Below are 72,089 nucleotides of genomic sequence, written 5' to 3' on the forward strand. Positions count from 1 at the left end.
CTTCCAGCCTCTATGTAAAGTTAGTTGCAAAAGGGGTCTATTGGGTAGGCTGACGGTGTTGGCTGTGAACTAACAGTCCACACCGCAGGCCTAGCAGATAGTCAGCACTTAACAAATGTTGTTGAATAAATATCATTCTGCTACTCAAACATTCATGTGTAAATATAAACATAGATTTTGTTACTGATAGTTTTTAAAAACTAGTTCAGAAAAGAAAGAGCATTCTGCAGCCGTCAGCCCTAAAGAGAGCCAAAAATCATAAGCTCTGCTTGCCTTGAACATCAGAAAAGAGGAGTGCAATTACATGACATATCAGAGTTAATCCGGCCACACCTATACACTCAGAAAGGCATACCATCAGCAGAATCATTTGCCATTATGAAAAGCGCAGTAATACAGAGCACTTTCATTTCCGTAAAGGAAATTCCATGACACCCTGTCTGCATGGCCTTCCTTCCTCTGTTGTCTCTGTTTTCTTATAAAATGACTTCGTGCCTTCCAGCACTAACATTCTGAGGGTGGCACGCTTCTTTTCATTTCCACTGACAAAACAAATAAGGTAGGTCAATACATGAGCAAGGCGGAGTAAAGATTTTCACACATGCAAAACCAAAATTGAAAGCTGCCAATGATTGATGATTATAACCTAGTGCACCCTTTGGCAGAAAACCTAATAAGTTTTGTTCAAAGTAATAGCAAAAAAGTTGTTACACATAATACAAGTAAAATGTAAAGTAATTACAAAAACACAAAAGTGTGGAACGTTTTGGAAAATTGAAACGTTATTTATTATCATTCATCTATGCCCTTGAAAGGAAATGTGCTAAATAACCCAGTCTTCTAAAGGTGTCAATGGCCTTCTACTGGCCTCAGATCTTAGGTGTCTTTCTTTCTAAGAGCTAAGGCAAAAGTTCTTTAATTTTTCTGTGCCATACACCTCTCTGGCAGTCTGGTGAAGCCTATGGAGGCCTCAGAATAATATTTAGAAATGCATAAAATAAAACAGGTTTATAAAAGCAACAGAATAATTAATTTAAATTGCAATTGAAAAGCAATTTAAATACAGCTATCAGAGTCTTAAAAGAAAGTTTTGTTACATAATAATATGCAAATTCTTTGTTAACATATTAAATAACAAGATTGGGAGTGGAACTAATAACTACTACAATTTCAGTATGGTAATTAGCATGAACAGTATTTCAAGACAACTATAACATGTGAGGAAATTTGAAAAATCTGTAGATACTTCTACTGTGACAGAGTTGCAGGTATATACTAATACAAAGTAGTACTCCATGGCTCTGTGGTTTAAAGCCTACATTTATAGTTGGAAGAAATTCTCACTTTCAGTTTGAGCTTAATAAATATTCCCCTGCCCCCACATCTGAATACACAGACTCCAGATTAGGAACTCTTGGTTGTACCTTTTATAAAAACTACAACTATAATTACTGTTCACCAACTGCAATTATTGACTAAATGGACACAAGATTTCACTTTCTAGAACTGTTAAGACCAACATTCAGAGAGTGCAGAAATAGAACTGTGGCTACAGCAGATAAGGGGAAGCCTAAAGTCCATGAATGTAGAGAATCTCTGATACACTCTGAGAAGTAACATCCAATAAATTTATCTGACCACAAAACTGGCTCCCAGAAGAGTCTTGAGGAAGAATGGGTGTCGGGAGTTCCTTCAGCTCTCCCAGCACAACATGGTTTTCTCTCTATGTCCTGAAAATCCATAATGTACAAATGGCAGTCTTAGGTCTCTAAGATCATGTTGCTAAGCATGTTTTCTCTCTGTACTATTTTCATTAAAAATTCTCTAGAAGTCTCAGATTCTACAAAAAAAAAAAAAAAAAAAGAAAGAAAGATTTTAGTTTTACCAACATCCTAGGTTGGCATTGTTTATTAAAATATTATTAAATATATGATAACAAGGAATTTTACAATAAGAGTATATATAAAGCACACGTGGAGTACTTAAAAAGCAAAACCACCGAAGTACAGATTACTCTTTATAGTTAGTTGGTACTGAGTTGTTTGTACTATAAAGGGTGGGAGAAATAACCCTTAACACAGCCGAAGTATACATTTGATGATATATGACAGAAAATAACCATAAAGGATGCAATGGTCAGTAACAAGAGAGCATCTTCATGGCATTACTCAAGCCAGAACTTGTTATTTTCTCACCTATAACCAAGTACATTCACTTCCTAAAGCTATTGTAACAAATTACCACAAAATTGGTAGCTTAAAACAACAAAAATTTATTCTCCTACAGTTTTAGAGGCCAGAAGTCCAAAATCAAGTTGCCTACAGGGTTAGATGCCTCTGGAGGCTTGGAAGGGCAATCTCTCCCATCCCTGACTCCTACCTTCCAGTGTCTGCCAGTAACACTTGACATTCTTTGCCTTGAGGCTACAAAAGTCTAACCTCTGATTCTGTGTTCACATGGTCTTTTGTCTATGTCTCTGTATCTCAAATTTCCCTTTCCTTTCTCTTATAAGGACACCAGTCACTGGATTTAGGGCCACTTTAAATACAGAATTATCTCATCTCAAGATCCCCAACTAGTAACATATGCAAAGGCCCTACTTCCAAATCAGGTCACAGTCACAGGAACCAAGGGTTAGTCCTTAGACATTTCTTTTTGAGGGACACAATTTAACCTACTATACCAAAGATTCCTAAAATCCCACACATTCTAGCTCTAGAAACTTTACTAAAAGATGATCCAACAAAAAGCACAAAGCACTTACTTTTCTTACAGCCAGTGTAAAGGGAAAATAAATCTTAGCACCCCAAACTCATTAACCCAAAGGGAAAAGTCAAGCTTGGAACTGAGTCACACAAACCCGCCTTGTCTTTCTGGTTCTCAAATAAGATGGCTACAAGATGAAAAACTGCACACCTACTTCATATTCTGCCCACAAGGAAATTCCTAATGAGCTCCAAGATATTTACCCTAAAGCATTTCTGTTAAAATTCACCAAGGCAATGTAAATTGATAGCTTAACTTTACAGGTGCAGTCACACCCCTCCCCACCTGACAAAAATACATATCTGATTGTTCCCCTGCCCAATTTTGTCTATGTTATCTTACGTAAAAATACAGATTTCCTGCATTTTTCCTCTGCCCCATTTGTCTATGTCATCGTACGCAAAAAATGCAGATTCACTGAGCCAGAAAAAATCATGAAAAACTATTTTCCCCCTACCCTTCTCCTACATAAAATATGTATACTTCTTGGTCAGGTACTGTGGCTTATACCTGTAATCCAGCACTTTAGGAGACCAAAGTGGGCAGATCAGATGAGGCCAGGAGTTCAAGACAAGCCTGGCCAACATGGTAAAACCCTGTCTTTACTAAAAACACAAAAATTAGGCCAGGTGCGATGGCTCATGCCTGTAATTCTAGCACTTCGGAAGGTCGAGGCCAGTGGATTGCCTGAGTTCAGGAGTTCAAGACCAGCCTGGGCAACACGGTGAAAACCCATATCTACTAAAACACAGAAAAAAATAGCCGGGCATGGTGGTGTGCACCTGCAGTCCCAGCTACTTTGGAGGCTGAGGCAGGAGAAGTGCTTGAACCCAGTAGGCAGAGGTTGCAGTGAGCCAAGATCACACCACTGCACTCCAGCCCAGCGACAGAGTGAGACTCCATCTATATGGCACTTTATATATCTATATATACATATATATGTACATATATATACACACATATATATAAAATATATATTTATATATATATACGCATATATATATATGTGTGTGTGTGTGTGTATATATATACACACACAAAAAAATTAGCCAGGCATGGTGGTGCATATCTGTCATCCCAGCTACTTAGCAGGCTGAGGCATGAGAATTGCTTGGACTCTGGAGGTGGAAGTTTCAGGGAGCTGACATCGCACCACTGCACTCTAGGCTGGGCGACAGAGAAAGACAGAGTAAGATTCTGTCTCAAAGAAAAGAAAAATGAAAATTGTGTGCTTCTGAATATCCCTCCCTTACCCTTTAAAGTTGGAGCCTCCAAAATCATCTTCGGAGAAAGGCATAAACCTGTCTCCCGGACATGTCCTTAACTTTGGCTAATAAATCTCCTAAAATGATTGAGGCTTGTCTCGTTATTTTTCTCAATTGACAACACTTTAAAAAAGTAGATAATACTTTTTTAAAAACTGCACATAATTACTGACATTTGCAAAGCTATACAAAAATCATAGGGTATATATGTAGCTACAGAATAAAAATGGAGTTGGTATTGTCTGTAGCTGAGACAGAAAGTTAAAGCATTTTAGGGGTTTAACTTTGAGAAATTATAGCCACAAATAAGGAATTTCCAGCAATGATTACCTCTGAAATGAGAGGTGTCTAGACCAGCACCAAAGGGTGTGGCTCACTATAGGGTATAAAAACAAGATAAATACAGACGTCTCCTTAGTCACCACTGCCTAAGGGTGTTCCCAGTTCTCTACTGAAATAAGCTAAGTATCACCCAACCCACATTGAAGATATGACTGAAGGGTTTAAAATATGCTGTCTATATTTATGCTTAAATTAACTCTGTTTTTAATAATTTATAGTTCATCTACTGGCACGTAGATGATTCTTCCAAATAAATGTTTTTATGTTTGCAATTAACCTAAGATAATTGGAAAAAAGATTTCATGTAACACAAAGGAAAAAATGGTATCTGAACTAGGAATAGCCACTAATACTTGCAGTCACATTCTTCAGAAAGGGAAGACCACATGATGCCCAAATATGGATATTCAATTTTGATCCAACACTACTCATTTATCTTAAGATTTTTAGAGCTAGGGACCAATGTGTGATGATGTGGCCTCTATCCACATATCCAACTTCATACATATTTCCATGTCTTCAAAATAAAAAGCATATTGTTATCTAAAAATCAGAAGTATGTGTGCAAGGGTGTAAATATTTTATCAATCTATCTGTTCATTGTATTTAGTGATATTATGCAGTTCTTTATACACGTATAGTCCTTCTTAGACTTACTATCATAAATAGAAGAATCCTATGTCTTTCTAGGAAGGACCCTGTTTTATTCTTCTTAGGTAGCTCCCACAATGCCTAGCACAGTTCTTGGTAAATTCACAATCAATGGTAGCGACCAGATTTCCTAATACTTCCTATAAATAGTTGTTTCTTCTTGTGGAAAGTACCACTTATGCATGTGAGGCTTCTGAAGGAATTCATGTACAATAAACATGACTCAATATTTTTTGCAGTGAAGCAACTATGAAACCTCAGTGTAGGGAGCACCTGATTGTACTAGCACATTCTGTGCCTCAGTTTCCTCATGTTTAAAATAGAATTTATAATCAGACCTGCTTCAAGGGTTGTTGCTTAAATTAGTTAATATTTATAAAGTGTTTGGAAAAGTGTCCAGCATATAGGAAGTTCTATATAAGCACTTTTATTAATAGTAGTGTTGGTATTACAATTATTCACTACCTTTATAGAAATAGGTTTGTCTGAAGGAGTAAATACAATAATACATATTTTATTCAGCATTGTTGGGAAAAAAAATCTTCCAAATTATTTTATTTTATTGCTTTTATTTTATTAAAACAGTCTCACTCTGTCACCCAGGGATAAATGCAGTGGCATGATCTCAGCTCACTGCAACCTCTCCATCTTGGGTTCAAGTAATTCTCCTGCCTCAGCCTCCCTAGCAGCTAGGACTACAGGTGCATACCACCATGCCTGGCTAATTTTTTTATTTTTAGTAGAGAGGGGGTTTCAACCTGTTGGCCAGGCTGGTCTTTAACTCCTGACCTCAAATGATCCGCCCACCTCTGCCTCCCAAAGTGCTGGGATTACAGGCATGAGCCACCCTGCTCAGCCTAAACTTTCCAGATTATTGACATTACTACCTTTAAATAGTCAATCTATCAGTCTATTAGTCAGTATTTACTAAATATCTTTTATTGTATGCCAGGCATATTCTATAATAATAAAGAAGAGACAGTCCCTGCTGTCAAGAGGCTTATACTCCAGTGCACAATGAAATAAAACAAAACATGAACTCATCAATGAAAAATAAGATACTTTCATAATATGAAAAAAAAAATTGTGTAATGTGACATATAGGGCCTGCTTGAAAAGTGGTAGATGAAAGTTAATTTGAACTAAGAAGACAAGTAAAGGGACTAGTAGGGAAGTTAAGTTGAGACCAGAATAATGAGGTAGTCACTAGTAGATCTGAGCAAAGAGCTTTTCAAGCAGAAGCAATAGCAACTGCAACAGGCAAAGACCCTGAGATAGAATGTTCAAGGTTGGTACATTAAGTCACAGTAGCATGCTTGTGGATATGGCCCAGTGGAAAGGAATGAAATGATAACTGAAAAAGCAGGGGAAATTGAAGGAATTAATTTTTGTTGTTGTTGTTGTTGTTTTGTTTTGTTTAGACAGAGTCTCCCTCTGTCACCCAGGCTGGAGCTCAGTGGCACTATCTCCACTTACTTCAGCCTCTGTCTCCCAGGTTCAAGTAATTCTACTGCCTCAGCCTCCCAAGTAGCTGGGATCACAAGCATGTGTCACCATGGCCGGCCAATTTTTGTATTTTTAGTAGAGATGGGGTTTCACCACGTTGGCCAGGCTAGTCTCGAACTCTTAACCTCAAGTGATCCACCTACTTTGGCCTCCCAAAGTGGCTAGGATCACAGGCATGAGCCACCACATCCGGCCTGGAGGAGAGAATTCTTTATGATGGTATGGGGTGGGAATCCAAAGCACATCAGAAAGGAATAGCCTCAGAGCAAGGAGATTTAGAAGAATATGTGGGAATGACTATAGTGAGCTAGTAGAACTAGAGGTGGGAAAATGAGATTATTGTGGGATTGTAACCTGTGAGTGAGCGAGAAAAGGAACTAGAAGAGGTTTAAGAAATCATCCTACAGAGTTAGAAATGGAATATTCTCCACAGATATGGAAGGATGCCACTAAGTGTAATATGCCCTGATATTTGTGGTCATGGTTTTGAAATATCTAAAAGTAGCAACAATTATTTTATTTTCTTGAGTAAAATGTAGCTGCTTGGGTGAAGGTGCAAAGTAGGCAGTCACTTGAATATAACTAGTGTTGAAATTTTGCCAGGCAAGGAAGTGGCAAAGAGATGGCCAAGGGAATCAAGAAACATTTGTAAGAAAATGGTCATAACAGCATATGAAATCACAGCTGGTAAGAAGGAAGTGAAAGATGGAGAATGTGATGAATATGAAAAATAAATTACAAAGGCAGGGGATTAGAAGACTTTATGAGGTTGGTAACTTGCAAGAGTGGGATAAGCAGGGTAAGTGAGCTGGATGGGTAAGAGAGAATGATCAGAAAATTAGAAGTTTGAAATGAAAGTGGGGCAGTTGTTAGTATGGAAAAGTGGATGCTGTGACCATATAAGTAAGTAGCATCTAAGTGAGAAGGAAGGTGGATAAAAAAGATCGATATCAAAAACTGACTTTAGATTTTTTTTGACAATCATTTGAGATGAAAATGCTATTAATATGATTTTTATACCATTTCTTATATTATTAATGTAGACTAAACAATTCCGTATTTTTCTGGTCATAAAGGGTGATCAATATAAAAATTAATTCCAGTATGACATATATGCTAATTTCCTCAGGACTTCCTGATTGTTTTGCTCATACAGTAAGTTATCCCAGACAATTGTATTTAGAGTCTTTGAGTCTGCTTTTTAGAGTTTCCTGTCTTTTTCCTTTGTTCCCTTCAGGCACAGGAGGCTGAAAACTGGACTTCTTAGAATTAACTAAAGCATTTCTTAGTGAGAATCTTGAGGACACACCTAGATTGAAGTCCATGAACTTTACTGAATCTGCTTGGATTTCCCATGTCCTTTCCTTGGCTTCCTTCCCTCTAGACAAGTGAAGCTTTACTCGCAGAAGAGGAAAAGGGGGCACCAGGGCTGACAGAAGTCAACCCCACTGACAATAAGAATCCTTTATTTCTAGCCAATGGATTTTGACAAGATTTGACAAACTTCTGTATTTGAATTTCTAGTGTTCAATTAAGATACTTCTCTTGCTTATGAATAATCTTTTTGTGGAATAGTCATAAAGTTATGAATGGCCTAGGATTTAAGTTCAATGTTAAAATAGTTCTGATTTGGGGTTTTAATTAATTCACATTTGAATAACATAAAAATGTATAACCTACCTCCTCCTGCTTCTAAAGATTCATTCCTGGGTGGCCTTTCTCATTTATAAAACCTATAATCAATCACTGCTATACAGAATGCATGAAAACACAAATTAAGACTATTCTCAAATAGTCAACAGCCCAACCAAAGCAGATACCTAAAGAGGACTGGTAGAGTAAGCATTTATTTTGTTTTTCTCCGCTTCCTTTTTTTACTGTTAAAATTTTGTTTTTGACCTACACCAATTGATAATACATGTCCACATCCTCTTTTCTGTAGTCATTACGCACACAAAATGAGATGACAGCTCTGAGGCATCAAAACTCTTTCAGCGGCTGCTGTACAGTTCTGTAACGTGAAGAAGGAAGTCTCTGCTTCCTTCTATATAATGAATACTGCACACTCTTCCACAGACTGTTTATAACAGCTGACTCCTGGGACTTAGTAAGCAATAGCTCACTATGAGAGACACTTTCCCAAAAAAGAAAAGGGCTTAGGAACTCTATTATATTTTCACAGAATGCTATTACAGACATAGGAGATATGGAGTTGGGAAAGAAGTAATTAAATGAAAATGTTATCGATTAAAAAGGAGTCTGAAAAAAAAAAAAAAAAGAAAAGTCTGAAAAAAAAGAACCCTGAAAATAGCAAGAGATAAAGTAGCTGGAGTTATTTGGCCTTTTCTGAACAAATTTAAGCACAAAACTGGGAATCAGTAGAAGCAGTTACTGAAGCATTCTGCTTTAGCTAGGGAAGCACTGATTTAACCTCACCAATACATTTTTTGACATGAATGGTTTCAAAGATCTTATATTTCTGCATGCTTCTTGTATAGGTTTCTATTAGTCCATCATTTTCCCTTCAAACCATTCATTCACTCATTTAACATATTTGTTGAGACCCTACTGTGTGCCAGTCAACATTGTAAGTGGTACATATACAGTAGGATGAAAATTACCCCAAAATATCTTTGTCCATATGGCTCTTGAGTTCCAGAGGAAAGAAAAACACTAAATGTAATAAATAAATAAAGGACAGTATGTTGGAAAGCAATGAGTGTCGTGGAAATAACGAGAGCAGAGTAAAGGGGAGCAAATGAAGGAGGTGGGTATGGGTATGTGCAGTTTGATATAGTGCTGCCTTGACTGCTCTATTGTGAATGATCTCCCAGTTACAGTGTTAAGTGAAGAGAAGGAAGATGTAGAAGAATGTGACTAGTAGACTGCCACTTCTAATATTTTTGTTGTTTTTGAGACAGGGTCGTACTCTGTCACCCAGGCTTGAGGTGGCATGAGTATGGCTCACTGCAGCCTATCCTCCCAGACTCAAGCGATCCTCCCTCCTCATCCTCCTGAGTAGCTGGGACTACAGGCATGTGCCATCACACCTGGCTAATTTTTGTGTTATTTGTAGAGACAGGGTCTCACCATGTTGCCCAGGCTGGTCTTGGAGTCCTGGGCAAAAGTGATCTGCTCACCTTGGCTTCCGAGGGTGCTCAGATTACAGGCATGAGCCACCATGCCTGGCCACCACTTGTAATTTTTAAGAACAAATATATATGTTTTTATATGCATAGTTTGTCATGAAAGGAGCCCAATAAATCATCAACATGGTTGCCTTCAGACAAAGAAGCTAAATGTCTACAGAAAATAGCTTTTCAACATACCCCTTTTATATTTTGAATTTTGCATTAATTCTTTAAATATTATAGTTAATTATTTAAACTAAAGTGTTATATAACATAAAACAATCTACATTAACTATTGGTCAATTGGCTAGCAAATATTCTGTGAGCATAAATCATCTGTATTTGATACTAAAGAATTATCTATAGTTAATATTGAATAATACATATAATTATTTTTAAAGAAACCCCAAGAAAGAAAATAACTATTCGCAAGTAATTGATCTCTACAGTCAAAAAAATGAAGAAAACAAATAGCTTCATGTGTTCACTATTCTTGTCCTTTGCTTTTCCTCCCATGATCAGCTTTATACTGTTTTCATTGCTAATTCTATTTGAAAGTGACCAGGACTACATTCACTCTAATATTTTTATATTTATTTTTGTTTCTGCTTTGGCATGTGAAAAATCTAACTAAACTTCCTTTACTGGTACTAGGCACAAATTGCCTGGACTGGAATTCCCATTGTTAATAATACTTCCAATACTAACAGTAACTACCACTCAACTATTGATTCATAGCTCTGCTAGCAGCTTGATATATCACAGTGTGTACCAGCAGGCTGGGGTGAAATGAGATGACATATCTTCAGTTTTTGAATTACAGAAAGAACACCTCTGTTAACACCAGCTGCATTTATCAAAAAAATTAACTCAACTAAAATATTTCTCCATCTCTTCAAAATATTTTACACATCTTGTTCTTTGGTAACCTCATACTTAAGTGACCTCTTCTGAGGTCAGCAGGCGTGGTCTTGGGCGACCTCCAGATTTCTATTGGTGATAGTCAGTCCATAGCCCTGCCAGTGCCTTGGAAGCCTCCGAAAATTAACACAGACCTTGTGACCCAGAGAGTCAGAGACCCAGATAAAGAGGACAGAGTTTCCTGCCTATTTTCAGTTCCCAGAAGTAGCTGCAGCTGTCTGTCACTTCTAGGCTTTGTTAGTGATATTTTAAAATTTATTATTCCCTTATCCCACATACTCAATTCTTCCTCTTTGACCTTCTTTTAAACCTAAAGTCAAGTTCCTTAGGTCTTATTTTTAAGTTCTTTGTTGTCATTCCTGACATTATCCCTAGTCCAGACGCCAATACTGTCAGTGTCTGACGTACTTTCCCATCAGTACTTTTTTTGGGTACAGGTGGGCAGCAAAATGTTGTTTGGTTTTGCTTCCTTGTCTGTGTTGGCAGGAATCCTAGAAATTGGTTAAAACCAGGTCAATGGCTTGGTTTCTTCACTATACCCTTTGCAGTTTCAGGAAAATGAAGGAGAAGGATTCTATCTGTCCACCCCTACTAGAATAGGAAAGAAGTAGAAAAAAAAAGTTTCCTGAGACAGGAAAATTAATTTCTGAATATAGCAGGAAGTAGCTGAGAAACTTCAGTCAAAGAAATTGATTATTTATCCAAGTCCCAAAGCTATTACAAGAAAACTCAGAAAGGTTTTTGTTTTGCTTTGTTTTCTTTAATAACAAGCGCCTTCCTCATTCTGACCACGTGTTGTGATGAAGCCACATCAGTAGGCATTAAAATCACACAAGCCTGACTGAGCAGGTGTTCTTCTCACCCTACCCAATCCCATTTTATACAAATAACAGAGACAATTATTGACTCATGTCACTAAAGAGCCCGGAGTATACAGCTTTCTTCAGATATGACACTCTAACAATTGCAGAAATCTGTCTCTCCTCATCTCTTTGCTCTCTTTTCCCCTAGAGTGGCCTCTTTCTCAGGCTGATTTTCTCATCACAGTGACCAAGGCTTACTTTGTAGCAGTTCCACAACCCTCCGTAATGAGTGTGCTGCTTCCCAGGTTTTCCAGGAAAGATTCCTACTTGCCCAACTCAGGTCACATGTCATCACTGAACCAATCACTGTGGACAAGACTTCGCGCCTTGAGCGGCCAGGCCTAAGTCAGGTGCCTGATCCTGGAACCCGAGCCCGAGTACTGCCGTCGGTTCAACTTGAACCACATGGATCAAGATTGTGCAAGGGCACAATTTTATCAAAGGAAAACGAAGATATAATTAGAGAAATGGATGCTGCAGGGCCAGGACTAGAGCAGGCAAGTGAGGCACCAAAGGAGCAACATTTAAGAAGACATTCATTTTCAGGTTCGTGCAGACTGAGTTTTGAGAGTGAGCACCTACACAAATTTGGTGCCCTAGCCTCTTCATGCACCTCAGTTACTCCTGGTCCTGGATGCTAGGTAAGCAAAAGACAAAATATTCCTTACACCAATACTCAAAAAACTCTTAGAGTGCCTGAAATTCTTTTCATAGAGATTCATTTTGGGGGGTTAGGCAGAGACATCTCCAGCAGCCCTTAAAAAATATATTTTTCAAAAGGAGCTAGAGGGCAAATCTTTAAGTCAATAACAGTTTTGCATACACACACTAATTATAGACTATCAAGTCAGTCCCCTGCTGGTCCAGCACCCATTGGCAGCTCCACCCTACCCCGTAATAAGGTATGGAACACTGTAAGGAGAGGCCTTAGGGAAGAGGAATAAATGGGCAAGACACAAGGTAGTGCAGAGGGGAGCCCCAGAAAAGGAGAAAAATGACACTGAAAGGGAAACACAAAATGTTAAAGGCAACTTTTACTCAATCACTTAATAACATTAAATGAGCACTGGCTCTAGGCCTACTTCATCGGTTTGCCTAAATTCTGCCATTTGGGGCCTTTGGCATAGTAGGATGGTGAGAGAGGAAGTAGCAGTAAAGACTCAGGGGCACAGTAAATGTGAAAATCCTTAAGAAGGAACCCTTTGGTTCCCAGGAACCCCAGATGTGCACAACATATGGGAAGGTTTATCTGGAGCACTGATTATAAAACTACGGGAAGAAGGATGAATCCTGCCAACAGGAAATCCTTGGGTACTCAGGTTGCTGGCATCTTTTGGAAGCTTAATTTTCCCCTATGGCAAGGGTTTACAGAAAGACTAGGAGAGTTATGAATTGTGTGTCCCTCCTAGGCCCAAGGGGAAAATCAATCTTTAAACCACAAGATAAATACATCAAGTGCCTCTTAAGTTCTGCACTAATAAAGCCATTTTTTCCATCCTTCATATCCCAGTACTTAATCTTCCTTTTCTAGAACTCTAGTTGCCTTTGGCAAAGAAAAGAACTTACATAACTGAAATATATCTGCCTCTCATAAAAATCTCATTTCAAAATTTTTTAGCCACCTGATAATAATAAGTTTATAAAGCAATGATTCTGTTATTACTTGGAAGATGCATTTGAGAGTATGGCTGTCCATTATGTCAACTCATAATGGATCCAGATACCACCTAGAAAACCAGACTGACCTGATCCACAGACCCCAGCTTCTGCTTCTAAATGGCATGCATCCATGCAGCTACTCTCTTAACCAGATGCCAGTAAAACTTGGAATTTTATAACTCATCCCTCTGTTTATCCAGCAGCCTTCTGCATATAAAATAGTTTCCACAGGATGTGTATACAGGAAAAGAATGTGATGGCTATAACGCCTGGTGCCCTTAGCAACTTTATTTTCACAGTAACTATTCGCTTTATATTCCATTAACAACTAACAAATCACCATTTTGCTTGTATCAGATTCAGTGTGCTAATCAAGCTTCTTTGCCCATCAAGGCTTAAAACCAAATGGTAGACAAGGGGCAAGTCTCCAAAACTGTGTTGACCATCTATGAAGACTGTTAGGGACATGCAGCAGAACTTCTTCCATGAGTATATACCCCTCTTATACCTATCAGTCTGAAAACTGGGAAAATCAGATGCTATGAAATCAATGAATATTTTAAGTTCTTCCCTGACCAAAGAATACCATCAGATGAACTTTTAGCAAAATATAATAATTGGCAGTAGATTTATTAATTAATGAGTGCAATAAATATTCAGTACCCATTACACTCATGCACCACCTAACAATGTTTTGGTCAATGACAGACTGCATATAAAATAATGGTCTCATAAAATTATAATGGAGCTGAAAAATTCTTCTTGCCTAGGGACACTGTAGCTGTCATAACATCATAGCACAATACATTACTTGAATTTGTGGTAATGCTGGTGTAAAGAAACCTACTACATTGCCAGTCATATAGAATAAGGACATAAAGACAGAAAGTATTTTGTACAGCTGCACAATATGTGTTTTAAGCTGTGTTGTTACAAAACAGTCAAAAAGGTTTTTTAAAAATTAAAGGCTTAAAAAGTAAAAATGTTACTGTAAGCTAAGGGTAATTTACTATTGAAGAAAGGAAAATATTTCTTACAATAGCATAGCTTAAGTGTAGTGTTTATAAAGTCTACCGTAGGGTATATGAATATCCTAGGCCCTCACACTCACTCACTGACTCACCCAGAGCAACTTCCAGTCCTGCAAGCTCCATTCATTTTGAGTGTTCCATTCAGGTATACCATTTTTTTATTTTTTATACCACATTTTTACTATACCTTTTCTATGCTTAAATATACAAATACCACTGTGTTACAATTGACTACAGTATTGAGTACAGTAGCATACTGAACAGGTTTGTAGAGTAGGAGCAATTGGCTATATACCATCTAGCTAGGCGTGTAGTAGGTGATATCATCTACATTTGCATAAGTGCACTGTATGATGTTCACACAATGACGAAATTGCTTCATGAGGCATTCCTCAGAATAAATCCCCATTATTAAGCTATGCACTTTCTAAGTGTTGCGGAGAATTCCAGGCGGAAAAGGCTAGGGTGTCATCCCTCAGAGACTGCAGTCAAGGACAAGAGACACACACGGTAACTCTTTCAAAAGGCAAATTGTCTTAATTGCTATGCTAAAATTATAAACTTCTGTATAGAGAAAGAAAATATTGATTGCAAAGAGTGGCTCGGAAAAGACTTCTTGAAAGACATGGGGTCTGAAGCAACCCCACAAGAAGCTATGAGGAGAGTTGTAATCCAGACAAAGCGAGGGTTGACTCAACAACCCTTTTCCAAGGGAGGAACAGGCCTCCCATGTGACTGGGCCTCTGGAGCTTGGCAAGTGTATGCTGTGGAATTTAAGACCTATGGGTAGGTGGAGATCATTGGGAGGACCCTGTGATTTAGATTACAGAGTTTGGGAGTGTAGGAACACTTTGTCCCATAGATTATCAGGATTATTTCAATCTTAACCAGGGCTGTGGTTTTTGACCTTCTATGTAGAAAGACATGTCAATTCATATGATAAAAGTATCCCTATCCCTTTTTCATTTGTGTTATTTCTTTAATCTACCTAAATCAAGACCTGAAAACTCAAGCTCTTCCAAGTTATGCGCCCCATAAGAAGCCAGGGCTTCCAGGCAGAGGGGAAAGATACTACCATTTCTATAAGCTGAGACAAGATGGCTAAAGAAATGGCTAGAAGACTAGTCCAGGTGCTGTTTTCTCAGCTACTCTAAGAGATCCTTCTAGTTCCTTCAGGAGAGGGGGAATCCTAGACCTTTCCAAACCTCAATCACCCTGGGATGCACAGATGCCAAGGGCTCGGGAAAACCCTTAAAATCCCCGCTTCCCGGGGCTCAGGGGCAGCTCAGCATAGAAGTTCCGGTCCTTCTAGCTGCTGGGATTCTCAGCTTGAACTCTTCCAGGAAACAAGCTCTTCACCACTTCTCTTGCGAAATCTAGCGGGCCGTCCCGCCCTTCTCTGGCTTCTTATAGGAGCGAAAGCCACAAGCCGCAGCACTGAGCTGCAGACGCCGCGCAGCTTCGCTCTACTCGCCCGGCCCGCGGCGCTCACCGGCTGCGCTGGACGCTTCCTTCTTGGAAGCGCCTCTCCCACAGGTGGGTCACCTCTCGTCACAAGGCTCCCGTCCCTCATCTGCCTCAGCTCACCCCCAGTCCCTGCTGCTAGCACCCCACTCCCCAGCACGCTCGCACTGAGGAGCAGGTGCTCGCAAACTCCCCGCCGCGCCCTGGCATCTCTTTCGGGGAAAGTCACCTGAGGCTGCCCCGCGATTCAGCAAGCTTCTGACTTCCTGGAGCTTAATGCTCACCCCTACCCCAGTGCGCAAAGAAGCCCAGAGGGGGATAACTTAGGGGGCTGGATTCTTCTCTGCATCTTATTTTTGGATTGGCCCACTCTTGGGGCGCCCATCAGAAAGTAGGCTGGAAGAATGTGGCTTTAGCAATCTTCACCGTCTCAGATCCAAGGCTGCTTCTTGACCAGGACCTAAAAATTTGTCCTGATACCTGCAACCACTTCCATCCTTGGAAATTTAACCTTTAAATTTCCTTATGCAATTTAAAGGTTATTTTTCTGGAGAAAGATTGTTCAGAATATAATTTATTGTGAAGAGTAAATGAAGCCTCGGTTCCGTTTGTTTGTCCAGAGACAAAATTGCATTATTTTCTCCCCCACCTCTGGATGGTAATTTAGGATTTCTTTCTTTCTTTTTTTTTTTTTTTTTAGTTCGACTCTCCCTCTGTCGCCAGGCTGGAGCACAGTGGCACCACTTCCGCTCACTGCAACCTCCACCTCCAGGATTCAAGCGATTCTCCTAACTCAACCTCCTGAGTAGCTGGGATTACAGGCTCGCACCACCACACCCAGCTAATTTTTGCATTTTTAGTGCAGACCAGGTTTCATCATGTAGGTCAGGATAGTCTCGATCTCTTGACGTCGTGATCCACCCACCTCAGCCTCCCAAAGTGCTGGGGTTACAGACATGAGCAACTGCAACCTGCCTAGGAACTTTTTTTTTTATTGCATTTTAGGTTTTGGGGTACATGTGAAGAACATGCAAGACTGTTGCATAGGTACACACGTGGCAGTGTGATTTGCTGCCTTCCTCCCCATCACCTATATCTGGCATTTCTCCCCATGCTCTCTGTCCCCAACTCACAACCCCCCACTGTCCCTCCCCTATTTCCCCCCAACAGACCCCAGTGTGTAGTGCTCCCCTCCCTGTGTCCATGTGTTCTCATTGTTCAACACCCACCTATGAGTGAGAACATGCAGTGTTTGATCTTCTGCTCTTGTGTCAGTTTGCTGAGAATGATGGTTTCCAGGTTCATCCATGTCCCTACAAAGGACACAAACTCATCGTTTTTGATGGCTGCATAATATTCCATGGTGTATATGTGCCACATTTTTCCTGTCCAGTTTATCATCGATGGGCATTTGGGTTGGTTCCAGGTCTTTGCTATTGTAAACAGTGATGCAATGAACATTCGTGTGCACATGTCCTTATAGTAGGACGATTTATAATCCTTTGGATATATACCCAGTAATGGGATTGCTGGGCCAAATGGAATTTCTATTTCTAGGTCCTTGAGGAATCGCCACACTGTCTTCCACGATGGTTGAACTAATTTACACTCCCACCAACAGTGTAAAAGTGTTCCTATTTCTCCACATCCTGTCCAGTATCTGTTGTCTCTAGATTTTTTGATGATCGCCATTCTAACTGGTGTGACATGGTATCTCAATATAGTTTTGATTTGCATTTCTCTGATGACCAGTGATGATGAGCATTTTTTTCATATGTTTGTTGGCCTCATGTATGTCTTCTTTTGTAAAGTGTCTGTTCATATCCTTTGCCCACTTTTGAATGGGCTTGTTTGTTTTTTCTTGTAAATCTGTTTTAGTTCTTTGTAAATTCTGGATATCAGCCCTTTGTCAGATGGGTAAACTGCAAAAATTTTTTCCCATTCTGTTGGTTGCCAGGAACTTTCTTTAAAAGATTGCTGTAGTGGAGGCTGGGCATGGTGGCTCAAGCCTGTAATCCCAACACTTTCGGAGGCCAATGCCAGTGGATCACTTGAGGTCAGGAGTTCAAGACCAGCCTGGCCAACATGATGCAACCAAGTCTCTAGTAAAAATACAAAAATTAGCCAGGCATGGTGGTCGATATCTGTAATCCCAGCTACTCAGGAGGCTGAGGCAGGAGAATCGCTTGAACCTGGTCTCAGTGAGCCGAGAAAATGAATTGGATGGAGAATAGAGGAGGGGAGGGAGAATAAAATAAAAGGCTGGCCACTGGGCCAGATGATCCACAAAGTTCAACTCTAATAAGGTGAAAAGCCATGACAAAAGATGCTGCAAGTTTGAAATATATGGAAAATATTCTTAATGCTACAACTATAATTCAGTAGTTGTGTTATTTTTCATAATAACGCAGGTTCCATTTTTATAAGGAAACTCTGCAGCTGTGGGGGGAGAGTCTCTTCCCACAGGAGCATCTTAAAGTTCTACCACATTTATCATTCAGAGAATACTCTCAGCTTTCAAACTCATTCCTCAGCCTTGTTATGTGAGAATGTCCTATTCCCTACAAATGGCAGTCATATAAATGTCACTCACATGAGAGAACACTTTTTTTTCTGATACAGTAGGTATAATTTTATAAAATGGCACATTTATTTGAAGCAGTAAATTTTTTGAGATGTGGCCTTTTGCAAGGTCCCAAGTTTTTCAGAATGCTGTGATTTAGCACAATATGAGATTCGACCTGCTTGTATTTTACCTGCATGACAAACACTGCCAGCTCAGAAAACAGGATGAGACACTTCCTATTTATCAGGCTCCAAGGTTGTAAAGTAAATGGTACATGTGTACAGAGAAATTGGGTCATTGCACTTTTTCTATTTGGTAACCTTTACAGTTCCACTGAGGTTCACATTGTTGAAGTTCACATTGTTCAGAAACCAGGTGTACAAGGCCTGGCCCCTGGCTGAAGAACAATTTCCAGACTTCTGCCTCACTAAAGCTTGCTAACTGTTGTTTAGAAGGAACTAAATAGATTTTGTAAGCTTGTTAATAAATTAAAAACCCTAGGCCTTGCACTGTGTGTGTGAACAATTTTAAGAAAATTAAGTTCATTTGTTATGGAATTTTTTATTCTAAGAAACATAGAGTGGTCACTCTGCATTACTTTGACTCTTGAAGGATTTCTCCTGAATTACCCTACCATTATTAATACTGTTATTAAAAAGATATAAATTCTCCTTTTAAAGGCTGGGTAGCTGATTCTGTAGTCAGTCTCAGAAATACATTCCACCGTTTTGTTTATCAAATGCTACTTAAAAATCATTTGTTTTTAATCTTAGGAAAGCTGCTAAGTTGATAGCAAACACACACACACACACACACACACACACACACACACAGAGCAACACAATAGTCCTTCAAAACCTGAATATTGGGCACTTTGCTGGGGTTCTTTGTAGCGAGTTTTCTCTGGGTTGTCCTCTGAGGAGGTCATTTGCTAGTGCCTGCAGCTACATCTACGGATAAGTCCTACAATAACAATGCAGAATAGAATGAGGATAGTGAAGTTCTCTGGGTGGGTTTTTGTTTGTTTGTTGCAAGGTTACACTAGATAATAATAATATAAAGTTTACAGAGATAAGGCCTCTGAAGTTATCTGTTTGGCTCTGTTCTTGACAGATTTAAAGAGAATGGTTCATTAGCTAATTAACACAACTTCCAGAACAGTTCCATATGATGTGTTAACTCCACTCAAGATATTTCTAATGACTTTTAGGTCATTTCTGAAGTGATGTGAATTAACATTTGTCCTTTTGTTGAGGAGAAATCAGTCCTGGAAGGAATCAATCTAAATAAATAACTAAAGAATAATTAATGCATAAAACAAGGCATGATAAGAAAACATACTTGGCCTACATACATAAACAATTTGTTCTTCCCAAATCATTAAGGAATAGAAAACAATGAATCCTTGTGCTGTTTGAAGATCCTCTTTCAGAAATATATCACTGCAAAAGAACATGCTATTCTACTAAAAGAAGAATGTCCACTCTAATTAACTAGGCAGGTCATTGACATCCCAATCTAAATTCTTGTCCACAATGTTCTACAAGAGTTTATTCAGCCATGTGTGGAGAAGTCTTACTGTACTGTACTTTGGCAGTCATGCAGTCACATATTTCTGAAAAGCTATCTTGAAAGGACTTTTCTTTCTTTCTTTTTTTTTTTTTTTGAGACGGAGTGTCTCACTCTGCCTCCCAGACTGGAGTGCAGTGGCAGGATCTCGGCTCACTGCAACATCCGCCTCCCAGATTCAAGTGATTCTTTTGCTTCAGTCTCCCAAGTAGCTGGGATTATTGGCACCCACCACTATGCCTAGCTACTTTTTGTATATTTAGTAGAAGCAGGGTTTCCCCGTGTTGGCCAGGCTGGTCTTGAACTCCTGACTTCAGGTGAGCCATTCACCTTGACCTCCCAAAGTGCTGGGATTACAGGCATGAGCTGTCACACCCACCCGAACTTTTGTGTGTGTGTGTGTGTGTGTGTGTGTGTGTGTGTGTGTGTAGATTATGTGACCAACCCTAACATCAGGATAAAGTTCCTTTTAATCTTAAAAGGAAGGAAAATGTATGCAAACAGAGAAGTTAGGAACTATAATTCTAACTAAAAAGAAGGCTAAAATGTAACTTAATAAAACCATATAGTATATCTCTTGGAAGATTCTTAGTAGAATATAAGCTAGTCACTTTGGCCTCAGCACCCAATATTTTTTGTTTTTGTTTTTATGTGTGTGTGTGTTTTGTTTTTTCAGACAGTCCCACTTCTTCATCCAGGCTGGAGTACAGTAGCACAATGCCAGCTCACTGAAACCTCCATCTCCTGGCCTCAAGCAATTCTCCTGCCTCAGCCTCCTGAGTAGCTAGAATTACAGGCATGCACCACCATGCCCACCTAATTTTTGCATTTTTAGTAGAAACAGAGTTTTGCCATTTTGTCCAGTCTGGTCTCGAACTCCTGACCTCAAGTGATCTGTCAGTCTTGGCCTCCCAAAGTGCTGAGATTACAAGTGTAAGCGACTGCGCCTGACCAGCACCCCAATCAATATTAAAGAAAAACAAATTCATTAAGAACAGAGCCAGGGTTCAGAGAGCTGTTGGCACCAGCACTGTGAAGCATGGGAATAGGAAAGGATAATTAATGGGCATCGCTGATCATTCATCTTTCATCTATACCTGCTCTGTTTACAAGGTGTCAAAACAGTTTTGAGCTCAGTTAAATCGTGGATGAAAAACCTTTGCCCAGACTTTGGAAAACTTTCTTGTTCTGCTTCCCAGCAGATTCCAGTTTCTCCTCTGTGCCCGTGGGCTCCCATCCTCTCTGTACACTCCTCTGCTCTGACCCTTACACTATGCATTGCAGCAATTTGATTATATCCTTCGTCTTTCCCAAGACCAAAGCTCCTTGAGGATAGGAACCATTTAGTTTCTCACTTTATCCCTCTTGGTTACACAGTGCCTGGCACAGCATGGTTATTAAATAAATCTCTGTTGAAAACAAGGCATTGCTAGTAACACTGATTTTTATTTTTGGAAGATGCTTACATTATAGACATAGTATCTAATAAGTATGAATGCAGCCTGCACAATATTAGTTAACAGGGTCAAAGTGCAGTGGCAAATTCCACCTTTTAAATTTCTGCCATTTGGTGAGAGGCATGAGGTTGCTTTGTACTGTATAGCACACATAAAGTGAATAGTTGAAATTATTATAATTTTTTATTTAAAGTAGAAGGAACTGCAGGAACCTTGGTGTTTCTATTCATTTACCTTGATTTAGCGTCCCTATTATTTGCTTTACTGTATTGTAGTTACAAATTTATTTGTAATATTTTATATTCTATTTCATTTTAAAGAGTATTATGGGGCCAGACACAGTGGCTTACACCTGTAATCCCAGCACTTTGGGAGGGTGAAATGGATGGATCACCTGAGCTCAGGAGTTTAAGACCAGCCTGGCCAACATGGTAAAACCATGTCTCTACCAAAAAATACAGAAATTAGCTGGGTGTGGTGGTGCACGCCTGTAGTCCCAGTTACTTGGGAGGCTGAGGTGAGTGAATAGTTTAAACCCAGGAGGAAAAGGATCACACCACTGCACTCCAGCCCTGTCTGGAAAAAAAAAAACAAGTTACAGTGGCTCACACCTAAAATCCCAGGACTTTAAGAGGCTGAAGTGGGAGAATCACTTGAGACCAGGAGTTCAAGACCAGCCTGGGCAATAGCAAGACCTCATCTCTACAAAAAATTAAAATTAAAAAATTAGCCAAGTGTGGCGGTGCATTACTGTAGTCTCACCTACTTGAGAGGTTGAGGTAGGAAGATCACTTGAGCCTGGGAGGTCAAGGCTGCATGAGCCATGATCATGCCACTGCACTCCCGTCTGGGTAACAGAGCAAGACCCTGTCTAAGAATGATATGCTCTTCTTCAGTATCAAAGTACTAAAGTGATTTCTTCATTCTATTCAATTCCCTGACATAAGCAGTAAAGAAATGGGAGGAAATTCAGGGGAAGGCAATTAGCAGGTTGGTAGATGGTCCACTGGAGTTAATAATGAAAGTGTGCCAGTTACCTCTGGTTTTCATAGTTGAGATCCTAAACTGCACTTACCCCTGATTTTGAGGTGTGTCTGAATAACTGTAAAATATGCGCTGGGGATGGTGGTATACAGATGGGTCCCTGTATCTATCTCCCTTAGGGAACCAAGAGTCTAAAGGTATCAGGTTTATAGTTAAAACTGTGTTGATGCCATGTGTGAGGTGGAGAGGGTCTAGAACCTTTGTTGGGGTAGGGAAACCACATGGATTCTGTTTTCATACAGAATCTAGAAGCCTTCTAAGAAGCAGGGACCCTAAGAAAATAGATTTGTGCCTAAGATTCAGCCAGGACTGGGAAAATGGTATTATCCCATCAGCCCAAATATTTTCCCATTTTTGTGGTCACATTTCAGAGTCTTGGGGAGAAGAGGAGGAGGGGCAAGGGAAGAGCCAGTGATATGTTGGTGAATGGCTCTCTAAGGGGAAAAAAAGTCCTTATTTGTAGCATTTGGTGACTATCATAAGGTAAAACTCCTACCATAACTATTTTCAAGCTCCCAGCTGGTAAGCTGGCCCCAGCCACACCACTGAAAAAAAACTGAGATTGAAAACTAGGCCAGGCATAGTGGCTCATATCTGTAATTCTAGCACTTTGGGAGGCAGAAGGTGGGGAAGGGGGGTAGGAGCCATGGAGGAAGAGCTGATCACTTGAGGCCTGGAGTTCAAAACCAGTTTGGCCAACATGGCAAAACCCTGTCTTTATTAAAAATACAAAAAAAATGAGTTGGATATGGTGGCATGTACCTGTAATCCCAGCTACTTAGGAGGCTGAGGCATGAGAATCAATTGAACCTGAGAGGAAGAAGTTGCAGTGAGCTGAGCTCACACCACTGCACTCCAGCCTCTGCGACAGAGCAAGAGCACATCTCAAAAAATAAAACAAAATAAAACCCCTGAAACTAAAAAGAAAGAGCTGTTTCATTTAAAAATTTATTAACTAGCACTGCTCTCAAGCTTGTATATCAGAATATTACAAAAGGTTAGGGAAAGGCTTTCAAGAACACTTTCTCCCCTGGGGTCAGAAATGGAGCAGCTGTAAGGCCAGATTATACCCAGCAGCTCCATCTGATGGGTCTCAGCAAACATCGGCACTGGGGCCATGGGGAGTCCCTGCCTCTGAGTGCTATATTAGAAGTTACCCAAGTTTCACAAGCATTGTAGACTGCCCCCGGAGATTTCTAAAAATGGTGAGGAGATACCTTAAAGTAGAATGGAGTTCCTCCAACAGCAAGGATTGTGGATGGGGTCAAGATCCATAGAAAAATTGCTCTCTCCAAACTAACTGGCAGTTATCAGTATTCAGATAACTCCTATTGGCCTAAATGTAAAGATAAATGCCTATTCTTAAGAAATTTTATTTGAACAAAGTTAATTCAATATTGAAATTACAAATCACTTCCCAAATATCTCTGACCACAATAGACCTAGAAAAGCAAACCCCACTAATTAACACTAAATATTATGGGAGCTGATGCAGATCATCAAATTTAGCAAATGCTCATGTAGTGTATATAAGCCAAATGCCACCAAAGCCATGAGATAGAGTTGTTTTTCTGATAGTGTCAATCCACTGGTCCTGGTCATGACCTGATGCCTAACTTTGGTGACCCACAGATTTGTAAGAAGTTGTTCAGGATTTAAAATGTAAATGGAGGTCAAGGTAAATTAACCCAGACATGACCGAATCCCTGACCTTGTTGTCATGAGTCCTGGGCTTTAATCAAATGAACTAACCAGCTTGGACAGCAGATAATGAACCTACCTGATGAAATTCTTGGCCAGAGACATACAACAATCTTAATTTATTCTGACAGATACTACTGAGATCAAAATGTGGCAACATGTATTAATGAGATTTTTAATTGAACTAGAATTTCAACAAAGAACCTAAATTTAAGATAAATGATTTTTTCCTAAAATACAATTAAAATGGTTAACATAGATCTCTATTACCTCACTTTCCTCATAATTCATTGAGAGTTAGCAAAATATTATGAACAGAATCACTTTAGTTGCCACATGTGACATAGCTAGTTCATAGCTAATTATTAGCAATTCATGTAGGTTATGTCTCCATAGAATATTAAAGATTGCCTTTAGTTATGCTCTTGTGACTTGATGAAACTGTGCAAGTTAAGATTACTGTGTTTTTGTGTGCCATTCTATTGTCTAGCATAAAAACTAATCAGCAAATTCAGCTGCTATGGGATACAAAACATTTTCTCACAAAACAATTGAAATAATCAGTTTTTTAGCGACCAACGTGAAGAAGTTTCTTAATGTAGAAAAAGAGCTTTAAATGATCTATGTACGTTAATCTACAGCAATTAGTAACTTAAGTAGTTACTAGAACTTATTTTGGAAATCACAGTTGATGATTTATCACGCTACAGGATTGCTCTAATTATTACTTAAACTGATGTGATAGTAAGAGAATGGGCAGCAATATGAACTTATGAGAAGTGCACACATCTAAGAAATTAGATATAGGTTTTGAAAATCAGTTTGGGCAAGCTTTTACTCTCTTTATGTCAAGTTCCTCTCTCCCTGGAGTAAAGGTTGTGTTGTGTGTGTGTGTATTTTTTACAAGAACCAGTTTGATGTAATTAGAATTAAAATTTCCAATCAAATTATTTTTAATTTCAGAAGGCTTTATCTTAGTTCTGGTTGATACTCAGTTTAAAAGGGATACTAAACACAAGCTTGACATGTATTTCCAGTGGACCCTGTTCCTCTGATCACATTCTCCAATTCTCACTCAGTCAAAAAGATCTACAAATATATAAAAGCATTTCATAATCTTTCATTTCATATGGCTTGGCTATGAAATTATTTTTAAATGTCAGTAATATCTTCTTTACTAATCTAGTTGCAAATTAGGCTATTTTAAATTGAGTACAAATTGTCCCCAACTTACATAAGTTAATGGTTTAACAAGATTTTTTGACTTTACAAGGCCACGAAAGTAGTATGCGCTTGGTAGAAACCATACTTTGAGCACCCAAAGTATTCACTTTCAATACAGTATTCAATAAGTTACATGAGATAATCAACAATTCCTTATAAAATAGGCTCATGTTAGATGATTTTGTTCAACGGTTAGCTGGTTAAGTATTCTGAACATATTTAAGGTAGGCTGAGCTATAATGTTGGTAGTTTACATGTATAAATTGCATTCTGTCGCAATATTTTCAACTTATTATGGGTTTATTGAGATGTAATCACATTGTAAATTGAGGTGCATCCATATTTTTGTAAGAGTTGCCCTTTGCTACCACAGTTAGTTAGCACATAAGCACTCACTTTCCCTTCTGCCTGGAAAACTCACCTGCAAGCTCCCTCTTGCCTGTCAGGTCTCAGCTTGATTTAAGGTTGCCAAATAAAACGCATGATGCCCACCCAAATTTGGATTTCATATTAAAAGGGTGTTTTTAGTAGAATGTGTCCCAAATATTTCAGGGAACATACTTAAGCTAGAAAATTATTCATTGTGTATCTGAAATTTGAGTTTAATTGACATTATATATTTTTATTTGCTAAATCTGGCAACCCTCAATTGACTGGCACCTCCTTAAAGAGACTTTTGCCAACCAGTTCTCAAAAATAGTCTTAGTCTCTCTCTCTCTCTCTCTCTCCTCCCAGAATTTTCTATTCCATCACTCTGTTCTGAATTCTTCTGAACATTTACTACCATCTGAAATCATCTTATTTTTATGTGTGCATTGTCCAACTTTCTTATAATAATATACATACACAGTGTTTCTGAAGCACACGAATTCAGAGATCAGACTTAACCCTTTTTAAGGAGATAACATTTTCAAAACTGTATATAAGATCCGTATTCTTCACCTCTTTACCCTCAACCTATATATAAAACAGTATGTGGTACACAACAGGTAATCAATAAATATTTGATGAAGAAATGTATATATTAAAAGAAAGAATTTGAAACTTATAAATAAATATCACCAGGAAGAAATCACTCTTGCAAACAGCACTACATCTAACTATGAAGCTAAATTTTAAAATATACATACATTTATATTTTCAAACAACTTATATGTGGCTTAAAGATTGAACTGTCCAAGAAATGTTAGAAAAAGCCATTTATTATGGGCATTCTTTTTTAAATAAACTGTAATCAGTGGTCTTTTTAAACCAAGGTATTTTTATTTTGCTGCAGTAATACATACCTGCCAGTAAAAAAATATGTACTTGAATTTGAATATGTTTATCCCTAGAGAGCCTTGATCTTACTAAATACAGAAATAGCACCATGAATAAATTGGATACACTTGTGTGTTCATGTAAGGTTTTCATTTTTTTTAAAATATTTTTTGCTTTCTAATTGTCCCTGAGATATATTAAAGTAAATGCTGTGAATCACAAGAAGACTGACATGGTTTCAGAACCCCCTCCTACCCTTTTGCCTTGTGATGAAAGGAAACATTTGATTGATGGGCTTCAGCTCATTACAAATATGTTATCAAGTCATCAAGGGCTTTTGGGTTGAAATTCAGAAAGAATAATAAAACAGAAGGAAGGACTAAAAAAAAATCCTACTATTTACAGTCATTAAATTAAAATGAAAAATCTGTCACATCTTATACAGTTTGAAGGTGTTATTTGCATTCCAACTCTATGGACGGTGCCAAGCCAGATCTCTGCATTTGTGTACTACACTAGTGGTTGTATGTGTCCAGAGGGGATAGTGTCTGAGGAATTTAGATGTTTGGGTGAACCATTATTTCAGAATTCAAAGATGAATTCTCAAAAAGAGAAAGAGACAGAATGATTTTAATAATGGTTTCATCCAAGTGATAAATGTTACACTACACTGTACTACGTGAGAGTTGCTAAAAGGGTACTGAGTAGATGTATAAGTAGATTTGATCAAATTACACTTTCATGGCTCCTGCAAGACAACTCTTTAAGGTTTCATTGAGAGAGTTGCAGAACAAACCTCACCGACAGTTTGACAAGTCTCGAATCTAGAATACCTTGGATTCCCTCTTTTCCGAGGCCTGCACACAAACATATTCATTTTGCCTCTGGTTCTCAAAAAGGGAGGAATTCTAGCTTCTCAGCCAAATATTGCTTAGAGGAAAAATTGTACAAAAGGTGAAGTTTCTGCAGCTCCTTACAACCTCAACATCCTGTCTTCCTCTTATCTTTCCTCTCCCCACCACACCTCTCAAAAAAAAAAAAAAAAAGATATCCTTACCTTTTTCCACTACAGTGGTTCTCCAAAATGGGTGCTCTTTAGATTCGCCTGTTTGTTTTAGTTTGGTTTTTAAAATACAAGTGCCTAGGCTCTACCTCAGATCAATTGATTCAGAATCTTAGGAGGTGTTTCCCTAGCATTTTAACAGCTCCTCAAATGATTCTAATGTGTTACCAGGAAGAAGAACCACTGTAGCAGGCCATTAAGTGAAAGCTAACATAAGAACTGATCAAAGGTTTAAGGCAATGGCTCTCAAGCTTGACTGCACATTTGAATCATCTGGAGGAACTTTCAAAAAAAAAAAATGTCCACGCTCTATCCCAGACCAACTGATTCAGACTCTCCAAGGGTCTGGGTCATCAGGTCCTCCACCTGATTCTCATGTGCACTAGTGTTGAGAACCACTGGTTTCTAGTGTAATCCTTTGCAGAGATATTTGTATTTTCATAAACAGTTAGGAAGTTGCTTCAATGATTAAAGACAGGAAAGAGTACTGGAAAACATTTGTCTGTCTGTATCACCACCATGTCCTCTCTCTTTCTGAACATTTTCAAACCAAATTTTGTAGATAGGTTCTTCTATGTCTACTTATATAATGATGGATCCCAGCATACTATTTTCTGTTACTAAAAATTGTGTTGTGATGATCAAAACTGATGAAAGACTGTTGTCTTTACAGTTGTTTTTATAATGATTACCTCCAAAATTTTCATATAAAACTTTTTTTGCATTTTAAATTTGTATATGTCTGTAAAATTAGGAGAGCTAAGAAACAAATTAGACTCCTAATGACGAGCATAAACTAAGGTTGAGTCTTTACATAAAGAAATCTATCTTCATTTGTATATTTTGTGAGGTTTTTTTAGAATAAAAGAAGTAAGAGGGATTCATGGAAGCTAATTTTCCCTTCAGGCCTTTTTGTACCAAAGAAAGGAGACGATTTTCTTACCCTTTTTTTTTTTTTCTATAAATGGTATTATATGCATGCATATTTATATATTTTTCTCTTTATGAAATTTCAGGGCAAAACAAATGGCCCATTTTCCAAGGTCTTTCTTCCAAGACAAGAAAGTACCACCTTTTAGAAGAGATATGATTAGGTTGCTGATTTTTCTTATTATTACAAAAAGAAATGGGAAACAGGGTCTATTCCAGGGAATGGGAGGGACAAAGGGACCATTTGGCCCCAGGCTGCTTACACATAAATAACTTCAAAATTGATTTTTACTTATTTTTTAAATGAAATCTGTTCATATAGTCCATCATACAACTTTAAACTTGTGCCCATTAGATACAGGTTGAGTATCCCATATCCTAAATGCTTGAGACCAGAAATGTTTTGGATTTCAGGGTTTTTTGCATTTTAAGATATTTGCATATATATAATGAGATATCTTGAGAATGAGACCTAAGTCTAAACACAAAATTTGTTCATGTTTCATATACACCTTATACATGTAGCCTAAGGGTAATTTTATACAAAATATTTAATAGTTTTGTGCATAAAACAGAGTTTTTACTGCTTTTGACTGCAACCAGTCACATAAAGTCAGGTGTGGAATTTTCCAATTGTGATATCATATCTGTAAGTTTTGGATTTTGGAGCATCTCTGATTTTATATTTTTGGGTTAGGGATGCTCAGCCTGTATCTACACACTGCCATTATGCTTTTGTATGAGTTAATTTTTTAGCATTGTCTATGTTTTTCTCTGAAAAAGTTAACTACTTTGCATTGAAGATTTGGAATATATTTAAGCATTGATTTTTTTTAATTTAAGCATTTAAAGTACTTTTTAAAAATTTATGACAAGATTATGCTAAAATTTACAGGAAGGAAAAGGAACTAGAGTAGCTATAATGGTTTTGAAAAAGAACGTGGTGGGAAGAATCACTGTACCCAAGTTTAAGACTTATTATAAAGCTACAGCCATCAACATTGTGTTCCATAGATCAGTGAAACAGAACAGAGAACGCAGAAATAGCCCCACACTTCTATATCGAGCTGATGTTTGACAATAATGTGAAAGCAATTTAGTAAAAATAAGGATAGTCTTTTCAACAAACGGTCGGAGAGCAGCTATATATTCATAGGCCAAAAAATAAACCTTATCCTAAACCTTACACTTTGTATGAAAATTAACTCAAAATGGATCATAGACTTACAAGTAAAATTTTAGAAGAAAATATTCAGGACCTAGGGCTTTGTGAAGAGTTTTTGGATAAGATACTGAAAGTGAAATCCATAAAAGAAAAACGGTTCAATATATTGGATATCATCAAATTTAAAAATGTTTGTTCTATGAAAGGCCCTGTTAAGACATGAAAGAAACAAGCTATAGGCTGGCAGAAAATACTTGCAAATCACATATCTGACAAAAGACTCATATGTAGAATATATAAAGAATTGTCAAAACTCAGCAGTAAATAATCCCAAACAGTCCAATTAGAAAATAAGCAAAATACATGAAGAGACTTCTCACCAAAGAGGATGCACAGATAGCAAATAAACACATTAAAAGGTATGCAACATCAGTAACCATTAGACAAATACAAATTTAAACTACAATAGAATATCAGAATGGCTAAAATTAAAAAATCATGACTCATAAATAGCTGCTAAAAAGTAAAATATTACACATTCAAAGTCATTATAGCCATGTCTTACAATACTAAACAAACATCATATGACCCAGAATTTTTATCCCTGGGTCCTTATCACTGAGAAATGAAAACTTATTTTCCCACAAAAACCTGTGTGAATACTCATAGAAGCTTTATTTGTAATAGCCAAAACTGGAGATGAAGAGTTAAACTGTAGTATGCCTATACCATGGAATACCACTCAGCAATAAAATGGAAGCATTATTGATGGATCTAATGGGTGTTATGCTGAGTGAAAAAATGCCAGTCTCGAAAGGCTTATATTATTGTATGATTTCATTCATTCTCAAAATGACCAAATTGTAGTAATTAAGAACAGACGAATGACCTCCAGGGTTTAGGGTTGATAGTGAGGAGGGCAGCATGAGGGATGGTCTAGCCTGTAACCTGACTGAACATACACATGACATGGAAATATATGACTCCAATGTCAATGTCCTGGCTCCGATATTGTACTCTAGTAGCGTAAAACTAGTGGAAACTGGGTGAAAGATGCACAGGGACCTCCTGTACTATCTTTACAACTTCCTTGGAATCTATAATTATTTCAACAAAAGTTTGATTTTTTTTTATTAAGTATTGACATTAAATATAAGAATTTAAAATAGATTCTGTTTGTAATTCTCTTGGACCATTTTATGTTTCTAATATGCCGGAATCCTCAAAAGCTAGAAGAGGCCTGAGCCTCTCAGACCTCTTACCTCTGAGAAGTGAGAGAAGTAAAACTCACCAGCCAGGCTGGCCCTAACATCCTCATGGGAAGCCTAGTTGGAAACATCCCTGAAGAACACTGCCTCAGGCTTCCAAGGCCTGTGGGGTGGGATCTGCAAAGAGGGAGATGATAAGCAGGACTCCTCCTGACCCACACCTGGTCCCCCATATGAAACACACACACACACACACACACACACACACACACACACACACACGGTTTCTCAGAGTCAGCTCTTACCACGGCCTCCCTCGTCATCTTTGCCACCTTTGCATCTGCATCACTGATTGCTAATCCCTAATCTATATAAACACCCTGTGAGATCACTTTACCTATCTTGGCTTCCATCTCTGCAAAATGATTCCACAAGAGGCAAAACCAGTCCTGTGGATTTTCCAAACCCAGAAATACTTCTGTTGTGTTTCCTGTTACATGACTGAGTTTTGTGGAGAGTCCATGAGACTGAAGGAGAGGAAACTCCTATGTTACAACTGTTTAACCCACCTTTCCCTTAATAACTCTTCTTCCTATTTACTACCTTTTTTATAATTTTCTTTATTATTTCATACTAGATATAAGAGTAAAGTAGGACTAGAAAACTTTTTTTAAGTCTTTGAACAAGAAGCCTTATGACCTCCATGAATGCATATTTACACACAGCTATTTTGAGTTTCAAGATACCTGAAATGGGTGTAGCAGCATTCTTTATATAGTACTTACTGTAAAATCCACCCTCAACTTGATCTCCCTTGTGGTTGAGAGTATGCATGTATTCATTTCTTTTTTTTTCCTTTTTGAGACGGAGTCTCAGTATGTTGCCCAGGCAACAGAGTGCAGTGGTGCAATCTCAGCTCATTACAACCTCCACCTCCCAGGTTCAAGCAATCTTCCCCTCCTCAGCTTCTCCAGTAGCTGGGATTACAAGTGTGTGCCACCTCACCTGGCTAAAATTTTTTGTATTTTTAGTAAAGGTGAGTTTTCACCATGTTGGCCAGGCTGGTCTCGAATTCCTGACTTCAAGTAATCCTCAAAAGCCATTTTATATAGGGCTTTACTTATAAGAAATAAGTGGGACAAGTAAGAAAGTCTTAAGAAACATTGCACTCTAATTCAGATAATTTATATCTATATAATATTCACAATTATATAAAGCATAATTAACCCTTAGTTTGTAAAGTTTATATAAAGGCTACATTAATTAGATACTTGATTCAATAATAGCTTACCGATCTATTTTAAATAGCCATTTTCTTAAGCACTTATTAGGTCTCAAGAACTGTGTTGAGATAAATGAATTCATCTAACTTTCACTGCTGGGCAAGGTGTGAGAGCCCTAGCATCTGAAAGTGGTCCACTCTCGGGTTGCAAAGAAGAAATTACTGACAACAGTATAGGTTTGAAAAAGGAAAGTTTTATTAGAAAGAAAGAACACTGCAGAAGGGTGCAGCAGGGTGCCTCAGCAAGACAGAATGGAGTGGACCATGGCGGATTCTCCTTAGGAGCATTTATGGACCTTAAGACAGAAACTTGAGGGTAATTTTGACCATATTAGCCAGTAGGTTGTGATAAATGATTACATTTATAGTCATTTTGATGCATTAGTATCAGCAAGCGTTGCACAAAGAGTGCATAGCATTCTAGAGATGTAATGAAATTTTAGTTACTTATAAATTTTTTTGAAAGAGTCTTGGAATCAGATGCCTCTTTAGATACTAGAGAACTTTTATTACTTTTAAATTCTCTTGATACAGAGTTTCGCCTCTGATGGCCTATTTGATGGTTTCCAGGTGGTCTTTGCTCCCCTCATGATACTTCTAAGATTTTTGTCTCCAGCACGTGCTCATGGTCATTAGCTGATTTTTGCCCTCCTCACCCTCGGTATCTCTCAAGTAGGTACCAGCAATCCCTCATTTTACAGATGAAACTGAGACACAAAGAGTTTTGAGTAACTTGTTCAAGGTCACACTGCTGGTATGAGGTGAAGAAAAATAGAAGTATGTAATCAATATCTTCATTTAAAAAAAATTATGAAAGTATAGAATGTAGTGACCAAATAGTCAAAAAAAGTCTGGAATCACTCTCTTTGAAATGATTAAGATAATCCAAGTGAGAATATTCAATTAACAAAATCCATCTTATTACAGGATACTGGCAACTGCATCAAATCTACATTTTGCTTGCAAATGTTCATCCAATATGAAAGAGAGAATAAAAATATTAGAATAAAATTTTTTTAAGTGAGAGGACAGGCAGTTAGACATTCTTTTGTGACACAAACTAGTTCTATGGTAGAATAATGAAGGCACTGTTAAGCAGTTTGAAGATTTGATTTATAAAACTATGTGTTAACTGATTGGCAACCAACCAATAGAAAGTAAATTGCTAAACTAGTCTGCATGGGCAGATGCTACTAAGAACTTTTCAAAGGCACAGCTGTGCTTTTATACAAAGGTCCCTGATCATCTACAGGTACTTTCCCACATATGGTCATGACATTTGATGACACCTGTTCAGGGTATCAGTCACCAGCTGGTTTATAAAATGATTCAGATGTTATACTTAATTAGATTATTCAGTGCTTCTGTGCAACTACAAGAATGTCCTGTATTTCTTGTCCTTTTCTCCCATAACTTCTGCCTCCCTACAGAGACCTAAATGCTCTGCCTGTGATAGAAGCATGCAACTTCAGATAAGCTCAGGTAAGCATATAGTTGTTTTGGATAGGCTAGAATGGAAAGCCCAAATTTCTGAAACCCCAAGAAAAAGGTACAAGCTCTATATATGCTGTCCAGCCTGCATGAAATCTACCATGGGAGAATTGAGTAGTGATTATGTCTGGTTTGTAAGTTCCGCATCAAATGCACAAAGTGTTAGTTTCAACCCATTTGGGTAAAAGAAATAATGTCCTTAAAACATTCTCTCTTACTTCTTTCCTTCTTTCTTACTCTTCTCCACTGGATACTCTTTAATCATTCATCATCTTCCTCTTTATTTATCTGATACTGTGCCTGGGACATAGAGTCAACTTTTCTGCTTTCAACTCCTTCATCCCATCCTTTTAATATTATTCAACTAATATTTATAAAGTTCATAGGTTGTGGTAGTTAGCGCTTTTCTGACCATTGAAGATGTATCATTGAACAATAGACACTCACACACATGCACACCTACATGCATGCATCAAAAAAAAATTAACTAAAAGCTTAAACTGAATATTGGGAAGAAAAGATTTTTGAGAAAAATTCAATACTGAAAGAGAAAATATTCCTCAAAAGTATAGAAAAGCAACCTAGATTATTGCAGGAGATCATAGAAACTAGTTTGTTTTTTATTAAATTTTACAAACAGTCACAATGGTTCATAACAGTGTCTCAATTTAGTTTTAACTTGCATTTTTTTTGTTTGGGGTAATAGTACGAATCTTTTACTGTATTTGAGTCTTTTATATATTTCCTTAGGATAAACTATCAGATCATATTCTTTGCCTAATTTTCTAATGGGTAATTGTTTTTTTCCCATTGATTTATATGAGTTGAAAATATTTTTCCCAGTTTGTTGAGTACCTTCATTCTGACTTTGGTTGTGAATTTTGCATTGCAGAAGTTATTTATTTTTGTGCAATCACGTTTTTCCAACTATTTGTTAATGGTTTAAAGATGTAGGAAAAGGACCTTCCCCTCTAAGATTGTAAAAGAATGTTCCATGGTTCCTTCTAGCTCTGTTCTAGTTTCATTCTTTAAAAAAATAAATCTTTAATGTATTTTGAATTTACCTTGGAGTGGAGTGTAAGGCAAAAATTTATTTTTTTCTTTCAGGTAACTGTTTAGTTGCCCCAACATTGAAACTGCCTTTGCAAAAAGTATAGCTGAAGAAATTATGACAGTGAAAGAGATCAGACCTAACTGATCCCATCTTGCTTCTAACCTTTAAGCTGTCCTTATTCATTCCTGGGTGTAGGCAGAACTAATCTTGGGAAGGAATTTAGTTTATGGGTTGACTCAGAAACAAAATTGATAATATTCCTTTTCCCAAAAGACCCACTTCTTGCCTTAGGTCAGTCTGCCTTTGTAGGACTAAGAAACTATAAGATTAGATATTGCAGTTTAGGGATCATGCACTTCTAGCTGCCAGAGTCTGACCCTCTGAAACTGCTCCTTGCATAATGGATAACATCACTATTGTAAAACCTAAGATCAGTGTTTGAGATAGTTTGCTGACCCTGCACTGGACGGATCAGCTGACACCACCCAGATTGGTAATCTGGCTCAACCAGTTCTGCGATCCCCCCTGTGATTCCATCTCCAACCTGACCAATCAGCACTCCCCACTTCCAAGCCCCTACCCATCAAATTATCTTAAAAAACTCTGATCTTTGTGCTCCGGGAAACTGATTTGGGTGTACAAGGTATCTGATTTGGTGAGTATTCCAGGCAGCTACCAACTGCCCGTTCCTTCTCCTGACTTGCTGACCTCTGTAGAGCTGCTGCTTTCTCTCAGTAACCTCACAGGGTGTCTGCCTATTGCTTCATTACAAGGTGTCTGTAGCTGTAGCCCCATTACAGAGTGTCTGTCTGTAGCCCCATTAGGAGGTGTCTAATTGGACGGAGAATAGGGGACTTGTTTGGAGGACTACTCTTGCTTTGAGACTGGGTCTGGAATCTTTTTCTTGAAGGCCTTCTGTTCATCTTACACTCTGTGTGTGTGTGTGTGTGTGTGTGTGTGTGTGTGTGTGTGTGTGTGTGTGTGTGTGTGTATATGGTTGGAGGGGAACCCTGAAGGACTTGCTGACAGAAGTCCTGCAGGCCTAACTCAGGGTGCACAAAGACTACCCATGGAGTCCCCAGTCAGGGATCATTTCTCCCCACCTGCAGTGGATCAGAGACAGCAGAGACCAACGAGAGAAAGTTTGAGCCTTGCCAGGTAGATATTGGGTGCTGAAAGAGGTGACTAATGTCTGTTTCATTGTTTGTATTTTGCTTCGGTTGGAATGAAAAATGTCAACTGGGTTTTCCATGCAGCCTGATGGACAACATCTTGCAAATTTGAGAATCTTTTGCCCTTGGTTCCATAAAACAAAAAAAAAAGGTGATGATTTTTATTGTTTCTTTATTTTTATTTTTATGAGACAGTCTTGCTCTGTCACCCAGGCTGTAGTGCAGTGGCATGATCTTGGCTCACTGCAACCTCCACCTCCCAGGCTCAAGCAATTCTCCTGCCTCAGCCTCCCCAGTAGCTGGCACTACAGGCATGTGCCACCACACCTAGCTAACTTTTGTATTTTTAGTAGAGATGGACTTTTGCCATATTGGTCAGGCTGGTCTTAAACTCCTGGCCTCAAATGATCTGCCTACCTCAGCCTTCCAAAGTCCTGGGATTACAGGTGTGAGCCACCACACCTGGCTGAAAAGGGCAATTTTCTTTTGCAAAGTGGCTTGATACCCCACAGCTAAGGCACAGCAAACAAAGCCATGAAAAGCCACTCCATTCTTCTGGAAGCTAGAAGGGAACCCAGAAACCTAGTATGTTAGCAAAAATGGTAAGAATTTCTTACCAGACAAGTTTCTGCGCTCTCATCTCTCTCTCTCCCCCTTCTCTCTCTCCTTCTCTCTCTCTCTCTGTCTCTCTCCCCCTCTCTCTCCCTCTCTCTCTCTCCCCCTTCTCTCTCTCCTTCTCTCTCTCTCTCTCAGCGTTTGTGTGTGTGTTCAAATGGTAAACATCACTGTTTGTCTCCTTTGCGAAGACTTTATTAATAGAAAAAAAAGGATTTATAAGACTAGTCTTGGGCTGTAGCAAATCTCATGTACTTTGTACTAAGAATTTGTCTTTCTCTGTTGTTCGGTATTGGAGAGAGGGGTGTCACAGGTTAGAACGTGAGATTAGGACCCCTATAAGCCTGCTTTTCAAGCCAGCCCGGCAGGCTAGTCAGTTACAAACTTTGCTGTGGGTTTCTGACACCAATACTGGATGAAGTTTCTCTGTTTCTTTTATGTCTTTGAGAGCTTAACCTTGTAACCATGTGGGGATACTTTCTCTCGGTCTTTGCTATCCAGAAGACAGGAATTTTGGGGTTCATGTCATAGCCCTAAAAGTTATCTTGAGTAGTCAAAGGCCTTAGCAAACTTGAAACTGGCTCCTTTAGGGTTCTTCTGGAAAGTATAATAGAACCTGCTTAATGCTGGAGCTCGGTAGCAAGTGCTTTGTCTTTTGACAGCGGCAGCCCAGGTTTAATTCTTGGCTTAGGGAATGAGTCCTTTCTGGTTTGTCATTTGTATAACTTTCTGCCATTTATTGATTCTTTTCCTCCCATGGATAGCTTTTGATTTCCTGTCCTGAATTTTCCTTTCTCTGAATTACCTTTGGGGAAATTCTAAATCAGAAAAGAGAGAGAAAGAGGAAGGAGGAAGGAAGGAGGGAGGGAAGGGCTTACCATCTCTTTGGGACACCTTATGTATCTATAGTGAAGTCTTAATCTTATTAAATCTTACTAATTTTATGTGGGAAGTTACCTGTGGCAAAGTTCAAAAGCCAGAATCATTGACTGTTCTCTACTGGCTAGAGTCTGATAATAAGAGATTTTTTAAAAATTTCTAAAGAGCTCTGTGGTTAAAATTAGCTTAATTAAAAAGATATCCAAGCTATATGTGTGTGTGTGTATATATATATATGTGTGTGTGCATATATATATATATATATATATATGCACACACACACACACACACACACACAATTTTTTTAAGAGGCCTTTGTGTTTTTTTCTCTTCTTGAATCTTGGTTGTTTTTGAGAAAGAGTTTTTGTCTATTTGCTTTTCTTCTCAATCAACTGAATTACTTCTCCATTTTGCCCTCTTGCCATCCTGATGCCCACATGAGAGAAGATAAGATAATTTCTAACAGTTTCCATTCTGGAATAATACTAATTTTAAAAAACCCTCTGTTTTCCTCATGGAACCCTGGGAGTTGAATGCGGATAGACCTCTCTCAAAATCTAAGACCCTGTTCAGTTTTATATTATGTTATCTGACATTTCATTTTTTGACTTTTGGGGGTAGCAGAAATTACTTTGCATTATGGGAGAGCCTTGGTGAATAATGACTAGGTAGGAAATTTACTTTAAGGGATGAGAACAGTTATGGAGGGATACTTGGCTCTTTGCAGGCTTGAATCAGAGAAGCATGCTCTTGGCCATGGGAGACATGAAAAATTCCATCCCCCACCCCCCACACTGAGAAATGAGACTCCCATGAGGAATGGGCTGATTACAAAATGGACTGATTTGCTTTGGGTAGCCATGCAATGAAATCATAGTAAAAGTATTACACTCCCATAACATTTCCCTCTTTTGGGGGATTCAGGATGCAATATAAAAATGGAACCCTTAATTTTGAGAATCTGTTTTTGCCTTTCACCTGTCCCTGCTTATTAGGCCCTAGAAACTACATGCTTTCTCGGTCCTATTCATTGAAGGGCTCCATCCTGAAGTCAGTAATCCAATTAAGAAACTTAAAAACTAGCAAATGAAAAAATTCTTACAACTACTGGATCTTCTGTCTGCCTATGTATTTATATGTGTGGTGTGTGTGATGCCTATATAAAAGAACTCTAATAAATTGGCTTAAAGAAAAATGCTTTTCATCAGAATAAAGGTTTTTTCCCTTTTAAAAAATTTTTGAGTTATTTTTTCTGTGGGCGGGGGACAGAGTCTTGCTGTGTCATCCAGGCTGGAGTACAGCAGTGCAATCTCGGCTTACTGCAACCTCCACCTCCCAGGTTCAAGCAATTCTCATGCCTCAGCCTCAAATAGCTGGGACTTCAGGCAGGTGCCACCATGCCTGGCCCTGAGCTATCATTTTGAGTAAATGAATGACTTACGGTGAAATGGGATTCTATTTTGTGATATCCAATGTTTTAAACTTTGATATTTGACAAACCTTCCAAGATCAAATTCTAAGTAAAAAAAAAAAAAAAAAAAAAGTAGGTCTCCTAAAGTTCAAAAAGACATATTTGGCTTATTTAATGTATTAAAATCATGCAAGAAACATTGTCAAATATAAAATGGTGTTTAACTTTCTTTGGGTTATATTCATATGAATATGTTATTAGTATGTGGTACAAAATTGAATAAGATTTCAATAATTCTAATATGCCTCAGTATATGTTATCAGTAATAATAATTGTTGAATTTTTGTATGCCACAGAGGTAACAAGTTTCCTTGTCAGTTGTGTGTTTGACTGTGGCTTCCCTAAAACGTTTTTTTTTTGTCATCCACAGACAATTGTTGTCTTGATTTGGTCCTCTTTAGAAGATAGTTTTATAATGAGCTATAAAACTTTGACAGGTGCTCTTGAATGCGAGTTTCTGATAACCTTGGAGATTATGACATTAAAATAGAGGGAAAAACTTTCGGGACTCTCATAAAGAGCTGAAATGTTCTTTCATTTGAATGGATCATCTCAGTCTAGGTAGCAGGCAAGGTGAACCTGTTGGGTCATTATAACATTAGCTATTAAATAATCTGTTTTCTCATTGACCAGAGATGCTATTTTTATCATATGCGTGTGAGTCTGGATTTTTTTTTAACTTATGCATTAAACTTTGTCTATTTNTTTTTTTGAGACAGAGTCTATCTCTGTCACCCAGGCTGGAGTGCAGTGGCTTCCTGAGTAGCTGGGATTACAGGCGTGGGTCACCACACCTGGCTACTTTTTGTATTTTTAGTAGAGATGGGATTTCACCATGTTAGCCAGGTTGGTTTCAAACTCCTGGCCTCAAGTGATCCACCTGCCTTGGCCTCCCAAAGTGCTGGGATTATAAGCATGAGCCACCGTGCCTAGCCAGAACTTTATCTGTTTCTTTGATAGTACCACATTATTTAATTATTTTAGCTTTATAAAAATTTTAATATTTAATATGACTAGCATCCCATTTATTAATCTACTTTTCAGAATTTATAGATTAAATTAGGGAAAACTGACATCTTATGAGCCTTGCCATCCAAGAACATGCTGTACATTTCCATTCACATAAATTATGTTCTCTGATTCTTAAAAGCATTTAAAATATTTCTTCATATAGATGTTGCATCTATCTTGCTATCTTGTTACATATTGTCTTTATTCTGTTGCAGCTATAAGTAGGATCTTTTCATGGATTAATCTTCTTACTGGTTTCTTTTTTAATATATGAAGAATATGGATTTTAATTGAGTTCCCAGACTAGGTGTTGAATTGTTTCTGTATATATGATAATTTTTGGTTGATTTTCCTAGTTTTTAAAGTCTACAGTTTGATCATCTGAAATCCCTTTTGAATTTATGTACCTCTGATTTCTTTCTCTGATCTAGTTATGTTAGTTAGAGCTTCCAGAGCAATAACTAAAGTGATCATAGCAGATATATTTGTCTGGTTTCTGACGTTGTTGGAAATGTTTCTACAAATTATTTTTAGGCATAATGCTGAATTTTAGGTTAAGATCAATAATTTTTATATGTTAATGAAATATCTATGTATTTCTTTTTTACTACGAATCAAGAATAAATGTTAAATTTTAACAGATGTCCTTTTAACATACACAGATATGACAGATATGACAGGACTTTTCCCTTAAATCTTTTAATATAAAACTAAATTTTAATCTTTAAATTTGAATTAATGAACTTTCTAAAATTGAATTTATAGAACTGATCTTCAGATTTGTATAATAATCCCCATATGATCAACATATACCGTCTATTAGCAAGCTCTTGATTCTGTTTACTAATGTTTTATTTAGGTTTTTTGTATCACTAAGCAAGTAAATTAATCCATAATTTATTGGTGCCTTTTTTGTCAGATTTTGCCCTGTGTCCTTTCATCAAACAGAAGTTTTTCATCAATGATTTTGTTAAATAAGGCACATATGAGAATATATACAATTTTTACTCCTTCCAAATTTGGGGAGAAATACAGTTGAGATAATTAGATTAGGACAAGTCAATTACATTACTTCCTGGATATAGCTCTCTAATTTTCCATGCACGGAGCATTTATATTTTGCCGTGTATTTGTGTTATTATTTTTCAGCTATGGAGAAAACTTACATAGATGCACTTCCTCTTACTATGAATTCCTCAGAACAGCAAGAGACTGTATGTATTTTTGGAACTGGTGATTTTGGAAGATCTCTGGGATTGAAAATGCTCCAGTGTGGTTATTTTGTTGTTTTTGGAAGTCGGAATCCCCAGATGACCAACCTACTGCCCAATGGTGCAGAAGTCTTGAGCTATTCAGAAGCAGCTAAGAAGTCTGACATCATATTCATAGCAATCCACAGAGAGCATTATGATTTTCTCACAGAATTAACCGAGGTTCTTAATGGAAAAATATTGGTAGACATCAGCAACAACCTCAAAATCAATCAATATCCAGAATCTAATGCAGAGTACCTTGCTCAGTTGGTGCCAGGAGCCCACGTGGTAAAAGCATTTAACACCATCTCAGCCTGGGCTCTCCAGTCAGGAGCACTGGATGCAAGTCGGCAGGTAAGATTAAACAAGTTTACACTCAATCTTTAAAAAATGAATCATTTAATGGGCATTTGCCTCAAAGATTCCAAAATATAGTTCCCAGATAAAATATCCACTAAATATTACATTTTGCTAGCATGTGTTGTGAATAAATTTTTTGAGCTTGATCAAGTTAAGTGGTCAACTGTTGCAATTCATCTCCCACTGTCTGCACCCTCAGCTTTTAGTCTGATGAAACTCCGTGGTGTCAGCCTCTGGAGGCTTCTTGTCAGTACTAGAAACTAACACTTGGTAGATATCCTTTCCTACTTCCATTACCTTGTATGAAACTGGTTCCATTTATGCACTGAGATTAGAAGCATTTATAAGTGATGTGGCACCACAGATACAGAAGAAAGATCAAACTACTCACAGGGTGGAGAACCAGGTCCTATGTTAAGTGTGTTGTGCCTAAAACCATCCTCAACTAAAAACCCTGGTATTTACCCATCTAGGACACCATATACAAGTTTAAAGCATTTTGTTAGATATGTTAATTCTACGTCCTTATTTTAAAAACGGTTTACAATTACATGTCATCATTCTGCATGGTGCTGACATAGCCTTTCAAAATAATTATTAAATAAAGAAAATGAGTAAATACAGAATTAATTAATTGCTTTTAAACCAGGTGTTTGTGTGTGGAAATGACAGCAAAGCCAAGCAAACAGTGATGGATATTGTTCGTGCTCTTGGACTGACTCCATTGGATCAAGGATCACTCATGGCAGCCAAAGAAATTGAAAAGTACCCCCTGCAACTGTTTCCAATGTGGAGGTTCCCCTTCTATTTGTCTGCAGCACTGTGTATCTTCTTGTTTTTCTATTGTGTTGTAAGAGACGTAATCTACCCCTATGTTTACGAAAAGAAAGATAATACATTTCGTATGGCTATTTCCATTCCAAATCGTGTCTTTCCAATAACAGCACTTACACTGCTTGCTTTGGTTTACCTCCCTGGGGTTATTGCTGCCATTCTACAGCTGTACCGAGGCACAAAATACCGTCGATTCCCAGACTGGCTTGCCCACTGGATGCTCTGCCGAAAGCAGCTTGGCTTGGTAGCTCTGGGATTTGCCTTTCTTCATGTCCTCTACACACTTGTGATTCCCATTCGATATTATGTACGATGGAGGTTGGGAAACTTAACTGCTACCCAGGTAAATCTCTTCTTATGTATTTTCCTCTACTCCTGAAATCAGAGACTATTGCTACATCATATTCCATTTCATAATTATAGAAAGTCACTCTTCTAAGCATCTTCTTTTTTAAAGTAACTAGAATTAGAAATGTCACGTCAGTATTTTTAAATGAATCCAGTTGAGATCTCATACAACTATTAAGAATAAAATTTTAATTCCCAGGTTCGCTTGGGTCCAGATCTGTATTCCCAGAGCTCATGGGGATATTGGCAAACTGACAGATTTCATGGCTCAAGAAACCTAATGACACTTGCCAGGATACCTTTGGCTGGCAGTCAAATGTTACCTAATGTATTTTCAAGCTTCTACTCTTCTGCATGCTACTTCCTTTCGGAAGTCAAAACCAACCATCTTATAAGTAAGGTGGCTACTCAAACATGTGCCACAGCAAAGCAAACAAATTCACAAAAGAGTGCTTATAATTCCCTTAATGTTTGACTTGGGGGAAGTTGGCCTCAATAACTAGAAAACCAAACAATTCTAAGGAAATATCAAATATTATCTTATGCATAATCAAAAGATTCAGTTAGAATCAGCTGAAGGAGTCTTAAGACATTTCCAGAGGAAGTGCTATAAATCAGTTCTAGTTAGAAATAGCTAGTTTTGGTAGCTCTTACTTCAGTCTCAAAAAATATTGTTAGTCATTGATGATACTCCTATGAGTTTCTCTACATTATTTTCCTAATAAATATATGTAAGTTTCCTGGGTAAGAGTCACACTACAAGTGTCTGATTCCTCTCAACTTGTGGTGCAAGACTGATGTATTATATTATAACATAAAAAACATGAAAGAACCCAACTTTGAGAGTGCAAATAATCCACATATAAAGGAGAAAAGCAGAATTCTGATGTAATTGTTTGAGAACATCAAGTTTTGCTTAGGGAACAAAATGCAGGTGGTATGAAGTTTTCAGTAAGTGTTTAGTTTCTTTTAGAATTTATAGGGAAAATTAAAACTTTCTACACAACTCCTAGAATCAAGTTCAAACAGAACCAATTACTTCTTTTTGCCAAAAAATTAATTTCTAAGTGCATTTTTCACCAAAATTATTTTTAAATAACTTTTAAGAAATGTCATACAATTTGAGCAAATAATTCATGCAGACGTATTTTTCAGTCCCTTTCAAAGTGTGGACGGTTTGTAAAAATGTATTTTTGTAATTGCTTAAAATTTTTCTTAGGCAATACTCAAGAAAGAGATTCCATTTAGTACCTCCACAGCCTGGCTTTATGATTCATATGTGGCTTTGGGAATACTTGGATTTTTTCTGTTTGTACTCTTGGGAATCACTTCTTTGCCATCCGTTAGCAATGCAGTCAACTGGAGAGAATTCCGATTTGTCCAGGTAAGAACTTTAAGATCATTTCTAATTTTTCATTTTGCTCCATCACTTCCCTAACAGTCACATTTAAAAACTCAAATTAGAAAATTTTGAACCCAGGTATAAAAGGCAGAATCCATATGGTTTGATTTATTAATACAGCATTCCTTGCCAAGATTCCTGGCTGCCTCCAGATCCACAGCTAAGACAATAGGGTGAAAAGTACCAAGAAGTATTACAATTTATGTATGGAGACATACTAGGTACAAGGTGAAAAGAAATCCCAAGTCAAAATTTCACTATCTAAAAATTAATCTTACAACATGGAAATATTGGTATGGAAAACCAGATACTGAGATAAAGTTTAAAATCTTCAAAGCAAAATTTCATAGATGTCATCACATCAGAGGACTTAATGCTCTCCTATAAGAGGGAAAATTGTTTTCTTTCACATATCAACCAACCAACCCCTCTTTAAAGGCAGTCAGTAAATACACATTCTTGTAGACCCAAGTATGGCACCAGGACCAGCAGCATCTGCACCACCTGGAAACTTGTTAGATACACAAAGCCCCAGGCCATGCCCAGGTCTACTGAATCAGTAACTCTGAACATGTGGCCCAGAAATTTAACCCGCCTTCAAGATGATTCTGATGCATGCTTATTATGAGTATAATAGAATAGACCATTAGTCTTTAAAATTAGGTTAGAATTTTATAGAACTATTGGAATCTTAAGTCTTGCAGTTTCTCCCAGGGACCAAATGCCGTCAACATGTTCTCATTAACACTTTTCTTCAAGGTATTAAGACAGAAATAAACATCAAGCTTTAGAATGTAGGCTGAAACAAGTAGGATTGGCAATTGCTCTTTACTGTGATAGAAATGAACTAGGATCTGCTTTTAGTCAGTAGCATACACTAAGATGGTGCTTCTTGAGGCCATACTGTGTCTTATTCATCTCTGACCTCTAGAAAAGATGATAAATAAGAGTTCCACCTTTGGGAACCAAGGCAAGCTACATCATTTATTCTAACTTGGAAGAGATTATACCTGAGAAACTGTTCCATCCAGCTAGGTTAAGATGAAGCTACTATGTCATTTGTAAGCAATAATCTTGTTTTAAATGAAGCATTTACCATCCTGAAGAAGGGTTAGCGTTTTTTTCCAATACTTAACAAAGTGTCTTAAACATTATAGGTTTCAAATGTTTGCGGTTATTGACAAATATCTATCACTTGCTTAGAGTGTTTCACTTTAAGATGTAAATAATGTAAACTTAGATATTTTTGTTTCTTGCTTGCAGTCCAAACTGGGCTATTTGACCCTGATCTTGTGTACAGCCCACACCCTGGTATACGGTGGGAAGAAATTCCTCAACCCTTCAAATCTCAAATGGTATCTTCCTGCAGCCTACGTGCTAGGGCTCATCATTCCTTGCATCGTGCTGGTGATCAAGTTTGTCCTAATCATGCCATGTGTAGACAACACCCTTACAAGGATCCGCCAGGGCTGGGAAAGGAACTCAAAACACTAGAAATCAGCACTGAATGTGAAAAGCAGATATTTAAAGCAAAGTTCAATTTACCTGGAGTTCTGAACTATAGTTTTAAATGTTTAAAGAAGAATGATGGGTGCCGTTAGTAAAGCTTTTTTCTTACACCATGACTGAGATTCCTGAACACAGAGGGAAACATTGCCTATCTTTGAGAAATTGGTATACTAGAAGAGAACACTATTTTATCTCAGGTTAGTGAAGAATCAGTGCAGGTCCCTGCCTCTTGTTTTCCTGGTGGCTGTGGGGCTGAGATTGAGATTAGCTTTGTGGTTTCACACTAAGAAGCTTCTTGCTATGGGAAACATGCATGACCTAATATCTTGCAAAATCCAGTGGAAGTACATGCAACTTCCTTCTCTGACTCCAGGGCTGAGTTAAGTGAAAGAAAAAAACAGCACAGTGGTGACCACTGATAAAGGTATATCTGAAGAAGTGGGCCACATGAAATTTGAAAAGGAAATGAGTTTTTTTGTTTGTTTTTTGGAAGTAAAGGCAAACATGTATTATCTGATGAATTCTAGTGAAACGACCCCTTAACTTTGCTTTTATCAGTACAGATATTTACTGTGGAGAACTAGTTTATAATGTAACAAAAATTTACAATTGATTAAAAGTGACCATGCCTTGGATACATGCAAATCTGCAGAGTTGTCATATAATTCTTCCTCTACAAAAAGTAGGTATAGGAAAGACTGAATAAAAATGAAGAGATATCCACTTGGATTCCCCTTGCATTGTGCAACAAGCAAAGAAGGGTTAATAAAAGTCCTTGAACAAAAAGTTCAAATAAACCAGAATTTTAGACAGCAAGCTAAATAAATATTGTAAAGTTGCACTATATTAGGTTTAGTATTATTTTGGTATTATAATATGCTTTGTAAATGTTATATTCCAAATATTATTCAATATGTGTCATCTATTAATTTCTAGTATAAAGAGGTAGCCTCTATATCTGTCTTAGTCTATTATAATTGTAAGCAGTAAAATTAAATTAATAATCTGAAGGTATAAATTTGAACAATGCATAGATGATCGAAAATTATGGAAAGTCACAGGGCAGAAATGTGTGAAGAGTCGTCATTATGTAAAACATGGATCTTTCTCAAATCCTTCCTGAAATTTAGGATGGTTCTCACTGTTTTCCTGTGCTGATAGTACCCTTTCAAGGTGACCTTCAGGAGGATTAACCTTCCTAGCTGAAGCATGGAGTTAAAAGGAGCCTTATGCATGATCTCCCCACATACCAAAATAACTAAAAGTCGTTGAGTTTGTCATTTTTCTGCCTGTTCTACTAAGACATTTTTTTTACTTTCACCATAACATATCATACATAACATTATACAAAAATGATTAAAATATATTAAAACATCATTAACAATCCAGGATATTTTTCTATAAATCTTTTTGAAAATAATGCTATCTATATTATATATTCAATTTTATATCCTTTTCTACTTAATAAAGACCTTATTTTCTTTATTTTTTATTTTTTTGAGACAGTCTTGCTCTGTTGCCCAGGCTGGAGTGCAGCAGCATGATCTCGGCTCACCACAGCCTCCTTCTCCCAGGCTCAAGCAATTCTCATGCATCAGCCTCCCGAGTAGCTGGGACTATAGGCATGTGCCACTATGTCCAGCTAATTTTTTTACTTTTAGTGGAAACGGAGTTTCACCATGTTGGCCAGGCTGGTCTCAAACTCCTGGCCTCAAGTTATCTGCCTGCCTCTGCCTCCCAAAGCACTGGGATTACAGGCATGTGTCTGGCCTTACATGATATATTATCTTAATGGCTACATAATATCACATCAAATGTGCATTTTAAACCTCTTCCCTTATGAAACATGTAGACTATATCCACTTTTTACTAAAACAAATAACATTTCAGATATCTTTGCACTGATAATGTTTTTTCCATATTTTTCATTATTTCCTCAGAATAATTGCCAAGAATTGGGATTATAGAATTAAACAACTTTCACTAGCATTTGCTATATATTGCCAATTCCTTTTTAAAGTGGCCTTATCAATTTCATTACCATTAAATGAGGGTGTTGCTTTCATCATACCATTATAAATTATCTTTTTTATTTCAATTTGCATTTATTTATAACTGGTGGCAAAGGTACACAGAACACATGCTCCTTCAACTTATCCTTGATACCCCAAGCAAGGATACAAAAAGCTTGAAGATGTTGAGTAGGATCATGGTATATATTGTGCTGACCCTAGAGCATCAGCGGAAAAGACAGAAAATGTCACTACTCATCTATGTTTTGCAAAACACTCAGGTGTGCTGTGGCTGGATACTGCTCTTTGACTTGAGCATTGGTTGATTAAGTCCCATCCAGGTTCATCTAGAGAAGCCTTTGGAGTTAACCATACTCCTCTTTGTTAAAGGAGTAATATGTTTATCCTGGCTCATAGTATATCACTAAAAATAGAAAATGCCATACATAGGTAAAATGCTGACCTATAGAAAAAAATGAACTCTAGTTTTATAGCCTAGTAAAAATGCTCTACTTGAGTACTTAAAAGCCATCCACAAAGCCTGAAGCTAAAAAGAACACCCTGGTGGTTTTGGCATAACAGCTGCATTGCCAGACCTGACCTTTGGCCCCAACCACAAGAACTCCAAGCCCCATCAGCTGACCAAAGAAAGCCCAAGTTCTCCTTCTGTCCTTCCCACAACCTCCCTCCTCCCCAAACTACGAAATTAATTTGACCGCATTAACACAGCTGACTCCTCCAGTTTACTTAAGGTAGAAAGAATGAGTTTACAACAGACGAAAATAGGTGCTTTGGGTAGACTGCATTCCTTTTAACAGGTCCAAACTATTGTACATTTTAAAAAGGTAAATGGAACTTCTTTACTGCTGATATGTTTCCTGTATTCTAGGAAAATTTTTATACGTTCATATTATTTTTGTGCACCTTCCCCATTTTAAGGGATGATGGCTTTTGTAAATGTGTATTCATTAAACGTTACTTTAAAAATATTTTCTAGTTTTGTTTAATTCTGGTTTAAACTCATCAGCATTCCAAAGAAAGTTACCTAGATTTCCAGCATCTAGGACTAAAATACTTCCCTTCAGGGATAAGGAAAAGAGTATGGGTTTTAAGTGCCTTAACAGGTCTGCAGCTTCTTGCAATGTAAGCTTGAGCTCAGCAGGGTGGAGCAGTCCAGTATCCTCAGAGAGGGGAGAGCAGCAGATGGCTAAATGGGGAGGATTGCACTATCCCACCCTGGACTTCTGTGAGAATTAGGAGAAAAAAAGGCTTTCCTTCTCCACACAGACACCACAGGGACAGGGCTAATGGCCTGGCAAGCAGACATCAGGTTGGATTCAGACTGCATGACTGGGCATTAAATGCGTTGCACGACTGAACTGCTGCAGCCCTGATAGGTGTTATCCTGCTTTCAAAAATAGTATTAAAATGCTTTATTTATAAAAGAAGGCCAAGAAGCTAGAAGCAAATAGAAAGCCCCTATTGAAAAGTCATTTCAATTAGAAATCTATTCAGGAATTCTTCGTGCATTTATCGTTCAGGGTTCACAAAAAAAGCCGTGATAATGATAAATGTAGATTATGGATTTCTCCTCTGGGAGCACAAAAGCCTCTGGAGCTCCTTTCCAAAATTAAGGTGTAATGGCAGTCAAGGTACTGCACACAGTAGTTGCAATTTTCATTCTCCATCATCACAACCATCATCTTCATTACTACCTGTACAACACACACACACACACACACACACACACACACACAAGAGCCCACAGATAGTCCTACAGGATCCTACTTCAATTTTCTATAATGAATTAGGATTACATTCTAGAAACATCCTTCATTCTTTTAAAAGTTTGTTCAGTAGAATTTAGGAAACGAGATTAAGTTACTTTTCAATGTATCAAAAGCATTTGAACCAGAGTGACTCCTTCTAGAATAGAGGCTGGTAAAATAAGGCTGAGATTGGCCAGGCACAGTGGCTCACACCTGTACTCCCAGCACTTTGGGAAGCCAAGATGGGTGGATCACCTGACGTCAGGGGTTCAAGACCAGCCTGACCAACATGGTGAAATCCCATCTCTACTAAAAATACAAAATTGGCCTGGTGTGGTGACTCATGCCTCCAGCTACTCTGTAGACTGAAGCAGGAAAAGCACTTGAACCCAAGAAGCAGAGGTCATTTGCAATGAGCCGAGATCCCACCATTGCACTCCAGCCTGCACAACAATAGTGAAACTCCATGTCAAATAAATAAATAAGACTGAGACTCATTGGGCTGCATTCCCAGGAGGGCAGGTGTTCTTAGACACAGGATGAGATCAGAGTCAGCACAAGGTACAAGTCACAGAGACATTGCTGAAAAAACAGGATATAATAAAGAAGCCGTCCAAACCCCACCAAAACCAAGATGGCAATGAAAGTGACCTCTGGCCTTCTTAGCCGTTCATTATATGCTAATTATCATGTATTAGCATGCAAAAAGACACTCCCACTAGCACAATGACAGTTTACAAATTCCATGGCCACATCCAGAAGTTACCCTATAGGTTCCAAAAGCAGGAGGAGCCCTCGGTTCTGGGAATCGCCTGCCCCTTTCCTGAACATCTCATGAATAATCCATCTCCTTTGTTTAGCATACAATCAAGAAATAACTATAAGTACACTCAGTCAGGCAGCCCATGCCACTGCTCAACCAGTGAAGTAGTCCTTCTTTTATTCTTTTACAGTCTTAATAAACTCACTTCCATTTTACAGATTCACCTCAAGTTCTTTCTTGTGCAAGATCCAAGAACTCTCTCTTGGGGTCTGGATTGGACCCCCCTTTCCAGTAACATATGCATTACCTCTCCTCAAACTCAAGGCAAAGTCCTAATGTTTCAGATAAAACCCATATGAGGGAGGTGAAGGATCAAGGCTTAAGAGCAAAGGGACTGAGAAAAGGGGAGTGTGGAAGCGCAAGGCCGTGCTGTTGCCATTACCAGGTGAAGACCAAAAGAATCCAGTACTACTTGCTTCCTGCTGTAAGGGAATTTTGGAAGAGTTTTAATGATGTGTATTGCATAATGACCCCCCCCCCATGAGCAGAGCTTATGCTAACAACGTCACATGCATTATCTGACTTAATCCTTACAACAACGAGTCTCTAAGGTATTCTTCTTATCCTTATTTTTCAGAAGAGGAAACTGAGCTTTGAAAACTCAGTGCCTGGCCTAAGTTCATACAACGGATAAGAGGCAGAACTGGGATCTAGGCATTCTGGCTCCAGGGCCATCTCCTTTCAACACAGCAATATGATGGAGGACACCCATGCTGTCCTCCTAAGTGTCCCTTTGAATTTGCAAAATAGGCTGAGTGAACCAAACCCACTGGCAACTCTTCTTAAAAACATTTTGAAAGACAAGAAGCTTATTAGCATTTTAAATATTCCTGATTGCCCAGTCCTCAATACTCCATGTTTACCTCTGTTGATTTCAATTCATCCTCTTTGGTTGTAGAAACGTCAGATCTGCAGTTCCTGCATTAAGTTCAATCCCATTCCAATTGCCGTTTTAGTCTTCTCACTCTAGTCTGGCCACAAGCTTTCCTAAACACTAAAGGGAGCTTTGTTCTGGTGGAGGTAGGCAAAATCCCCAGACCTGAGGACTCAAAGACAGTCAAGCAGAGGACAGCTCTTCTCCAGAACTTAAAGGCAAATGTTTTCTTTTTCCCTGGTTTCACCTTATTGCTTTGTGTACTGAGTGAACTTATTTGTTCTTGAGATCCAGTAACCCATGCAGGAAATTTCATAACACTTCTCATTTAGTACTTTAACACTAGTTGATGAATCTAGGATTACACACATACAACAGGCTTAGTTCCATTACCTGTAGTGGCCAGTTTCTCAGTTTTATAAAAATGAAAGGCTGCTGGACTGAAACTCACAGTATTGTATAATAAAAACTATCAGATTGTGATAAACTAGAAAACTAGAATTAAACTTGACCTTATGATTTTCAGAAAGTCAACGGATTTTGAAGGAGCCCAACCAGTGTATTCATTTCATTTTTACTAATCCTTTTTTTCATACTAAGATAGAGATGAAAAAAAAAAATGACAGAGTTCCTGTTTTCATTTCATTACAGAAAAACAAATAAGTTTTAGTGTTCCATAGTTCTGTGGGATGGCTATAGTTAACAATAACATATAATTTCAAATAGCCAAGAGGTTATTCAATGTTCCCAACGCAAAGAAATGATAAATGTTTGAGATAATGGATGTGCTAATTACACTGATCTGATCACTGTACATTGTATACATATAAACATGACTATGTATCTCATGACTAGAAGCAATCATTATTTGTCAGTTTTAGAAAATTTTAAAAAAGCGGAAGAGATCTGCTACGAAATGCAGGCGTCTTCTATAGAGTCTCTTATAGCTTGCCTTCCTAAGCAGGCTTAACTGTTCTCATGATAGAGTACTGACCATCACCAAGAGGGAATCTTTCATTTTAGGAAATTATCAGGGAGTTCTCTCTGTAGATAACCAAAGTTTTCCTAGTTGCGCTTCCACCCATTTTTCTTAGTGCCATCATTTAAAGCAATGCCTCACCAACTATCAGAGATGAGGGCCAGTGTTTTTTGTTTTGTTTTTTTCCAGTTCATTACAAATCAATGCATATATCTCCAAAACAAAATCACACAGTTAAATATCATGGCAACATCAAATTGCCATAAATGTTTCTAAACTTTCGAGCCTAATTTCTGAAATTATCACAGACTGCTAACAAACAGCTCACAAGCCAGCACCACAGGCAGACCACATTTGGCGTAGCACTCAAAGGTGGGCCTAACAACCTGGCTTGGCTTGGCACTTCTAGAAACTGATCCTGATGCAAGGCTTCTTGTAAAAGAGTTTATACTGGAAGTTAAAAATCATCAAATTATTAAATACTGGGAATGGAGTAGTAAAGTAGACAGAGCAGGGAAGGAATAAAGTATGAATTTTCAAGCTGGTTACCCATATGGGCAACTGGAGCTCAATTTTGCTGGGAACTCTGGAAGACAGTTTCAGATATAATTAAGATATATAATCATAGTATTATAATAATAATATGATATATAACTATAATATTCCCCATATTCCCATCAGGAGAAAGAATACTGTGCTTTTCATCCACCAAATCCTTGCTTAATATTGGAGGACAGAAGCTTCCAAGACATTAACTTTCTGGCACTTCTGGCTTTTCCTACACACTTGCTGTGTACGCCACCATGTCTGGGGGAAAAGGCCCAAGGCAAAGTAGTACCAACATTCACACAACCAGCTTTCAGCTATAGACGTGGCTGCCAAGAGGAACTTGATGCAGTGCCAACTGCAACTGCTACACCATCCAGCTGGATATTACACAAAGAGTATGAACAAAGTTCACAGGGGAAACAAGGCTCTTCAATATATGAAAAGATATTCTACTTCATTCATAATGAGATCCGTGAAAATTGTAACTGTATAGAAATGCCATTTCTCACCTAGTAGATGGGCAAAAATCCAAAAGTCTGAGCACACATTCTGTGCATGAGGCTGTGGAAATGTGCATTCACATACATTGCTCTTGGTTATGCAAATTAGGCGCACTACTGTGGAGAGCAATTAGGCAATATATTTCAAAATTAAAACTGTGGAGTTAAGTTTTGATCCAGGAGTCTCACTCCTGAGAATTTACCCTATGGATACGCCCACAGGCATTCGAGATGAAAAATAAGCATTGCTATTTGTTTTTCTTGTATTTCATGAATAACATTGTAAAAGTAGAATATGGGCAGCGACTCAAGCATTCTTCTTTGGGACTGGTTAAGTAAACCATGATGATTTCACAGGATGGAATTCTATGCAGCTATTTAAAACAAACCAAGACACCTTCTTTTACATAGATTGAAAGATGTCCAAATATATTGTTAAGTTTTTAAAAAGGTACAAAACAACATTTATAGTATGATTCCTTTTGCATATGTGTATTTGCTTTTAATAGCCTAAAGAAACTCTCAGAAGGATTCAAAAGATCCATACCAAACAAGACGGGAGAACAGAACAGTAGCGACAGGAGCAGAAGCATCGTAGATCTTTTTGCATCATTTTGGCTTTTTAGTTATATAAGTGGGTTACCTAATTATTCAAATAATTTAATTTAAAAGGGAATTGAGGGATAGGAAGAAATTTGTTAAAAGATACAAAATTACAGATAGATAGGAGGATTAAGTTGTAGTGTTCTATATCTCTGCAGGAGGACCATGGTTAACAATGGCATATAGTTTCAAATAGCTAGAAGGAGGATATTGAATGTTCTCAACACAAAGAAATGATAAATTCTTAAGATGATGGATATGCTAATTACCCTGCTCTGATCACTGTATATTATATGCATTGCAACATCACTCTGTACCCCATAAATATATATAATTAGCATGTGTCAATTAAACATATTTAATTAAAAAATTACAAACAAAAAAATTTTAAGTAATTGGTTGTATATCCTTGCTAAACCTTTTCTTACTCACACCAAACCTCTCCAGTTCATTCATTCTTTTCTCTCATATAAAAATTTCTAGATTTTTATCATCCTGGTGCCTTTTCTTCAGATCTACAAACATTTTGATGTTCCTTTTAAAACAGTTCCCCAAACCAAAAACATGACATTTTCTCCGTTTCACATTCTGTAATTAAAATAGTATTTAAATTCTTAGTAGACTTTTTAGAAATATTCAACAACAAAAAGTTGTCCATTATTTCATCTCTATTGGAATTTTTCCCCATATGAAGAAGACTTAAAACTGCTTTAATATAAAATAAATTTGCAGTAAAAATAGTTCTTACAAAACTGGCTAAAAATAGCAAGCAAGAATCAAAAACACAACTCCAAATGAGGTGTGGGGTTAGAGTAGAATGCAATTGTTGCTTCCGTTATTCTAAATTGTGAGTCTCTACTAATTTAGTGTATGCTCTCACTATAACTTTTCATAGTCACATAATTTCAGGATCACATCAAATAACGTCTAAATTCTTTTCACATAAGGCATTACTTCCAATCTCGCCATAAACTGCCCCTCTAGCCCCATCTCTGCTGCCTTCTACCACCAACACCATCCACCCTACACTGATCACCATTAATATTTTTAAACCTAAGATCAAAGCAAAAATACCTTGCACCTATCTGCAGTATCTTTACAATAATGCTACAAATATAAAATTATTTTAAAATGCTATAACTCTAAAGTTATTTTAAAATTAAAGGCTTATTTAAAAAAAAAACACACTCACCCTATTGTTAAAGTTTATCTCATAGAAATTAACCTCTCCTTCAGCATAGAAAATTATTTTAAATATTAATTCCAAAATATATGCTCTATGCATATTTCCTAAACATGGTTACCATGTCTTCATTTTAGTTTTTGATAAGAAATACAGAAACTTTAACCACAACCTCCAACTCCAACTATAGTATTTTTTAGACTACATGAAGTCTAGAGATTATCATACGAATTCATTTGGCAGATGTGGAAACTGAAGCCCAAGAGAGTAAAGTAATTTCTGCAAGGTCACAGAACTACATTACAGCAAAGCAGAATTAGACCACAGATGACCTGATTTTCAGGCTAGGGGTTTTTCTGGTCCTTTTGAAATCAGGTGATTAAGTTGAAAACAAGTTGGTGGTAGAGCAAAAAAAAAAAAAAAAAAAAAAATTGGGGGAAAAAAAAAAAAAAAAAAAAAAAAAGGCATCAAAACATCAAAAGCACTGATCCTTAATAAGTATATCAAGTTACAATTTTGAACTTTTCAGTTAGTGATGAATACCATACCTTGCCTTTAAAAACAATGGCAAAGGCTAAAGAAGCAGCATTATCTATGGTATATTTAGGCTGACTGTGATTGTTGGAATTCTAAAGAATGATACACAGCATTCTCCCCTTCTTTCACCTTCTCTATTTTTAAAATAAAATTTAAATTATTAGTAAACATTTTAGGAACGTTCAACAACAAAAAGTTGTTCATTATTTCATCTCTGTTGGAATTATTCCCCATATGATGAAAACTGTTAAAACTGCTTTAATATAAAATAAATTTACAACAAAAATAATATTTATAAAACTGGCTAAAAATAGCAAGTAGACACCAGTGGCAGTCATGGAAGATGACCTACTCAAATGTTCCTTCAATAGAAACTGCTTCAAGGAAACATAATGAATAAACAATCTTCAACAGGCACAACTTATTGATAAACATCACATTATTCACATGATCCATATTGCCCTTGGGCTGCTGCCAACCAATGACCATGCAAAATGGAGATACTGGAATAAAGCCATCATTGCTTCATATGAACTTTCTCTAATGGGCAGCATTTGCTTGGATATTCCCACTGGGCCAGCCAAGATGTTTCCACATCTGTACTACAATCCGAATCTCCTCCTATCCAATGTTTCCCTTGCCTTCATCTTTTGCACGTGTAAGACCTGCATTGCAATATGAAGGCTCCCTCCTCTTTTATCTTTTAAGGCATTTCTTCCAACAAATCTCCCATTCTATCTTGGTGTCTGCTTCTGGAAGGACCTAACTGACAAAGCATCACAGGTAGAAAAGTAGAAAAATAAATAAGTTTTGTTAATAACATAGCATAATAATTATGGCGTTTATTGGCCCTTTCACTCAAATATGGCCCTCAACAGACAGTTTCACTGTTTGTTGTGTCCTAAGATGTTAGGCATAAATAAGTGACAAATATACAACACAGAGTGTGTTACAGAAGCACATCTCTTTTTCCAAGTTCCAATCCCCTGTCTATGAAAGAGAAGAAAATACGTAATTCTTAAGAAGCCAGCTAAAACCCACTAAAACCAAGATGGCCACAAGAGTGATTTCTGGTCAATCTCACTGATACACTCCCATCGGCGCCGTGACAATTTACAAACAACATGCCAACATCAGGAAGTTACCCTATATGGTCTAAAAAGCGGAGGCATGAATAACCCTCCCCTTATTTAGCATATCATCAAGAAATAACCATAAAAAACGGCAATCAGCAACCCTCCAGGGCTACTCTGTCTATGAAGTAGCCATTCTTTTATTCCTTTACTATCCTAATAAACTTGCCCTGAATTCTTTCTGGCATGAGATCCAAGAACCTTCTCTTGGGGTCTGGATCAGACCCCTCTCCTGTAATAAAACTAATTAATAAAATTGAGTGGCAGGGGAAAAGAGAAAGCAGTAGGTGGGTATTTTAAGTGCTGGTTCTCATAGGAAATCAACAGACAATACCTGAAAAAAAGAGAAGATTAAGGGCATTATTACAATTTTTTTTGGGTGGGACAGGGATTTTCTCTGTCGCCCGGGCTGGAATGTAGTGGTACAATCTCAGCTTACTGTAAACTCCATCACGGGCCTCAAGCAATTCTCCTGTCTCAGCCTCTTGAGTAGCTGAAATTACAGGTGTGCACCATCATGCTCAGCTAATTTTTATATATTTTGTAGAGAGAGGGTTTAGCCCTGCTAGCCAGGCTGGTCTTGAACTCCTGAGCTCAAGTGATCCACCTACCTTGGCCTCCCAAAGTGCTAGGATTATAGGCATGAGCCACCACACCAGACAAAAAATAACAATTAAAAATGGGCTGGATGTGGCAGCTTAATCTTTAACTAAGCAAATTCAAAAGATGAATGATAAACTGAGAAAATATATTCACAATTAAATGGCTAATATTCTTAATATGTCAAGATTGCTTACAAATTGAGAAAAAACTAAAATCTGATAGAAAAGTGGCAAAATATATAAGCAGACATTTCAAAGAAAAAATGGCACTTAAATGCATGAAATAATACTCAAACTCACTCTCACTAAGGGAAATGCAAGTAAAAAGTGCAACAAGCTACAACTTCTCATCTATCAGATTGGGAAACATCCAAAAATCTGACAACATTATCAGCAAAGTTGTAGTAAACAGCTGATGGGAATACAAAGTAGTACAACTGTCAGGCAAATAAATTTGATAATGTCTAGGGGAAAAAAGGTACAAGCAATCTATATAGCAATCTCACTTCTAGGAATCTACTCCAAAATATTCTGGTTAAAAATACAAAATGATTTATACAAAATATATTTTTCCAATGGCAAGATGGAAGATTTTCCAATCTGTAAGGTACAGAGCAGTATACATAATATGATACCACTTGGATAAGAAAAGTGTTTATTAATATGTACAGGAATGTGTTTTATTTGTAAAAAGAAAAACTAATATAAAATGGATTACTAGATCAGTGGTTCTTAAACTTTAGTGTACATAAAAATTATCTTTAGGGTCAGTTCCCAAAGTTTCTGATCTAGAAGAAAATCAAGGACTTGAGAATTTGTATTTTTAACAAGTTCTCAGGTGATACTGAAGCAACTAATTTAGAAACCACATTTTGCTAAACTAAAAACAAATGAAAACAGTTGAACCTATCAATATATCAAATTGTATTATATACAGATAATAATTTTCTTTTAAATGACTTTTGAGTATTTCAAGTGTACATCTTAAGTAGAAAGAGTCCCAATTATAAACAGAACTTAAGATGAATCTTAAACTTTAGTCAGAAACTACTAGTAATATTAATATTAATTTGAAACTAGTTTGTATACAAATAAATACATAGATACATTTGTGCATGAAGACAAATCAAAGAGGTTATAATGTCAAGACTTTTGAGTATTTCAAGTGTACATCTTAACTAGAAAGAGTCCCAATTATAAACAGAACTTAAGATGAATCTTAAACTTTAGTCAGAAACTACTAGTAATATTAATATTAATTTGAAACTAGTTTGTATACAAATAAATACATAGATATATTTGTGCACGAAGATAAATCAAAGAGGTTATAATGTCAATGTTAAGAACCAAAATTGTCAGTATAAAAGAAAAGAGTTTCAAGTTAAGTGAAAATTCTATAATGTCAAATTTGAATTGGAAAAAAATTCTGGTTAATAAAAATGAAAAGAAAGAGAAAATGAGAAAATTGTCACTTTGCATTTCCTAATAAAATGATTCAGGCAGCTTTTATCAGTAGATGAAATTACTACATGAAAAGTTGTTAGGGAATTGTATCTCGTCAGCATCACAAAAGTAGAATGAGTAGATAGTTAACACTATATTCAATGAAGCACATAGCACCACAAGTGTGTGCCGGTAAAGTTGAACCTGAATCTCATCTAACCTTGAATGCTAACTCCTTCAATTATCTGGGATAATTGCGGATATAAGGAATCGAATAACAAGTTAAATGTAACTCAGAAGAAACATTTAGATAGATAAAGAGTTTGTGACATTCTACAGAGTAAGTAACCCAATTTTTTTCAATAAGTCAACAACATTGATGTAGAACTGCTCTAGATTAAAAGAGATTTAACAAAATGCAGTATGTGGATCTTGTGTGAGTTCCTTAATTGAATAAATCAAAAGGAAAAAGTTATTTTTGAGACATTCAAGAAAGTATAAGCATTGAATGTATTAGATTATAGCAAGGAATTATTAATTTTATTAGGGGAGATGATAGTTTCACAATTTTTTGAATCTACTTTTTAGTTTATTATTATACTACATACAGATATATCAGAGTAGACTAACACAATGTTTTGGATTTAAAATATTTAACCAAAAAGTAAAGAACAAAGAACAGAAGAAACAAGCGACATAAAATGATTATTGAATCTGTCATGTGAACATTTATTATACTATCCTTTCTATTTTATATATATTTAAAATTCCAAACATTTCAAAGGGAGAAGTGGGCTCAAAAATAAACTCTGTCAAATCTTATTTAAAGTATTTTATGTTACTTTTCAAGAAATAGAATGGATGATTCCAGATTATTGGTAATTATATTTTTCAATAATTTGAGACTTTAAACCCCAGAGTAATAGAAAATATCCTAGAATACAAATCTGGGGAAAAAAAAAACAAAAACACCTTGTGAATTTGGGCAAATCATGTAATCTTTTCAGATCTCATCATCTGTAAATTACGGACTTAGTCCAGATGACTCTATGTCTTATCTTCACCTCTAATCAATCAATAGAAAGTAATATGAATGCACTCTTGCTAATAAGCAAAGGCACATAATTGAGTAACAAAAAAAAAAAAAGCATGAAAGAGCAGCTTAATCAGAATAACCACCTTGAGGTTACTCCCATATGTAAAATATGTGGATTAGATTAACTTATCTTTAAGATGTTTCCCAGCCCTAAAATTTCATGAAATGTAACTGCTGTAGTCATGAGCCAGACAAATAATTGTTTTACATCAAATTCTAACGGCCGATATTCTCTCTCAGTTTCAGCCAGGCTATTGTATCCGTACTCTAGAAAGACAGCATGCTTATTAATCAGTAAGATAGAAAAATGTAGGTAGACCAGGTGTTCTACAACCTTCTTATCCCTGGATAAAATCCATGGCCTTTATTAAGAAGGAGCCTATTAATAATAGAGAGGGAGCAAGTTTTTTCAGTGTTGTATTGCAATATCTCAAGAGACACTTAATGCTGTAACCCCAGATGAGTGTCCTTTAATATAAACTCTCAGAAAAAAAAAGTTATGATTAAGACAGCAATTGATATAGAGCTGGAGTGTTTAGAGTGTCCACACTTTAAAAAGAAGACAAGGATTTAAAGCAACCTTAGTAAGTGATCTTAAAATATTATATTTGATTAGTTGTCATTGTAGGTGGAGGGAAGTAAGGGGAAGCAGTTGACTAGGATCAACAGATAAGGACTCCTATGAAACATACTTCATAAGGGCTACTGCAGTCTGAAGAAGGGTTGGAATGAATCATTTCGAGAGTGAGCTGACTACACTGGAGGTTATTTCACCATAGGTTACTGTGCATTTTGCAAACAGCTTTAAGGTCTCAGGCATGGCATAATTTACACAATTTTAAAATTATAGAATAATGGAAGTGGAACTCAAATCAGCCACTTCATCAATTTTTTAAATGTATGATATGATACTGTCACAGAAGTATGATGAAGAGATCTAGATTACTAGTAATTACTGTTTTCTATTTGTCTGAGAAAATTTCATCTTTTAAGTAATGGAATTTATAACTGGAAATTCAAGTTTGGCTATTCTGTATATGAAATAAGGAGAATAGCTATAAATATTTGTTAAATGAGTAAATACTTAAGAACTCACAGTTGTGAAATTTAGGAAGAAAAATGCAATTCATTCATTCCTTCACAAAATAGATTTTGAAAGCCATCTCTGTGCCAGAAGTTGGCAAAATTCTTGCATTCATGGTGCTTTGATTCTAGCTGAAGGAGACAGACAATAAACAACAAAAAATAAATAAACATCAGGTGATAAGCTTTATGAAGTAAATAGTAAGGCAAACTAAATGAACAGAATGGAGGAGCAACTAGTTCAGATTGGGTTTCCAGGAAAGTATCTCTAATATGATAACATTTGAGAAAAGTGGCCTGAAGGAATTAAGAAGATGAGCCACATAGATATCTGACGAGAGGGCAAGTTTGAAGACTTCCAAGGCAGGATAGAGCTTGGTGCTCAAAATAGAGCCAAGAGGCAAATATGGCAGGAATAGGATGAGCATGAGGAAAAACAGGTAGTCACAGGTTAGATAGGTAGCCGAACCACTCAGCCATTGCACCCTGTTAAACTAGGGCAAGGACTTGGGCTTTTTTTGTTTCTACAAAGAGAAAGTCATTATAAGGTTTTAAATGGAAGAATAACATCTTTCTTTCTCTTTCTTTTCTTCCTTCCTTCCTTTCTTTCTTTCTTTTCTTTTCTTTCTTTTTTTTAAGATCCCACTCTGTGATCCAAGCTGGAATACAGTGGCACAATCTTGGCTCACTGCAACCTCTGCATCCTGGGTTCAAGCAATCCTCCCACCTCACACTTCCTGGTAGCTGGCACTACAGGCCCATGTCACCATGCCCAGCTAATTTTTTTTTTTATGTTTTTGATAGAGATTGCTCATTTTGCTGAATGTAGAAATATAAAATAAACTGTGTAGGGAAAAGGGAAGAAAAAATAGGGATATTAGAAGACAGTGACCCAGGAATGAAAATACAGTACTTTGGATTGGGGTTGTAACAGTATAAATTGTAAAACATGATCCCTAGTTTTGAAGGAACGGTTTTGAGGAGAGAAAATTTCATTTTGGACAGGTTAAATATAAGAAGACTATTTGACATATGGGTGGAAATGTCAAGTACATAGGCTGATATATATGCATGAGAATCAGGCTGGAGATGTAAATCTGGGAGTCCTCAATACACAGATCTGTATTTGAAACCATGGGATTGAACAAATCACCTGAGACATGAATATAGACAGAGAATAAATCAGATCTAAAGACTGAGATACAAAGTCGACTAATCTTAGAGAGTAGAAAGATAAGGAAGATCTAGCAAAGAAGATGAGAAGTGACCAGTGAGGAAGTAAAGGGAACCTGGAAAGAGTGGTGACCGACAGGTGATATGAAAACAGTCAAGCAGGAAGGAATGAGGGCTTTTGATATGCCCAATAAGATAAAGGCTGAAAGTTGACCACTTAATTTGGCAACAGGAACACACTGGTGATTCTAATAACACCTGTTTCAGCACAATAGTAGGGATGAAAGCTTGATTGCTGTGGGTTCAAGAGAGAATGAGAGGAGAGAAAATGGTGACAGTATGAACAAATTTGAGAAAATTTACTATGAAGGAGAGCAAACAGCTGGGTAGCACCTGGCAGTGGGAATGTAGATGATTGAAAGAGGAGGGGAGGCAGGTGTTATGCAAGGCTCAGCTTGCTTGAGCTCCGGAGGCAAAAGTCACAGTGAGCTGAGATCGTGCCATTGTCTTCCAGCCTGGGCAAAAGACTCTATCTCAAAAATAAATATATAAATAATAATTTTTAAAAGGGATCTAGAAAACAACAAAATGGCAAGAGTAAGTTGTTATACATCAATAATCATCTTGAGCAGGCATGGTGGCTCATGCCTGTAATTCCAAAAGTTTGGGAGGTCAAGGCAGGGGGATTGCTTGAGCCCAGGAGTTTGAGACCAGTCTGGGCAACATAGAAAGACCCTGTCTCTACAAAAAATTTTAAAAATTATCCAGGCCTGATAGTGTGTACCTGTAGTCCCAGCTACTTGGGAGGCCATCATAGAATCACTTGAGCCTGAAAAATCAAGACTGTAGTGAGCCACGATTACACTACTGCACTGCAATCTGGGTGACAGAGTGAGACCCTGTCTCTTAAATAAATAAATAAATAATAAAAGTTTAAAAATAATAATATTAAATGAGATGGATTAAATTATTCATTTAAAACATATACAGTGACATTATTCAACATAGTACTGGAAGCCCCAGCTAGGGCAATTGGGCAAGAGAAAGAAATAAAGGGCATCCAAATTGGAAAGGAAGAAGTCAAATTATACTTGTTTGCAGATGATATAATCTTATATTCAGAAAAACATAAAGTCTCTATCTTTGATTATAAGTTCTAATACCAAAAAATTATTATTTTAGAACATAAAACAAATTCAGTATGCTGCAAGATACAAAATCAATATATAAAAATCTGTAGCATTTGTATATGCAAACAGTAAACAATATGAAAAAGAAATAAAAATGTAACCCCATTTACAATACCCACAAACAAAATTAAATACGTAGGAATTAACAACCAAAGAAGTGAACAATCTCTACAATGGAAACTATAAAATGTTGATTAAAAAATTGAAGAGGATGCAAAAAAGTCTAAAGATATTCTATGTTCATGGATTAGAATAATCAATATTGTTAAAATGTCCATACTATCCAAAGCAATCTACACACTCAGTGCAATCCGTATCAAAACACCAATGACATTCTTTACTGAAATAGAAAAAAAAAAAAATCCACATTTTATGTAGACTAAAGACCCAGAATAGCCAAAGCTGTCCCAAGCAAAAAGAATCAAACTGAAGGAATCATATTACCTGACTTCAGATTATACCTCAGAGCTACAGCAATCAAAACAGCATAGTACTGGCATAAAAATAGACATATAGGCCATTGGAACAGAATAGAGAATCCAGAAACAAATTCATACACCTACAGTGAACACACTTTCAATAAAGGTGCCAAGAACATGCATTAGAGGAAAGATAGCCTCTTCAATAAATGGTGCTAGGATAACTAGATATTCATATGTAGAAAGATGAAACTAGACCCTATCTCTTGCCATATACAAAAATCAAATCAAAATGGATTAAAGACTTAAATCCAAGACCGCAATCTATGAAACTATTACAAACAAACACTGGAGGAACTCTCTAGGACACTGGTCTAGGCAAAATTTTCTTGAGTAATAGCCCAGAAGCACAAGCAGAAATGGACAAATGGGATCGTATCAAGTTACAAAAGCTTCTGCACAGCAAGAGAAACCATCAGCAAAGGGAAGACACAACCCACAGAATGGGAGAAATTATTTGCAAACTTCCCATTTGATAAGTCATTAGTAACCAGAATATATAAGTAGCTCTAACAATTCTATAGAAAAAAATCTAATAATACGATTTTAAAATGGGCAAATGACCTGAACAGCTATTTCTCAAAATAAGACACGCAAATGGCAAACAGGCATATGAAACATCATTGGTCATCAGAGAAATGCAAATTGAAACCACAATGAGATATCATCTCACCCCAGTTAAGATGGCTTTTATCTGAAAGGCAGGCAAATGCTGGCAAGGATGTGGAGAAAAGGAAACTCTTGTACATTGTTGGTGGAAATATAAATTAGTACAACCACTATGGAGAATAGTTTGGAGATTCCTCAAAAATCTAAAAATAGAGCTACCATATAATCCTGTAATCTTACTGATGGGTATATACCCCAAAAAATGGAAATAAGTATATTGAAGAGATAGCTGTACTCCCATGTTTGTGGCAACACTGTTCACAATAACCAAGATTTTGAAGCAACCTAAGTTTCCATCTAAAGATGAATGGATAACGAAAAGAAAATGTGGTATACTTTTACATAATGGGGGACTATGCAGCCATAAAAATGAAGGAGATCCTGTGTTTTGTTTCTGCTTTTGTTTTTGTTTTGAGACAGGGTCTTGTGCTGTCACCCAGGTGATGTTTATCTTGGTATGCTCATGGCTCATTGCATCCACCACCTCATGGGCCCAAGGGAACCTCCCCCCTCAGTCTCCCTAGTAGCTGGGGCTACAGGTATGCACCACATCCAGATAATTTTGGTATTTTTTATAGAGAACTAAACCTCACTTTAGACCAAATGGACCTAATAGAGGTTTACAGAACATTCCACCCAACAGCTTTGGAATACACATTTTTCCCAATAGCATGTGGAGTATTCTCCAGAATAGATCATGCATTAGGCCACAAAACAATCTTTAGTAAATTTAGGAAGATCAAAATAATTTCAAGTATGTTTTCTGACCACAATGTTACAAAACCAAAAATCAACAACAGGAGCAAATTCAGAAAATTTACAAGTTCATGAAAATTAAACAACATACTTGTGAACAACCATTGGTTCAGTGGAAAAAATTTCTTGAGAAAAGGCAGGGTATGGTGGCTCACACCTGTGAAACCAGAATTTTAGGAGCCTAAATGACAGAATTGCTCAAGGCCAAGAATTCAAGACCATCCTGGGCAATGTAGTGAAACCCCATCTCAACAAAATAAAAATAATAAATAAATAAATAATTTTTTAGACAAATGGAAATGAAACAACATATCAGAACCTTTGGGTTACAGCAAAAGAAGTTCTAAGTGGGGATTTTATAGCAATAAATTCCTACATCGAAAAAGAAGAAACATCGCCAACAGCCTAATGATGTATCTTAAGGAACGAAAAAAAACAAGAACAAAATAAACCCCAAATTCATAAAAGAAAGGAAATAATAAAGACCAGAGCAGAAATTAATGAACTAGAGACTTAAAAATACAAAAGATCAATAGAACCAAGATTTGGTTTTATAGAAATATAAACAAAATATACAAACTTTGAGTTAGACTAAGAAAAAAATAGAGAAGACTCAAATAAATAAATTCACAGATGAAAAATGGGGCATTAACAACTGATACCACAGAAACACAAAAGATCAATTGTTGGTGAACAATTATACATCAACAAATTTGATAACCTAGATAAATAAATGGATAAGTTTCTGGACACATAGAACCTACCAAGATTGAATAATGAAGAAATAGAAAATCTGAGGAGATGAATAAAAAGTGAGGAAATTGAATAAGTTGAAAAACACCTCCCATCAAAGAAAAACCCACGAGATGATGGCTTTGTTGCTAAAATCTACCAATCATTTAAGGAAGAACTAATAGCAAATTATCCTCAGACTACTCAAGAAAATTGAAGGAGAGGACCTAATTACAAATTCATTCTACAAGGCCAGCATTACCCTGATAGCAAAATCAGGGGAAAACACAACACAAAAAGAACACTATGTCTCTGATGAACATAAATGCAAAAATCCTCAACAAAATACTTGCAAACTGAATTTAGCAGCACATTACAAAGATTATCTATGATGGTCAAGTGGAATTCATCCCACTGTTGCAAAGATGATTCAATATATGCAAGTCAATAAATGTGCTATATCACATCAACAGAATGAAAGACCAAAACCATATGATCATTTCAATAAATGAAGAAAAAGCATTTAATGAAATTAAACATCACTTCTTGATTTAAAAAATCAACAATGTAGGATTAGCAGGTACAAACTATACAACAAGGGCCATGTATGATAAACCCACCGTGAACATTATATTGAATGAGAAAAAGTTGAAAGCTTTTTCCCTAAGATCTACAGCAAGACAGGGACGCTGATTTTCACCACTTCTATTCAACATAGTATGGGAAGTTTTAGACATAGCAATTAGCCAAGAGAAGCAAATAAAGGGTATCCACATTGGAAAATAAGAAGTCAAACTGTCCTCATTTACAGATGACATAACTGTATATGTAGCCAACCCTAAAGACTCCACCAGAAACCAGTAGAACTCTCAAACAAATTTAGTGAAGTTGTAGAATACAAAATCAACATATAAAAATTAATAGCATTTCTATATGCCAATAATAAACTATCTTAAAAAGAAATTAAGAAAACAATCCCATTTACAATAATTATTAATACAAAAGTACTTAGAAATAAATTTTAAAAGAAGGGAAAGATATCTACACTGAAAACTATGAAACATAAGTAAAAGAAGTTGAAGAAAACACAAATAAATGGAAAGATATTCCATGTTCATGGATTGGAATAGTTAATATTGTTAAAATATCCATACTATCCAAAGGGATCTACAAAGTCAATGTAATTCCTATCAAAATATCAATGACATTCTTCACAAAAATAGAAAAAAAAATTTTACAATGTGTATGGAACAACAAAATACACCAAATTTTAGTTTAGCAGAAAAAAAAAAAAAACTAGCTGGTGGCATCACACTACTTGACTTTAAAATACACTGCAAATCTATAGTAACGAAAACAGCATGATATAGGCACTAAAAACAGACATACAGACCAGTGGAAATGAATAAAGTCATAGAAATAAATTCATGTAACTGCAGCCAACTGATTTTCAACAAAGGTGCCCAGCCTTATTGGGGAAAAGAACAGTCTCTTGAATAAATGGTGCTGGGATTGTAGATATCTACATACAGAAGAATGAAACTAGACCACTATTAGTCACCATGTACAAAAATCAACTCCAAATGGACTAAAGGTTTAAACATGAGACCTGACATTATGAAACTACTAGAAGAAAAACTTGGAGAAACATTTCAGGAAAATAGCCTGGGAAAGAATTTGCTGTGTATGACTCCAAAAATGCTGGCAGCAAAATAAATGACGGACAAAGGGAACAATCAAGAGTGGGAGAAAAGGCCGGGCGCGGTGGCTCAAGCCTGTAATCCCAGCACTGTGGGAGGCCGAGGCGGGTGGATCACGAGGTCAAGAGACCGAGACCATCCTGCTCAACACGGTGAAACCCCGTCTCTACTAAAAATACAAAAAATTAGCTGGGCATGGTGGCGCATGCCCCAGCGACTCAGGAGGCTGAGGCAGGAGAATTGCCTGAACCCGGGAGGCGGAGGTTGCGGTGAGCTGAGACCGCGCCATTGCACTCCAGCCTGGGTAACAAGAGCGAAACTCCGTCTCAAAAAAAAAAAAAAAAAAAAAAAAAAAAAAAAAAAAAAAAAAGAGTGGGAGAAAAATGTTTGCAAACTATACATATGATGAGTGGTTAATATCCAGAATATCTAAAAGACTCGAAAAACTCAATAGCAAAACAAATAATATGATTTTAAAATGGGCAAATGATCATAATAGACATTTCTCAAAAGAAGGCATACACATGGCCAGAAAGTATAGGAAAACATGATCAAATTACTAATCATCAGTGAAGTTGCAAACAAAAATCACAAGATATGACCTTATGCCGGTTAGAATGGCTATTATCAAAAATAAAAAGTATTGGAGAGAATGTGGAGGAAAAAGAACCCTTGTAACCTTTGATAGGAGTGTAAATTATTATGGCCATATGGAAAACAGTATGGAGGTTCCTCAAAAAATAAAACTAGAGCTACCATATTAGGATTAGAAGACACACAGTACACAACAGAGACACCTGCATTTCCACGTTCATTGCCTAGTTAAGATATAAAATCAATTTATGTGTTCATCCATGGATGAATGGATTGAAAAATACAGTATATAAACATAATGGAATACTATTCATCTAGAAAAAAGAATGAAATTCTGTCATACAAGACAACATGGAAGAGACTACATTACTTGACATAAATCAGACACTGAAAGACAAATACTGCATGATCTCACTTGTAAGTAGAATCTAAAAAGGTGATCTCATAGAAGGAGTGAATAGACCAGTGGTTACCAATAACTGGTAAACGGAGAAAGTGGAGGGGAAATAGGCAGGATGGGTCAATGTGTATAAAGTTAAAATTAGGAAGGATGAGTTATGTTGTCTTGTTACACAGTAGAGTAAATATAGTTAACAATAACGTATTGAATGTTTCAAATTAGCTAGAAAGAACATTCTGAATGTTCTCACTACAAAAAAATGATAAATGAGATGATGAATATGCTAATTACTCTGATTTATCATCACACAACGTATATGTGTATCAAAAAATCAGATGGTACAAAATGTGTAAATATGTGCACATATTTATGGACATAAAAATATGTACAATTATTTTGTGTCAATTGTTTTTAAAAAGCACCAAGTATATATTACATTACTAATAATAGGATGTCTTCATGGCAGGAATAGAAAAACAAACTACATATGTATGTATAATACATGGAAATATTTAGAGCTATAAAGGGACATAAAGAGTTAAAAGGATACCTAAGCATATATGTAAATATGTACAAAATAAATGAAGGTACATGCAGTGAACAATAACTTTATCTTGTCCATCCTTCTAGCCCTCCCTGTACCTGTAAGACTATTCTGCACATAGTGCATACTTAGTAAATATTTGTTGAATAGATAAATAAATGTAGATACGTGTGTATGTATATATAAGGGTATACACACATAACATAATTCTGAAGTCTTTATAGAATCAGTCATTCATCTTCTTTGAAATACAGAATAAAATAAGTTGTTTCTCTGATTTAGGAGGACAAAGGTACAAAGGAAATAAAATGTATACTAACAGGTTGCCCAAATGTTAGAAATATACAAATGAAACTCTTCACATATGATTTAAAATAATTTCTAATGCTGACTATGTTTATGTAGTTGAATAATTTTTTCCATTAAAAATAAAAATAAAAAGTCATAAATAGCCTGAGGGAGGAGATAGCATATATGACTAACATAAAAGCATTAGCTTCTAAGAGATAGCTACAGAAAGATGCATGCTGCTTCCAGTGTGTCTAATCAACCAGATATCTCAGGATAGACTTTCCAAATACCTGCTTGGAAACTTGATTATTTTCTCAGATCTGTTCCTGTGGTTTTAATTAAGCTAAAGATCATATCAATGTTTATTCTTGATATAAATGATTCCAACTCCGACTGCTTTCTAGATTTCTAAATAGCATGTGCATCAAGGATACAAGACAGTAAAGGTTACATATTATTTCATGCAGAGACTATCCTTTCCCTATTATATATTCTTGGCATCTTTGTTGAAAATCAACTAACTGTAAATGTGTGGATTTAATTCTAGGCTCTCTATCTTGTTCCATTGGTTTGTATGTCTTTTTGTGACTGTACTATGCTGTTTTGATAAATCTATTTTAACTGGAAAGTTCAATCCATTTAAATTGGTGGTGATTACTAATATATATGGATTTATTTCAAACATCTCATTTTGTTTATTTTATATTGCTTTATAATAATCCCTTTCCCCCTTTCTTGCCTTCTCTTGGATTAATGGACTATTTCCCATCATATCATTTTTTTTCCTTTTTCTGTTTTGAAAGTTATACAGTCTATTTTGGTCTTTATAGTAAGTATCCTAGAGATTGTAGTATGAATATTTAATTTTTTTGAAGTTTAAAGAGAATCAACATTTTTACTCTCCTAGATAATATAGGGACTCCAACTACCATCCCCTTCTACTTACATGGAGTATTGTTGCTTGACATCTTCCTGCTGCTTATTTACTTACTCTCTCTGCTCCAAATCCTACTCTATTCTACTCTGCTCTGTGCCGAGACTCTGCAGAATATCTTTCCCAGACTCCCGTGCCCACTGACTTCCTATTGTCTTTTGTTACTAGGGTTACAAAATGGGAGTGAAAGGTGAGAGAAGAGAAAAACAGCATTCCTTCCAATAGTTCCAGTTCTAGTCAATGATGCCTATCAATCAGTAGCTTCAATAGTCTAGCCTTCAGCATTTTTCTGAACCCCATTAGCCTTGGCAATTTCCCTCAGAGCAACTAGCATCCTCCAGTGGCATCCCCTGTGAGATGTCCAAGTTGAAGCTTACTGCAAATGGGAAAATGAATGAGTGAAACATACAAGAAGGGTTTCAAACTAAATATAATGTTATAATGACACCTTGTGGATATTGGCAGTATACCACTGACCAAGCTTCGGTGAAATGTAACATTAGCTGTAAAATCACCAAACATAAAATACGACACATTTTGAAACTAAAAAATAAAAATAAAAAGCTACTTAACCTAAAAAAATGAAAAACAAACACAGAACAATAGAAACTACAAATAGGTGAAATCTTTTCCATATACCTGTGAGACACAGCACTAGATCACTCCTTAAAGACTTGTTTTCTTCCATTCAATTTACTCCCATTTTAATTTTACCAAGTTTAAGGCCTCATTTTTCTTTTCTTATAAATCAGTGCTTTTTATCTTTTTCTGAGAATTAAATTTTTCATAATATATATTTTCTAGTTGTGTCTTGCACAGGTCTACATTAAAAATTTCAATTTAAAAAAAAAAAAACCTAAGGTTTTAGCAACCTGTCTTTTGTAAAATAACTCTGTTTTTGTGTGAGGTAATGAAATTAGCCCTGATATAATCAGTGTATTCATGACTTTTTCTAATTTTTCTAAATTTTACCTTTTGCTAATAACTCTATTTTTATAACCACATGTTACTTCTTATGATGTTTGCATCAGTTACCACTTAAGCAGAATCAAATCGCTTTTGTGTTTTATAATTAAATTAATATGGAAATTTAGTATGCCCTCTAATGTTATGAGAAAGCAAGAGATATGGTTTGAAAAAACCTAAATTCAAATTTAACTTGGCTATTTATTAGTGAAACCAGGGACAAGTTACTTTGACTTAAATAACCTGAGTATAGTCATCTGTAAAACAAAGATTATAAACATTACTAACAAATGTTAAAATATCCAGCAGTATATAAAACACTTATATGTATATAAAACACTTATATGCTCTAAAGTATTACATAGATATAAGTAGTTGAAATAGAATGTATATACTACATTCAATATTTTCATTCACAAAAGTCTACTTACTTTAGAATTTTATGTGAAATTTAAAGTAGTTCATTCCCTACGTCTGGCAAACAAAATCATCACATAATTTCTGAGGATCTATTTTTCACAAGATACTCTTAAGAGACACAGAGGCAAATACTACCAGTGACTACCCTTAAAGTTTTCTAATTTTATTGAGGATTTATGTACACTTGGTAAGTTGTTGCATAAAGAAATTTACCTCATCAAGATGTGATAAGAGCTTTAGTCTTGGGTGACATCACAGAAGAAATATTCAACTGGGTATGGAATAGAACACAGATGAAGAAGGACATTTAATGATGAAAATACAGCATGAACAAAGGAATTCTTTGATTTTCTTTGTCTTAACACTGCTATAATATTTCCTGTTAATACAACTCATTTTGCCTCCTAATTATAAGTTGCATTGATAGTATTATATGTGTATTATATGTATAGATGTCATGTTTCCCTGTATATAAATTACATGTTCACAAATTATACAGATGTCTAATATAAGGCACTTATTTTAACAGTTGCTGGAGATTTACCCTATATGAGTGTTTAACCCATTAGCAGTGTATGAAAAACCTGT

At 36.8% G+C, this 72,089-nt stretch overlaps 1 protein-coding gene and 1 long non-coding RNA gene across 3 annotated transcripts; both read left to right on the forward strand.

Annotated features, from left to right (window-relative positions):
* Positions 1-15,504: 15,504 nt before the first annotated feature.
* STEAP4 (STEAP4 metalloreductase) lies at positions 15,505-46,820 on the forward strand. 2 transcript variants are annotated; one of them, XM_017536465.2, is made up of 5 exons: positions 15,550-15,671; positions 40,911-41,368; positions 42,024-42,551; positions 43,776-43,940; positions 45,222-46,170. In XM_017536465.2, exons 2-5 carry the CDS (start codon positions 40,913-40,915, stop codon positions 45,450-45,452), a joined length of 1,380 nt encoding a protein of 459 aa, XP_017391954.1. In that variant the 5' UTR covers positions 15,550-15,671; positions 40,911-40,912; the 3' UTR covers positions 45,453-46,170. The 2 variants fall into 2 exon arrangements, with proteins under 2 accessions (XP_017391956.1, XP_017391954.1); XM_017536467.2 differs by lacking the exon at positions 42,024-42,551 and having other exon boundaries at positions 15,505-15,671; positions 45,222-46,820.
* LOC108309900 lies at positions 28,129-46,565 on the forward strand. The gene is made up of 3 exons (XR_001827549.2): positions 28,129-28,143; positions 33,678-33,684; positions 45,892-46,565. It is a non-coding gene; the product is annotated as an uncharacterized LOC108309900 (long non-coding RNA).
* Positions 46,821-72,089: the final 25,269 nt, after the last annotated feature.

Source organism: Cebus imitator, unplaced genomic scaffold (assembly GCF_001604975.1).
Source record: "Cebus imitator isolate Cc_AM_T3 unplaced genomic scaffold, Cebus_imitator-1.0 Scaffold98, whole genome shotgun sequence".
Taxonomy (NCBI): domain Eukaryota; kingdom Metazoa; phylum Chordata; class Mammalia; order Primates; family Cebidae; genus Cebus; species Cebus imitator.

Bases quoted from the DNA above. Each gene is read 5' to 3' on its own strand.
- STEAP4 (XM_017536465.2), top strand. From the start codon at position 40,913: ATGGAGAAAACTTACATAGATGCACTTCCTCTTACTATGAATTCCTCA. The intron at 41,369-42,023 runs GTAAGATTAAAC...CTTTTAAACCAG, and splicing joins CACTGGATGCAAGTCGGCAG to GTGTTTGTGTGTGGAAATGA. The intron at 43,941-45,221 runs GTAAGAACTTTA...TCTTGCTTGCAG, and splicing joins GAGAATTCCGATTTGTCCAG to TCCAAACTGGGCTATTTGAC.